Source organism: Acipenser ruthenus, chromosome 29 (genome assembly GCF_902713425.1).
Source record: "Acipenser ruthenus chromosome 29, fAciRut3.2 maternal haplotype, whole genome shotgun sequence".
Lineage (NCBI taxonomy): Eukaryota > Metazoa > Chordata > Actinopteri > Acipenseriformes > Acipenseridae > Acipenser > Acipenser ruthenus.
The window spans coordinates 10501854-10562801 of NC_081217.1; the positions used below are offsets into that span (position 1 = coordinate 10501854).

The window sequence follows — 60948 nt, forward strand, 5'->3', positions numbered from 1 at the left end:
AGGAAGATGAACATTGATGGCCAGCTCCAACCTTCAGAACACATTTAAGTTTTGTTCAAAGAGAAAGTAAGCATCACTTAGATTTGTGGAACATGTCCCTTGAAAAGGTTAAACATACTCTCCAGGTTCAAGATAGAACTGCACCTGTAGTTCTATATAGTAGTGTGCACATGTATGAACACCCCATTGCTTCTGTTGTGCAGATGACATCAAAACCACTTCAACTGGAATTCTTCAGGAAATCACCAAGAAGCAAAAATAGTCTAATTTAATTGAATACGCCACACATACAATTCATTTTAAGTATTAAAAAAATGAACACATAACCAAATGTTAACCTGCATAAGACTTTAGGAGTTGTTTAAGATGCTTAATTATAGCACAAAGAGGTCCAACATTTTCACACGCACTTTATATGACCTATTACTGACCGGAAACGTAAATTCTCACAACCTGTCATCATGCAGACTGGTACATACAGCCAATACAAATCTTGGTGTTGTAAATGTGCGCACTACTGTACGGGAGAACTTCACACTGAAGTGCAAGCAATAAGGAAAGCTGGCCTACCCACTTAGCAGTTTACGTTGGCTACTGCAGTTACAAATGACATCGAAACGCAAGGTTACCTGGAAAGTGCTGCCGCAGTCCTGGAGCTGGATGCTGAACAAAACCGTGTTGGCGACGCTGTCGGAGGAGGTGGCCGAGCAGCCTGCGGATCCCACGCTCAAGTCGGCGCTGCTCACCAGGTAGCCGATCCCAAACAAGTCCCGGTTCACCGTCACGACCATGGCGTCTTTCCTGCAGTCCAGGGCGACCGAATTCAACAGCGACAGGTCAGCTCTCTGCACGGAGAGAGGGGTGGGCATCGGCTGAAATACCGCTCTCGGCGCGGTAAACAGCACTGGGTTATAAACCGGCTGATCCGACCAGATCCATCCAAACGCTCCGTGGAGCTGCACAAGTAAAATCAAAGCGAGCGAAAGCGCTGTCTGAACACCGCGCGTCCCCATTGTAAACTCTTCAGTTCAGAATCAAACACTGCAGCTGCATACCGATAAGCGCGTAGCCAGCACCTTTATACTCCCCGGAATTAATTAACGTGTTAAACCTGGCTGGGTAATTAAACAATCATACACAGACACGCATTCACTACGGTTACATGAGATCAAGTCTTTAGAAAACGAATGTAGGGCATATTCGGAAAACTGACCTGTGTTTACATGAGTTGGAAAAGATAATCCAATTACAATTCTGATAAATTCAACTGGGTAGCCTACATGGATTTTAAGCAACTTCTGTGTGAACAACTGTAGTTGTTATAATGGAGTTTTCTTCTCATCAATTACTTTATTTAAATGAATAATATAACTGCATCCGTAACTAAACAATTGGATCAGTGTAAACTGATCGGTGACTGAAATCTGACATTCATTTATTATTATTATTATTATTAATATTATTATTATTATTATTATTATTATTATTATTATTATTATTATTATTATTATTATTTATGTTTCAGAAAAATAAATACAACACAATAGAAAAGCATCCCTCGGACTACATGTTATTATATAATCCAGACGCATTAAGCGCTTCCCATTATGAGGCACTATAGCCTGCTTTTTATTACCGCCCTTGTATTACACAAGACGCCGTTCTATAACTTGCCAAGCAAAACTGATACAAAATAGTTCTACGTTTCCTTCCACTCGTGCATTGTTGCTTTTAAGTCTTGTTATGTTACTGTTTTAATGTCAAAACATTAAGTTGTTGGTGTATTTACAAAAAGTATACCCGGAGGGACTAACGGGGTAGTGTCATTTTCAGTTACGCGGTATAAAGTGGTAGACAGCCACTGCGCTTGATCGCGCATGCCTAAACAACTTCTGACAGAAGCACTGATTAAAATCTGGTAGGTTATGCTCTTTTAAATCATTTAAAATTTATTTTATCATATGTTCCCACCATTAAGAAAACAGTATGCAAATAGTTATCATATGCAAGACATTGGGTCTTGTTCATTTTTTACTTCTGCAACTTTGCGGTGGACTTTTCATTTTGTCTTGTTCGTCGTGAATTTATTTTATTCTTTTTAGAGAAATTCGTTGTCTGTTTCCAGTTTAAGTTTGCAAAACAATAGTGCATAATTAATGTTTGACAATAAGAAAACACCCATCAGATCTTTATTGCATCTGTACCAAAATCTGACAGTGTACCACTTTCTGACGTTCCACTGGCCAAGTTTTGGTATGTGTACCACCATTATTTATTTTCTTAGCAGATGCCCTTATCCAGGGCGACTTACAATTGTTACAAGATATAGCAGAACTAAAATAATGTAATGTAATTAACATGGCTTATTTTCAAACTAATATCATCAACATGATAAATGGTATCGGAACTCATACGGAACTAACACAAATAGATGTATTCACTATGTAACACAATTTTTGTTCCTGGGTAGTAAGTGTTATTTCCTAATTGCTTAGGCCTCAAAAGTATAGAAAATGGCTATTATTCCCCACAAACTTTGCTTTTGTGACCAGGACAGTGATATTTTGAAATTTACCTATTTCCAATGAGAAAACGGGCAAATTTGTGTCTTTTCGTTCACATAAAGTCAGAAAAAAACAACATATGAATCCAAATTAACATGTATTTAAACTAAAGTAATACAAAAATGACTACAAAAGATTTAGAAGTGAGTAGTTTTTCGAGATTTACGATTATACTGTAAATCACTTTCACGAACCAGCTCCCAAATGTAGTCACCCATCATGTTCTCGTTATACTGTCCTTGGTAGCGGCGTTCAAAGTCCAGTATATCCTGGTGGAAGCGCTCGCCTTGCTCCTCCGAGTACGCTCCCATGTTCTCCTTGAATTTATCAAGATGAGCATCAAGGATATGGACTTTGAGGGACATCCTACAGCCCATTGTGCCGTAGTTCTTCACCAGAGTCTCAACCAGCTCCACATAGTTTTCGGCCTTGTGATTGCACCAGGAAGCCCCGAACCACTGCGACAAAGCTGTTCCAAGCCGCTTCCTCCTTACTAGTGAGCTTCTTGGGGAATTCATTGCACTCCAGGATCTTCTTTATCTGTGGTCCGACGTAGACGCCGGCTTTGACCTTTGCCTCAGACAGCTTAGGGAAGAAGTGTTGAAGGTACTTGAAGGCTGCCGACTCCTTATCTAGAGCTCTGACAAATTGTTTCATAAGGCCCAATTTGATGTGCAGTGGTGGCATCAGCACCTTCTGGGGGTCCTCCCACTTGACGTTGTTCCTCCCCACAGAGAACTCGGTCCGCTGTGGCCAGTCCCGCCTGTGGTAGTGCGCCTTGGTGTCCCTGCTGTCCCAAAGGCAAAGATAGCAGGGAAACTTGGTAAAACCGCCTTGGAGACCCATCAGGAATGCCACCATTTTGAAGTCTCCTATGACCTCCCAGCCGTACTCATCATACTTCAAGGCGTCCAGCAAGGTCTTGATGCTGTTGTAATCCTCTTTGAGGTGCACCGAGTGAGCCAGGGGAAGAGACGGGTACTTGTTACCATTATGGAGCAGCACGGCTTTGAGGTTTCTGGATGAGCTGTCAATGAAGAGGCGCCACTCATTCTGGTTACAGGCGATTCCGATTGCCTCGAACAGACTGGTCACATTGTGGCAGAAGCAGAGCCCATCTTGACGGGTGAAGAAGCTGGAAAAAGGTTGGTGACGCTTCCTCTGATCTGCAACTTGCACACTTTCATCCAACAAGTTCCACTGCTTGAGCCTAGACGTCAAAAGTTCGGCATTGGACTTAATGCTAGAAGTCTCAGAAACAAAATGTTAGAACTTGAAGCTACTGCACTAACAAGTAACTACGACGTGATAGGTGTTACAGAAACTTGGTTGTCTGAGAGTGATGGAGACGAACATAATATTAGTGGGTACACACTGTATAGGAAAGACAGGCAGGACAGAAGAGGCGGAGGGTTAGCGCTATACAGAAGAAATAGCCTTGAAGCCCAGGTGTTAAATCAGGACAAAGAAAACAATGCAGAATCAATATGGGTCAGAATTATGGACACAAATTCAAAGGGCATAATAATAGGAGCATGCTATAGACCGCCAAATTCAGACGCTGAGCAAAATAATCTGTTATACAATGACATTCGAAATGCGTGTAGAAAAGGAGAAGCCATACTAATGGAGGATTTCAACTTCCCCTGTATAAAATGGGAAAACCCAATGGGGGGCACGACGGACGAAATTGAAATGGTGGAAATGACAAATGACTGCTTCCTAACGCAATTTGTCAAGGCACCGACTAGAGGGGAGGCATGCCTTGACTTAGTCTTTTCAAATAATGAAGACAGAATAACTAAAACAGAGGTCAGAGAGCCATTGGCAAACTCAGACCATAACATGGTCTCATTTGAAATATTTTTTAAAACCCCAAAAGTAATGACTAAAGCTAAGGTTTACAATTTTAGAAAAGCAAACTACAAAGGTATGAAACAGAGACTAACAGAAGTAGATTGGAGTAAAATAGAGAAAACATCCACAGAAAAAGGGTGGCTGTTTTTTAAAAATGTAGTACTAGAGGCACAAAACAATTACATCCCCAAAGTAGACAAATCTAAATCTAAAACAAAATGGCCAAAATGGTTTAATAGATCAATTAAAAAAAATATTCAGCGAAAAAAGGCACTTTACAGAGCGTTTAAAAGGGACCAAAAACAAAGCACACAGAAAGAGTACTTGGAACTGCAAACACAAGTCAAAAAGGAAGTTAGAAAGGCCAAGAGAGAGATAGAAATCAATATTGCTAAGGGGGCTAAAACCAATTCCAAAATGTTTTTCCAATATTATAACAGCAAGAGAACATTCAAAGAGGAGGTTAAATGTCTAAGAGACACAAATGGCAAAATCATAGATGAAGAAAAAAAAATAGCAAATATATTAAATGATTACTTTTCACAGGTTTTTACAAAGGAGGACACGGACCACATGCCCCACATGTCGACCTGTTCCTATCCAGTTTTAAATAACTTTAGCATAACAGAGGCAGAAGTGTTAAAGGGACTAGGAGCTCTTAAAATAAACAAATCCCCTGGGCCGGATGAGATCCTCCCAATAGTACTCAAAGAAATGAAAGAAGTTATTTACAAACCGCTAACCAAGATCATGCAACACTCTCTTGACACAGGGGTTGTACCAACAGACTGGAAAATAGCAAACGTAATACCAATCCACAAAAAGGGAGACAAAACCGAACCAGGTAACTACAGACCAATAAGCCTGACTTCTATTATATGTAAACTTATGGAAACTATAATAAGATCCAAAATGGAAAATTACTTATATGGTAACAATATCCTGGGAGACAGCCAGCATGGTTTTAGGAAAGGGAGATCATGTCTAACTAACCTGCTTGACTTTTTTGAGGATGCAACATTGAAAATGGATAACTGCAAAGCATACGACATGGTTTATTTAGATTTCCAGAAAGCTTTTGACAAAGTCCCGCATAAAAGATTAATTCTCAAACTGAACGCAGTAGGGATTCAAGGAAATGCATGCACATGGATTAGGGAGTGGTTAACAGGTAGAAAACAGAAAGTACTGATTAGAGGAGAAACCTCAAAATGGAGTGAGGTAACCAGTGGTGTACCACAGGGATCAGTATTAGGTCCTCTGCTATTCCTAATCTACATTAATGATTTAGACTCTGATATAGTAAGCAAACTCGTTAAATTTGCAGATGACACAAAAATAGGAGGAGTGGCAGACACTGTTGAAGCAGCAACGGTCATTCAAAATGATCTAGACAGCATTCAAAATTGGGCAGACACATGGCAAATGACATTTAATAGAGAAAAGTGTAAAGTATTGCATGCGGGCAGTAAAAATGTGCATTATAAATATCATATGGGAGATAGTGAAATTGAAGAAGGGAACTATGAAAAAGACCTAGGAGTTTATGTTGACTCAGAAATGTCTTCATCTAGACAATGTGGGGAAGCTATAAAAAAGGCTAACAAGATGCTTGGATATATTGTGAGAAGTGTTGAATTTAAATCAAGGGAAGTAATGTTAAAACTCTACAATGCATTAGTAAGACCTCACCTAGAATATTGTGTTCAGTTCTGGTCACCTCGTTACAAAAAGGATATTGCTGCTCTAGAAAGAGTGCAAAGAAGAGCGACCAGAATTATCCTGGGTTTAAAAGGCATGTCGTATGCAGAAGGGGCTAAAAGAATTGAATCTATTCAGTCTTGAACAAAGAAGACTACGCGGCGATCTGATTCAAACATTCAAAATCCTAAAAGGTATAGACAATGTCAACCCGGGGGACTTCTTTGACTTGAAAAAAGAAAAAAGGACCAGGGGTCATAAATGGAGATTAGATAAAGGGGCATTCAGAACAGAAAATAGGAGGCACTTTTTTACACAGAGAATTGTGAGGGTCTGGAACCAACTCCCCAGTAATGTTGTTGAAGCTGACACCCTGGGATCCTTCAAGAAGCTGCTTGATGAGATTCTGGGATCAATAAGCTACTAACAACCAAACGAGCAAGATGGGCTGAATGGCCTCCTCTCGTTTGTAAACTTTCTTATGTTCTTATGTTCTTATCTCTAATCAAATCGTTGAGGTCTTTTTGGTTGGGGTAGTATGGGTTTCTCTCCTCAGCTCCACCTCTGAAATTGTCATCTGGATCTACAACGTCTTCCTCGCTCTCTGACTTGCTGCTCTCTTCTAAAGACGGCTGCTCTCTCTCCGGAGGAGTGGGTACGGGGAGCTCATGGCAGTGTGGCACCGGGGCGATGGATGAAGGAAGGTCCTGATACGTGATAGCAGGTGCATTCTTGCCAGTCCGACGTTTGGAAGAGTCCACCATGCAGAAGTAGCAGTTGCTTGAGTGGTCAGTGGGTTCCCGCCAAATTCTTGGGATAGCGAACTTCATGGCTGTCTTTTCCCCTCTGTACCATCCTACAAAAATACATTTATTTCACCCATGACTAATGTGTAAGAGATTCTCGCAACATTTTTCATATATGATATATTTTTTCAATAACATTGAAAATTGTAAAACATTTTCAAATTAAAAACTTTTACAATTTTAAAAATTTTAACAAATTGTATAACATAAAATTCCAAACAACAATTGTCCATCTTACCTTCCAGAGTTTTTTTTCCAGTGCTCGCAGGTGAAATGAGGTGCCCAGGGTTTGTCTTGATCCCCGACAGGCATGCCGAAATATGCCTTGTAGGCCTCACACAAATCTTAGCAGATGCTTCCACGGAGTACTTTTTCGCTGTTGTCTTGATAAATTGGCCGCAGACATAGCAAAATGCGTCTGCCGGATGCTTGCAGCCTCTTGATGCCATCTCAGAAAAATGCAGATATGTATCCACTTAGGCAGCTGGAACTAAACTGAACTGGTGGGCTTAAGGCCCCTGTATTTATACTACTATTTATATTACTGGAAATATCTAGAAAGTTCTAGAAGTTACTCCAAGTTTACTCAGCACTGAATCTATCTGGAATGTTCTGGAAAATAGGTCAATTTCAAAATATCACTGTCCTGCTCACAAAAGCAAAGTTTGTGGGGAATAATAGCCATTTTATATACTTTTGAGGCATAAGCAATTAGGAAATAACACTTACTACCCAGGAACCAAAAAAAAAAATAATAATAATAATTGTTACACGGTGTAATAAAAATAATAATAATAAATCAATATAGTTCCCATGTAGAGTGAATCCCATGTGTTGTGAAAATGTAATACAGTATTTTGGTAATTGTTAAAGTACTGTATATCATACTTTGATAATGTTTTGTATTGAAGATAATAAAATTTGATGGGTGCAGATCAGCTGTCACGTTTTCATACCTTGGCAATTCTCTGTTGACGGTAGCAACAGTTGTATGCTAATACTAATTAGCATACTAGCTGAACATTGTGACCAGCTTAGCAGCAATTTGAGTAATCAAAAAAAACAAGATTGCCTGGCGACTTTATTAGGACCTGTCTACCTGATTGGATTTGCCCAGGTATATCCCGGGTCCCTTGATTACTCTGAAAGGCAGGATGAATGCTGTAGTTTACTGAAGCATTGCTGTGGATCAAGCCCACCCAACAATGCTGCACCCTGATTGCACTCTGTCACAGTTATGTATCGTTGTTGTTGTTTAGAATCACTTTGTATACTATTTTACTCAAAAGTTGAAAGCACTCCTCTGTAGTATAACTGTGATATTTCATACATCCACTAGGGGCAGGGTGTTGCAGGGCTCTGCTTAGAGAGAAGACATGTTTTAGAGCTCTTTAATAATCTTTAAAAAGTCACCAGGACGTGACGACCGAAACAGAAAATATATCAACAATCTAACCAACAAAAAGAAAAGAAGAGTTCAGAGAACTGTGATGTTTCAGACCCAAGCCAAGTTGCTTGGGTACATAGACAAGGTTTAACAGGAAATGTACCCAATAGCAGGGAAGTGAGGCAAGCACCAGGTCCCTTTCCCCAGTAGGACACTCGCTCTCCTGCCAATAAAGACCTGGGACACATTTATATCAAACTGTTTGTGAATGTTGAAAATGTATAGAACTATTCTGTTAGCTACAGCATTCCTATAATGAATATACATTTACATAAAACATATGTGTGCAGTTAGAACACATGTTTTTCTTTGCTATATTATACGGAATGTAAATGACGTAAACATAGCCTAAAGAATATTCTTTATACATATCTAGGACATGTTTTTGTGTTTCGAATATAAATAGGACAAATACAATTACAACGTGTAACTGATAGACCATCAGTGTGTGTTTTTAATATGGGTCAAGCAGTCAGTTAAACAGTGATTCAGCACTGGTTACACGGGAGAGGCAGTTCATGCTGGCAGACAGCTTCTTTATTAAAAGTAGCATTTCTGATGCCAAGGAACTCACACGGACACTCTGCAGTTCAGAGGTTTCTGGGGTATTCATTGTGGTTAGTCTCCCTCTAGTGGCAAATTAATGCAAATGACTTACAATTGACAAAATTCCACTTCCCAATTAAGTGTTGAGATATAAAGACAACAAAACCTTTTTTGTATCTTAAACTTGTGGTGTCCCATTATCGTGTTCAGTTTTATAATTTACTACATGCTTCCATAATTTAGCCTCCTGTGTGTCCTCCATTACAAAATCAGACAGTGCTGACACCCAGATAGTTTATATTCCCAATGCTCCCCCTTTGAAACCTGTGTGGACGGTGAGGGCAGCAATATAGGCTACAAAACAACTTTAAGACATGCAGATAAAGAGATTAAAAGCACACTTCTATAGGTTTCTTGCATACTATTAAAATGGCTTTATCTTTAAAGACAATGGAGCATGATATACTATCAGAGTTTTCTTCTAAAAAGGAAAAAACCTGTGTTACAAATCGGCAATAAATAATAATCAGCTTCTGTTTCCTCACAAGCCCCCCACCCCACACAGTTAAAAGCTGTTTATTACTGTCCTGGTATATTTATCTGGTGTGTTTAAATAGCCACAGAAACCTGAAAGTGACAGATCTCTAGGTGTTTTCTGTAAATTACAAACACCACCTAAACAAAAGCAGTGAAACATTTGACAATCACCACTTCAAAAGCACCTTCTCCTAGAAGGAACACAAACGGCACTAGCTAGGATCAGAAAGCATTTTTCTTTCAGGCAAGTAGTGGTAATCAATGGTTTTGCTCAATGGCTTCAAGCACCCACACTATAAAAATTGGTCCAGCACCTACATGGAATTAAATTTGAAGGACAAACATTACAACTAGAAGTCTTGTTCAATACAAGACATTGAAACAGACATGTAGTCAAAACACTTGTCACAGAATTCTAGTATTTTGAAATTCAGCACTATAGTGTGTAATATTTAAGGACTACATATTTAAAACCATTTGAACTTGAGTGACCCTGCCATACTTTGAAAAAAGACATTGTATCCATTTTATAATGCTTACAATAGATAGCAAACTATATGGTACAATTAGACAGTGACAAAAGTTATGATCCATTTCCAAGGAGAAGCAAACAAGTAGAAAAATCTAGAGTTGGTGTTTAAAATGAAGAGAAAATCCAAGGGTTAAAACACAGGCTGGATTTGGCTGCAACACTTCTTGCTAGTCTCCTGCAGCACTGGATTTCTCTTCCTTGGTTTGAGAACACGTGCCTTTGAGCAAGTAGGGCTGCCTTAAAAACACTCCACCTGTATAAGGAATGATCAGAGTTCTGAAGAGTGCATGAAGCCAAGGCAACCCTTACATAACACAGAGTACTGTGAGTAAACAGGGCAGTACAGTAACCATTGAAGTTCAAAAAAAAAAAAAGTGTTGGTTTCAGGAAATGCAAATAAGGAGTTTAGTGTATAATTTAAAGCATTTTGATGCAGTCAGTGTTCAATTTAATATGCCAGTTGAATATTCAGTTACATCCTCCCACTGATTCAAGGACTCAAAAAGATCTAGCACAGAGAATAGTGCCACAATTCTAGATACATTGCATGTATTAGAGGAGATGTCACTTTGTGACGTTTGGGTGAAAGGACTTGCATCTTCAAATGAAACACCCCCCTATTAAAAAAAAAAAAACAAAAAAAAAAAACAAACACACTCCACCAAGCAACTCCATTAACTTTGACAAGGCTTTTATTATTCAAACACATCATGAAGACACAGCGAGCAGTTTGTCACTAGACTGGGAGCACCTCTTCAGGAACACAGCCAACAGGACAGCACAGGAGAGAGCCAGAGCCACAGCAGAGACTGCCAGCACAGGGACAGAGGAGCCAGAGTCTGAGACAGGAGAGACGAGGGTTAACAGGACAGCGCGGGAGGGAAGCTACACCCATTGAAGACTCAGGAGTAGCAACTCTGCAGAGAGCAGCACCATTTACTCACTCATGCACAGAAACACATGGGGGGGGTTACATTGGGATTGGTCAACACTCCGGCCTGATGCTGAACCAGCTATAGCCTGGTGTATACACCACTTACAGGAGTAATGCAACAGTAGATGACAATACAGGCTACAAGTACTAAAACCAAGTCTTTTGAAAGACTGACAACTGTTATACTCTTTAGATCAATACATAAAGCAGGATAATCCCTCCATTGACAGCAAGATGGTTCACAGCTCATTAACATTGAGAGCAGCACCTACCCTGCACTTCTTCCACAAGCGGCAGGGGGTGGTACAGAGACTCCTTACTGAGCACGACAGCATGGTCTCGGACTACATGAACCACGGTCAGGGGGCCGATGGTGATCTCCTTTACATGCTCTCGGGGGTCCTGGCCAGCTACAGAGCGGGAGACAGGAGGGCAAAGTTAGTGTCATTGCTGAAGCCAAGTAATGCTCTGGTGATTGAGCTACTCCACAATGCAACTGCATTGAAGGGGAGCACAAGGGCAAACTCCACTGAAAGAAAAAATTAGGTTAGAAATGCTTTGGCACATGTAGATCTGAAAGAATAAAATAAGTTGTTGCTGCTTCCTGATCCCTTCATGCCTTTAAAAACCTTACAAATGATCTAGCTGCAAAATCAGACCAATTGCCCTACTGCAAAGGTCAGTCGCTAATGTTAATGACAACCAGTTGAATTGGAAGCATTGGTTAGAACTCTTTCAAGACTAAATTAATTGGAGTGCCCAAGTGACAGTATTTATACAGCTTGGATAAAGTTCCAGTCCTATGAAGAGGCCTCGACCAGGCTGGGGGTTCAGACAGTACCTGGATCAAGAGGAGCTGCTCTCTTCTGCAGCCATTTTCCACTCCAGTTGGGCTGGTTGATCTCAGCAGGAATCCTGTAGCTCCTTCCCTGCCTGGGAGGAAGAGGGTCTGTGAGGAACCGGGGTGTCCCAGAACAGGAGCCAGCGTCACAGCACCCACACACTGCAGAGGAGCCGTCCTCGGAGACCCACCTGAAAAAGGGAGGCACGGCAGGAGAGAAAAAAAAAAAAAAAAAAAACCCCACACAGTGTGAACAAAAAGCCTTGCATATAATATTAGAAGAACCATCACCAAATATGGGGTGGCCAGGACTGCAATTTGTAATGGCAAAATTCATCCCACAGGTGCTCATCAGAACTGGGTCTGTTAGAGCCAATCAAACAATAGCATGGTGGAATAAGGGGGCAGGGTCTGGATTTAAAGGCTAGTCTGTTCAGCAGAGGATCTGATCACTCTTCCACTGCAAGAGCTTACCTGTAGGTTTGCTTCTGGTAGGAGCAGGCCTTGTTGGAGGCATCAGCTGGTTTGTCAGCATTGACTGCTCTCAGTGTGCAAGTCATGTAGATCTCAAACAAAAGGGGAAGGCGTCACAATGGGAATGCAGTCAAACACCACAGCAAATCAATGCACCAGAAAAGCACACTGGTCATTATAGTACACTTTGACAAGACAAAGTTAGGTCTAGCCAAGCCTTACCATGCTCCTGGAATCCCCCTGGAACTTGAAAGCAGCGATGTCAAAGCGCAGCTTGTTCAGAGCAGGTCTAATGAATAAAGAGGAGGAGTCTGGAGACTTGCTATCCATCAAGCAGCTGGGAGAGACAGGCATGAGGAGAGGGTTACACCTCCAAACACACACAGCATTCAAACAAGTTCAATAAAGCAGAGTGCAGCAAGAGCCGGTATGTTTGAAGTAACTCCATTTCTCACCCAAGCTTGTCCACGACGGCGTATCTGGGCTCAGAGTCCTTGTTGTTGCTCAGGGTCGCGATGCAGCTGTCGACGTAGAGCCTCAGCGGCACGTGGTTGTCGACTGCAACAGAAGCCTCGACGTGAAGGACGTCACCCAGGTAGATGACATTGGAGACTCTGGGACCACTCCAGTTATCTGGAACAGGAAGCAAGGCGACGCATTGAAAACAGAGACCAGCATTAAAACATACCATACAAGAAACTACAGGAAAGAAAGCACTACCAAATCCTTACTACAAGACCACTCCAGTTAACTGGCAGAGGAATCGTGCACTGGCAACAAACAGCTGCATGAACCCTCCATGCCAGGGGTGTCCAATCAGTCTTGGAGGGCCTTGCCCATCCCGGTTTAAATGGACAAACTACTTCCGGGTCTAGATAAAAGGTTTAATTACATAGTTTAGAACAAAGACCAGTAGAGGGCCCAACTTCAGCCACTTCTGCTCCATGTACTTCAGAACAGACTTTCTGGAAAAAGGGGAAAGTATACTTGTCTTCAGTTAAGGCAGACTATTCAATACAATGTGTGAACACACATGAAATGAGGATAGGGCAGGAGTGTCCAACGTTGACCCTTCCAGTCCTGGTCTTCATTCCAGCCCTGTTCTAAATAGTTTAAACCGCCACGCAGACGTAGCTTATATCATTTTACATGTTAAACCTGGAGTGGAATGGTTCTCCAGGACTGAGATTGGACACCCCGGGATAGGGGCAAGTCACAATACCTTTTTTTGCAACAATTTATCGTCCATAACCCAATGAAGCAGCACTGAACCGACGCATACAACAGGATCTACCGATGCTTTTAACTTCACATCATGGTTTCATTTTGATAATCATTTGTACACTGGTAAAGCATGACTGGCTTTCAACAAATATTGTTTTTAAAATAACACTAACTGTAGAATGGGAAGTTTTTTGTACATATTACATGGAATTGTAAGAATATGGCAAGCTTGCAGTATCACCTAAACATGTTTATTTCAAAGCCATAGTAAACGAAACGAGTACTATACTGCAGCCTATGCACTGCGTGGGGAAAAGATGTTCCCATGACTGTGTATAAAGGGTAGTTATAAAGAGCTACCTTTTAAAAGGATAGGCGGTTTATTTTAATAAACTGTCATACAAGCAGCGATGTGCAACTCTGTATATTCCACCAATAGTATCAAACTATAGACAAAACACACAAAAAGCTAGTTTGACTCAATGGCAGATCCGCCACACAAGTGAAGAAAACTAATGCTTCCAGGCAAAGTTACCAATTTTGTTGTATTAATACATTTCATGGCACTTCTGAAGATAAATATCCTCTAATAAAACTAATCTTTAAAGACTATTTCACAGCAATTACAATGGGTGTATTTATATTCATGTGCTGTGGCTTGAACTGGCAGCGGTCTTGCTGCTCAAGTTTAACATTTGATAGATTACAAGAAACACATTTATTCAGCCCATAAATATCCATACATTAATCAATAGCTGAAAATATTAACCATCCAGCCCTATAGGGTTGGAAGTCACACAGCATCCCTCAATTATAAAATGATGGGAGGGGAGGTTAAAAGACCATTTGAATATTAAACTCCAGCATCCAATACAAGGGAAACTGGTCTTAAATGTTCAAAGACAGACTGTTCTGATTAAACCCCTTTCCTTCATACCATTCATGAGCAGCAAGGAGAAGTCCAGGATTTGCTCTGTAGAGGCTGTTGAAGTGAAGGGCACCCAGGTTGGTTTTATGGGGCTGCTACTGACATTCCACCTTCTGAAAAATAACCACATCCTTGTAAGGGATATCATGCATCACTGGCATCCTATTTAAGATAACACAGGAATACAAGAAATGTTGGCTTCAATAGAATGGAGTCAAAATCTTATATTACAGCAGCAGAGACTTGAGAACCCTGGTACAAGCGAGTGACCAGCAGCAAAGTGATTTAGTGTGAAGTTCAGATACAGCCCCTCAGGTCCCTGTTTGCTTGGTACAGTACCTCGGGTATCGGCATTCAAGGAGAATATCAGCCATATTGACCCTGGTGATGATGCCAACGTTGGCAGGCTTGTAATAGAGATGGTTTGTGTAGCTCAGGAAGTCTGGGAATACCTAGGGAAAGTTGGGAAACCCGTTAATTTGTGAAAAACATAAAAGTGAAGTGGTCTTGTGCTTTAACCCCTTAAGGTACACAAGGAATGGGGCAGTTCAAACAGTTTTGTTATTACATTTAAGTGCAACTCTAGTATTAAAGGAGGAAGCTGAACATTGATGGCCAGCTCCAACCTTCAGAACACATTTAAGTTTTGTTCAAAGAGAAAGTAAGCATCACTTAGATTTGTGGAACATGTCCCTTGAAAAGGTTAAACATACTCTCCAGGTTCAAGATAGAACTGAACCTGTAGTTCTATATAGTAGTGTGCACATGTATGAACACCCCATTGCTTCTGTTGTGCAGATGACATCAAAACCACTTCAACTGGAATTCTTCAGGAAATCACCAAGAAGCAAAAATAGTCTAATTTAATTGAATACGCCACACATACAATTCATTTTAAGTAATAAAAAAAATGAACACATACCCAAATGTTAACCTGCATGAGACTTTAGAAGTTGTTTAAGATGCTTAATTATAGCACAAAGAGGTCCAACATTTTCACACGCACTTTATATGACCTATTACTGACCGGAAACGTAAATTCTCACAACCTGTAATCATGGAGACTGGTACATACAGCCAATACAAATCTTGGTGTTGTAAATGTGCGCACTACTGTACGGGTGAACTTCACACTGAAGTGCAAGCAATAAGGAAAACTGGGCTACACACTTAGTTTACGTTGGCTACTGCAGTTACAAATGACATCGAAACGCAAGGTTACCTGGAAAGTGCTGCCGCAGTCCTGGAGCTGGATGCTGAACAAAACCGTGTTGGCGACGCTGTCGGAGGAGGTGGCCGAGCAGCCCGCAGACCCCACGCTCAAGTCGGCGCTGCTCACCAGGTAGCCGATCCCAAACAAGTCCCGGTTCACCGTCATGACCATGGCGTCTTTCCTGCAGTCCAGGGTGACCGAATTCAACAGCGACAGGTCAGCTCTCTGCACGGAGAGAGGGGTGGGAATCGGCTGAAATACCGCTCTCGGCGCGGTAAACAGCACTGGGTTATAAACCGGCTGATCCGACCAGATCCATCCAAACGCTCCGTGGAGCTGCACAAGTAAAATCAAAGCGAGCGAAAGCGCTGTCTGAACACTGCGCGTCCCCATTGTAAACTCTTCAGTTCAGAATCAAACACTGCAGCTGCATACCGATAAGCGCGTAGCCAGCACCTTTATACTCCCCGGAATTAATTAACGTGTTAAACCTGGCTGGGTAATCAAACAATCATACACGGACACGCATTCGGTTACATGAGATCAAGTCTTTAGAAAACGAATGTAGAGCCTATTCGGAAAACTGACCTGTGTTTACATGAGTTGGAAAAGATAATCCAATTACAATTCTGATAAATTCAACTGGGTAGCCTACATGGATTATTTTTTTTCCCAGAAACGTAGAACATTTGCGCATACGCAGTAGCGAGCGGGATGGGAGCAGACAGGGCTCGGTTCAGTCTGCAGTAAGACTGAGGCGTGAGTTATCAGGTATTTTAGATTTAGTGAAGATGCGAATTCGAGTGCTGTATTCAACAGATTATTATCCTGTACATCTCTCTTGTTCTAAGCGCGCGCAAACTGTCCCCCTTGCAACAGCGCATCCCTTTCTTCATATAAGATACTGTGCTTTCTACAGTCCTGTACATATGCAATGCATTTTACCCAGCTAGAATTCGTTTTCTACTCCAACGGTATAAGCAACTTCTGTGTGAACAACTGTAGTTGTTATAATGGAGTTTTCTTCTCATCAATTACTTTATTTAAATGAATAATATAACTGCATCCGTAACTAAACAATTGGATCAGTGTAAACTAATCGGTGACTGAAATCTGACATTCATTTATTATTATTATTATTATTATTATTATTATTATTATTATTATTATTATTATTATTTATGTTTCAGAAAAATAAATACAACACAATAGAAAAGCATCCCTCGGACTACATGTTATTATATAATCCAGAGGCATTAAGCGCTTCCCATTACACTATAGCCTGCTTTTTATTACCGCCCTTGTATTACACAAGACGCCGTTCTATAACTTGCCAAGCAAAACTGATACAAAATAGTTCTACGTTTCCTTCCACTCGTGCATTGTTGCTTTTAAGTCTTGTTATGTTACTGTTTTAATATCAAAACATTAAGTTGTTGGTGTATTTACAAAAAGTATACCCGGAGGGACTAACGGGATAGTGTTATTTTCAGTTACGCGGTACAAAGTGGTAGGCAGTCACTGCGCTTGATCGCGCATGCCTAAACTTCTGCCAGAAGCGCTGATTCAAATCTGGTAGGTTATGCTGTTTTTGCTCTTTTAAATCTTTTAAAATTTATTTTATCATATGTTCCCACCAATAAGAAAACAGTATGCAAATAGTTATCATATGCAAGACATTGGGTCTTGTTCATTTTTTACTTCTGCAACTTTGCGGTGGACTTTTCATTTTGTCTTGTTCGTCGTGAATTTATTTTATTCTTTTTAGAGAAATTCGTTGTCTGTTTCCAGTTTAAGTTTGCAAAAAAATAGTGCATAATTAATGTCTGACAATAAGAAAACACCCATCAGATCTTTATTGCATCTGTACCAAAATCTGACAGTGTACCACTTTCTGACATTCCACTGGCCAAGTTTTGGTACGTGTACCACCATTATTTATTTTCTTCGCAGACGCCCTTATCCAGGGCGACTTACAATTGTTACAAGATATAGCAGAACTAAAATAATGTAATGTAATTAACATGGCTTATTTTCAAACTAATATCATCAACATGATAAATGGTATCGGAACTCATACGGAACTAACACAAATAGATGTATTCACTATGTAACACAATTTTTGTTCCTGGGTAGTAAGTGTTATTTCCTAATTGCTTAGGCCTCAAAAGCATAGAAAATGGCTATTATTCCCCACAAACTTTGCTTTTGTGACCAGGGCAGTGATATTTTGAAATTTACCTATTTCCAATGAGAAAATGGGCAAATTTGTGTCTTTTCGTTCACATAAAGTCAGAAAAAAACAACATATGAATCCAAATTAACATGTATTTATACTAAAGTAATACAAAAATGACTACAAAAGATTTAGAAGTGAGTAGTTTTTCGAGATTTACGATTATACTGTAAATCACTTTCACGAATCAGCTCCCAAATGTAGTCACCCATCATGTTCTCGTTATACTGTCCTTGGTAGCAGCGTTCAAAGTCCAGTATATCCTGGTGGAAGCGCTCGCCTTGCTCCTCCGAGTCCGCTCCCATGTTCTCCTTGAATTTATCAAGATGAGCATCAAGGATATGGACTTTGAGGGACATCCTCCAGCCCATTGTGCCGTAGTTCTTCACCAGAGTCTCAACCAGCTCCACATGGTTTTCGGCCTTGTGATTGCACCAGGAAGCCCCGAAACACTGCGACAAAGCTGTTCCAAGCCGCTTTCTCCTTACTAGTGAGCTTCTTGGGGAATTCATTGCACTCCAGGATCTTCTTTATCTGTGGTCCGACGAAGACGCCGGCATTGAGCTTTGCATCAGACAGCTTAGGGAAGAGGTGTTGAAGGTACTTGAAGGCTGCCGACTCCTTATCTAGAGCTCTGACAAATTGTTTCATAAGGCCCAATTTGATGTGCAGTGGTGGCATCAGCACCTTCTGGGGGTCCTCCCACTTGACGTTGTTCCTCCCCACAGAGAACTCGGTCCGCTGTGGCCAGTCCCGCCTGTGGTAGTGCGCCTTGGTGTCCCTGCTGTCCCAAAGGCAAAGATAGCAGGGAAACTTGGTAAAACCGCCTTGGAGACCCATCAGGAATGCCACCATTTTGAAGTCTCCTATGACCTCCCAGCCGTACTCATCATACTTCAAGGCATCCAGCAAGGTCTTGATGCTGTTGTAATCCTCTTTGAGGTGCACCGAGTGAGCCAGGGGAAGAGACGGGTACTTGTTACCATTATGGAGCAGCATGGCTTTGAGGTTTCTGGATGAGCTGTCAATGAAGAGGCGCCACTCATTCTGGTTACAGGCGATTCCGATTGCCTCGAACAGACTGGTCACATTGTGGCAGAAGCAGAGCCCATCTTGACGGGTGAAGAAGCTGGAAAAAGGTTGGTGACGCTTCCTCTGATCTGCAACTTGCACACTTTCATCCAACAAGTTCCACTGCTTGAGCCTAGACGTCAAAAGTTCGGCATTGGACTTAATGCTAGAAGTCTCAGAAACAAAATGTTAGAACTTGAAGCTACTGCACTAACAAGTAACTACGACGTGATAGGTGTTACAGAAACTTGGTTGTCTGAGAGTGATGGAGACGAATATAATATTAGTGGGTACACACTGTATAGGAAAGACAGGCAGGACAGAAGAGGCGGAGGGGTAGCGCTATACATAAGAAATAGCCTTGAAGCCCAGGTGTTAAATCAGGACAAAGAAAACAATGCAGAATCAATATGGGTCAGAATAATGGACACAAATTCAAAGGGCATAATAATAGGAGCATGCTATAGACCGCCAAATTCAGACGCTGAGCAAAATAATCTGTTATACAATGACATTCGAAATGCGTGTAGAAAAGGAGAAGCCATACTAATGGGGGATTTCAACTTCCCCTGTATAAAATGGGAAAACCCAATGGGGGGCACGACGGACGAAATTGAAATGGTGGAAATGACAAATGACTGCTTCCTAACGCAATTTGTCAAGGCACCGACTAGAGGGGAGGCATGCCTTGACTTAGTCTTTTCAAATAATGAAGACAGAATAACTAAAACAGAGGTCAGAGAGCCATTGGCAAACTCAGACCATAACATGGTCTCATTTGAAATATTTTTTAAAACCCCAAAAGTAATGACTAAAGCTAAGGTTTACAATTTTAGAAAAGCAAACTACAAAGGTATGAAACAGAGACTAACAGAAGTAGATTGGAGTAAAATAGAGAAAACATCCACAGAAAAAGGGTGGCTGTTTTTTAAAAATGTAGTACTAGAGGCACAAAACAATTACATCCCAAAAGTAGACAAATCTAAATCTAAAACAAAATGGCCAAAATGGTTTAATAGATCAATTAAAAAAAATATTAAGTGAAAAAAGGCACTTTACAGAGCGTTTAAAAGGGACCAAAAACAAAGCACACAGAAAGAGTACTTGGAACTGCAAACACAAGTCAAAAAGGAAGTTAGAAAGGCCAAGAGAGAGATAGAAATCAATATTGCTAAGGGGGCTAAAACCAATTCCAAAATGTTTTTCCAATATTATAACAGCAAGAGAACATTCAAAGAGGAGGTTAAATGTCTAAGAGACACAAATGGCAAAATCATAGATGAAGAAAAAAAAATAGCAAATATATTAAATGATTACTTTTCACAGGTTTTTACAAAGGAGGACACGGACCACATGCCCCACATGTCGACCTGTTCCTATCCAGTTTTAAATAACTTTAGCATAACAGAGGCAGAAGTGTTAAAGGGACTAGGAGCTCTTAAAATAAACAAATCCCCTGGGCCGGATGAGATCCTCCCAATAGTACTCAAAGAAATGAAAGAAGTTATTTACAAACCGCTAACCAAGATCATGCAACAGTCTCTTGACACAGGGGTTGTACCAACAGACTGGAAAATAGCAAATGTAATACCAATCCACAAAAAGGGAGACAAAACCGAACCAGGTAACTACAGACCAATAAGCCTGACTTCTATTATATGTAAACTTATGGAAACTATAATAAGATCCAAAATGGAAAATTACTTATATGGTAACAATATCCTGGGAGACAGCCAGCATGGTTTTAGGAAAGGGAGATCATGTCTAACTAACCTGCTTGACTTTTTTGAGGATGCAACATTGAAAATGGATAACTGCAAAGCATACGACATGGTTTATTTAGATTTCCAGAAAGCTTTTGACAAAGTCCCGCATAAAAGATTAATTCTCAAACTGAACGCAGTAGGGATTCAAGGAAATGCATGCACATGGATTAGGGAGTGGTTAACAGGTAGAAAACAGAAAGTACTGATTAGAGGAGAAACCTCAAAATGGAGTGAGGTAACCAGTGGTGTACCACAGGGATCAGTATTAGGTCCTCTGCTATTCCTAATCTACATTAATGATTTAGACTCTGATATAGTAAGCAAACTCGTTAAATTTGCAGACGACACAAAAATAGGAGGAGTGGCAGACACTGTTGAAGCAGCAAAGGTCATTCAAAATGATCTAGACAGCATTCAAAATTGGGCAGACACATGGCAAATGAAATTTAATAGAGAAAAGTGTAAAGTATTGCATGCGGGCAGTAAAAATGTGCATTATAAATATCATATGGGAGATAGTGAAATTGAAGAAGGGAACTATGAAAAAGACCTAGGAGTTTATGTTGACTCAGAAATGTCTTCATCTAGACAATGTGGGGAAGCTATAAAAAAAGACTAACAAGATGCTTGGATATATTGTGAGAAGTGTTGAATTTAAATCAAGGGAAGTAATGTTAAAACTCTACAATGCATTAGTAAGACCTCATCTAGAATATTGTGTTCAGTTCTGGTCACCTCGTTACAAAAAGGATATTGCTGCTCTAGAAAGAGTGCAAAGAAGAGCAACCAGAATTATCCCAGGTTTAAAAGGCATGTCGTATGCAGACAGGCTAAAAGAATTGAATCTATTCAGTCTTGAACAAAGAAGACTACGCGGCGATCTGATTCAAACATTCAAAATCCTAAAAGGTATAGACAATGTCAACCCGGGGGACTTCTTTGACTTGAAAAAAGAAAAAAGGACCAGGGGTCATAAATGGAGATTAGATAAAGGGGCATTCAGAACAGAAAATAGGAGGCACTTTTTTACACAGAGAATTGTGAGGGTCTGGAACCAACTCCCCAGTAATGTTGTTGAAGCTGACACCCTGGGATCCTTCAAGAAGCTGCTTGATGAGATTCTGGGATCAATAAGCTACTAACAACCAAACGAGCAAGATGGGCTGAATGGCCTCTCGTTTGTAAACTTTCTTATGTTCTTATGTTCTTATCTCTAATCAAATCGTTGAGGTCTTTTTGGTTGGGGTAGTATGGGTTTCTCTCCTCAGCTCCACCTCTGAAATTGTCATCTGGATCTACAACGTCTTCCTCGCTCTCTGACTTGCTGCTCTCTTCTAAAGACGGCTGCTCTCTCTCCGGAGGAGTGGGTACAGGGAGCTCATGGCAGTGTGGCACCGGGGCGATGGATGAAGGAAGGTCCTGATACGTGATAGCAGGTGCATTCTTGCCAGTCCGACGTTTGGAAGAGTCCACCATGCAGAAGTAGCAGTTGCTTGAGTGGTCAGTGGGTTCCCGCCAAATTCTTGGGATAGCGAACTTCATGGCTGTCTTTTCCCCTCTGTACCATCCTACAAAAATACATTTATTTCACCCATGACTAATGTGTAAGAGATTCTCGCAACATTTTTCATATATGATATATTTTTTCAGTAACATTGAAAATTGTAAAACATTTTAAAATTAAAAACTTTTACAATTTTAAAAATTTTAACAAATTGTATAACATAAAATTCCAAACAACAATTGTCCATCTTACCTTCCAGAGTTTTTTTGCAGTGCTCGCAGGTGAAATGAGGTGCCCAGGGTTTGTCTTGATCCCCGACAGGCATGCCAAAATGTGCCTTGTAGGCCTCACACAAATCTTAGCAGATGCTTCCACGGAGTACTTTTTCGCTCTTGTCTTGATAAATTGGCCGCAGACATAGCAAAATGCGTCTGCCGGATGCTTGCAGCCTCTTGATGCCATCTCAGAAAAATGCAGATATGTATCCACTTAGGCAGCTGGAACTAAACTGAACTGGTGGGCTTAAGGCCCCTGTATTTATACTACTATTTATATTACTGGAAAGTTCTAGAAGTTACTCCAAGTTTACTCAGCACTGAATCTATCTGGAATGTTCTGGAAAATAGGTCAATTTCAAAATATCACTGTCCTGGTCACAAAAGCAAAGTTTGTGGGGAATAATAGCCATTTTCTATACTTTTGAGGCATAAGCAATTAGGAAATAACACTTACTACCCAGGAACCAAAAAAAAAAATAATAATAATAATTGTTACACGGTGTAATAAAAATAATAATAATAAATCAATATAGTTCCCATGTAGAGTGAATCCCATGTGTTGTGAAAATGTAATACAGTATTTTGGTAATTGTTGTAGGTCTAACAATTGATAGATAGTTAAAGTACTGTATATCATACTTTGATAATGTTTTGTATTGAAGATAATAAAATTTGATGGGTGCAGATCAGCTGTCATGTTTTCATACCTTGTTAATTCTCTGTTGACGGTAGCAACAGTTGAATGCTAATACTAATTAGCATACTAGCTGAACATTGTGACCAGCTTAGCAGCAATTTGAGTAATCAAAAAAAACAAGATTGCCTGGCGACTTTATTAGGACCTGTCTACCTGATTGGATTTGCCCAGGTATATCCCGAGTCCCTTGATTACTCTGAAAGGCAGGATGAATGCTGTAGTTTACTGAAGCATTGCTGTGGATCAAGCCCACCCAACAATGCTGCACCCTGATTGCACTCTGTCACAGTTATGTATTGTTGTTGTTGTTTAGAATCACTTTGTATACTATTTTACTCAAAAGTTGAAAGCACTCCTCTGTAGTATAACTGTGATATTTCATACATCCACTAGGGGCAGGGTGTTGCAGGGCTCTGCTTAGAGAGAAGACATGTTCTAGAGCTCTTTAATCATCTTTAAAAAGTCACCAGGACGAAACAGAAAATATATCAACAATCTAACCAACAAAAAGAAAAGAAGAGTTCAGAGAACTGTGATGTTTCAGACCCAAGCCAAGTTGCTTGGGTACATAGACAAGGTTTAACAGGAAATGTACCCAATAGCAGGGAAGTGAGGCAAGCACCAGGTCCCTTTCCCCAGTAGGACACTCGCTCTCCTGCCAATAAAGACCTGGGACACATTTATATCAAACTGTTTGTGAATGTTGAAAATGTATAGAACTATTCTGTTAGCTACAGCATTCCTATAATGAATATACATTTACATAAAACATATGTGTGCAGTTAGAACACATGTTTTTCTTTGCTATATTATACGGAATGTAAATGACGTAAACATAGCCTAAAGAATATTCTTTATACATATCTAGGACATGTTTTTGTGTTTCGAATATAAATAGGACAAATACAATTACAACGTGTAACTGATAGACCATCAGTGTGTGTTTTTAATATGGGTCAAGCAGTCAGTTAAACAGTGATTCAGCACTGGTTACACGGGAGAGGCAGTTCATGCTGGCAGACAGCTTCTTTATTAAAAGTAGCATTTCTGATGCCAAGGAACTCACACGGACACTCTGCAGTTCAGAGGTTTCTGGGGTATTCATTGTGGTTAGTCTCCCTCTAGTGGCAAATTAATGCAAATGACTTACAATTGACAAAATTCCACTTCCCAATTAAGTGTTGAGATATAAAGACAACAAAACCTTTTTTGTATCTTAAACTTGTGGTGTCCCATTATCGTGTTCAGTTTTATAATTTACTACATGCTTCCATAATTTAGCCTCCTGTGTGTCCTCCATTACAAAATCAGACAGTGCTGACACCCAGATAGTTTATATTCCCAATGCTCCCCCTTTGAAACCTGTGTGGACGGTGAGGGCAGCAATATAGGCTACAAAACAACTTTAAGACATGCAGATAAAGAGATTAAAAGCACACTTCTATAGGTTTCTTGCATACTATTAAAATGGCTTTATCTTTAAAGACAATGGAGCATGATATACTATCAGAGTTTTCTTCTAAAAAGGAAAAAACCTGTGTTACAAATCGGCAATAAATAATAATCAGCTTCTGTTTCCTCACAAGCCCCCCACCCCACACAGTTAAAAGCTGTTTATTACTGTCCTGGTATATTTATCTGGTGTGTTTAAATAGCCACAGAAACCTGAAAGTGACAGATCTCTAGGTGTTTTCTGTAAATTACAAACACCACCTAAACAAAAGCAGTGAAACATTTGACAATCACCACTTCAAAAGCACCTTCTCCTAGAAGGAACACAAACGGCACTAGCTAGGATCAGAAAGCATTTTTCTTTCAGGCAAGTAGTGGTAATCAATGGTTTTGCTCAATGGCTTCAAGCACCCACACTATAAAAATTGGTCCAGCACCTACATGGAATTAAATTTGAAGGACAAACATTACAACTAGAAGTCTTGTTCAATACAAGACATTGAAACAGACATGTAGTCAAAACACTTGTCACAGAATTCTAGTATTTTGAAATTCAGCACTATAGTGTGTAATATTTAAGGACTACATATTTAAAACCATTTGAACTTGAGTGACCCTGCCATACTTTGAAAAAAGACATTGTATCCATTTTATAATGCTTACAATAGATAGCAAACTATATGGTACAATTAGACAGTGACAAAAGTTATGATCCATTTCCAAGGAGAAGCAAACAAGTAGAAAAATCTAGAGTTGGTGTTTAAAATGAAGAGAAAATCCAAGGGTTAAAACACAGGCTGGATTTGGCTGCAACACTTCTTGCTAGTCTCCTGCAGCACTGGATTTCTCTTCCTTGGTTTGAGAACACGTGCCTTTGAGCAAGTAGGGCTGCCTTAAAAACACTCCACCTGTATAAGGAATGATCAGAGTTCTGAAGAGTGCATGAAGCCAAGGCAACCCTTACATAACACAGAGTACTGTGAGTAAACAGGGCAGTACAGTAACCATTGAAGTTCAAAAAAAAAAAAAGTGTTGGTTTCAGGAAATGCAAATAAGGAGTTTAGTGTATAATTTAAAGCATTTTGATGCAGTCAGTGTTCAATTTAATATGCCAGTTGAATATTCAGTTACATCCTCCCACTGATTCAAGGACTCAAAAAGATCTAGCACAGAGAATAGTGCCACAATTCTAGATACATTGCATGTATTAGAGGAGATGTCACTTTGTGACGTTTGGGTGAAAGGACTTGCATCTTCAAATGAAACACCCCCCTATTAAAAAAAAAAAAACAAAAAAAAAAACAAACACACTCCACCAAGCAACTCCATTAACTTTGACAAGGCTTTTATTATTCAAACACATCATGAAGACACAGCGAGCAGTTTGTCACTAGACTGGGAGCGCCTCTTCAGGAACACAGCCAACAGGACAGCACAGGAGAGAGCCAGAGCCACAGCAGAGACTGCCAGCACAGGGACAGAGGAGCCAGAGTCTGAGACAGGAGAGACGAGGGTTAACAGGACAGCGCGGGAGGGAAGCTACACCCATTGAAGACTCAGGAGTAGCAACTCTGCAGAGAGCAGCACCATTTACTCACTCATGCACAGAAACACATGGGGGGGGTTACATTGGGATTGGTCAACACTCCGGCCTGATGCTGAACCAGCTATAGCCTGGTGTATACACCACTTACAGGAGTAATGCAACAGTAGATGACAATACAGGCTACAAGTACTAAAACCAAGTCTTTTGAAAGACTGACAACTGTTATACTCTTTAGATCAATACATAAAGCAGGATAATCCCTCCATTGACAGCAAGATGGTTCACAGCTCATTAACATTGAGAGCAGCACCTACCCTGCACTTCTTCCACAAGCGGCAGGGGGTGGTACAGAGACTCCTTACTGAGCACGACAGCATGGTCTCGGACTACATGAACCACGGTCAGGGGGCCGATGGTGATCTCCTTTACATGCTCTCGGGGGTCCTGGCCAGCTACAGAGCGGGAGACAGGAGGGCAAAGTTAGTGTCATTGCTGAAGCCAAGTAATGCTCTGGTGATTGAGCTACTCCACAATGCAACTGCATTGAAGGGGAGCACAAGGGCAAACTCCACTGAAAGAAAAAATTAGGTTAGAAATGCTTTGGCACATGTAGATCTGAAAGAATAAAATAAGTTGTTGCTGCTTCCTGATCCCTTCATGCCTTTAAAAACCTTACAAATGATCTAGCTGCAAAATCAGACCAATTGCCCTACTGCAAAGGTCAGTCGCTAATGTTAATGACAACCAGTTGAATTGGAAGCATTGGTTAGAACTCTTTCAAGACTAAATTAATTGGAGTGCCCAAGTGACAGTATTTATACAGCTTGGATAAAGTTCCAGTCCTATGAAGAGGCCTCGACCAGGCTGGGGGTTCAGACAGTACCTGGATCAAGAGGAGCTGCTCTCTTCTGCAGCCATTTTCCACTCCAGTTGGGCTGGTTGATCTCAGCAGGAATCCTGTAGCTCCTTCCCTGCCTGGGAGGAAGAGGGTCTGTGAGGAACCGGGGTGTCCCAGAACAGGAGCCAGCGTCACAGCACCCACACACTGCAGAGGAGCCGTCCTCGGAGACCCACCTGAAAAAGGGAGGCACGGCAGGAGAGAAAAAAAAAAAAAAAAAAAAACCCCACACAGTGTGAACAAAAAGCCTTGCATATAATATTAGAAGAACCATCACCAAATATGGGGTGGCCAGGACTGCAATTTGTAATGGCAAAATTCATCCCACAGGTGCTCATCAGAACTGGGTCTGTTAGAGCCAATCAAACAATAGCATGGTGGAATAAGGGGGCAGGGTCTGGATTTAAAGGCTAGTCTGTTCAGCAGAGGATCTGATCACTCTTCCACTGCAAGAGCTTACCTGTAGGTTTGCTTCTGGTAGGAGCAGGCCTTGTTGGAGGCATCAGCTGGTTTGTCAGCATTGACTGCTCTCAGTGTGCAAGTCATGTAGATCTCAAACAAAAGGGGAAGGCGTCACAATGGGAATGCAGTCAAACACCACAGCAAATCAATGCACCAGAAAAGCACACTGGTCATTATAGTACACTTTGACAAGACAAAGTTAGGTCTAGCCAAGCCTTACCATGCTCCTGGAATCCCCCTGGAACTTGAAAGCAGCGATGTCAAAGCGCAGCTTGTTCAGAGCAGGTCTAATGAATAAAGAGGAGGAGTCTGGAGACTTGCTATCCATCAAGCAGCTGGGAGAGACAGGCATGAGGAGAGGGTTACACCTCCAAACACACACAGCATTCAAACAAGTTCAATAAAGCAGAGTGCAGCAAGAGCCGGTATGTTTGAAGTAACTCCATTTCTCACCCAAGCTTGTCCACGACGGCGTATCTGGGCTCAGAGTCCTTGTTGTTGCTCAGGGTCGCGATGCAGCTGTCGACGTAGAGCCTCAGCGGCACGTGGTTGTCGACTGCAACAGAAGCCTCGACGTGAAGGACGTCACCCAGGTAGATGACATTGGAGACTCTGGGACCACTCCAGTTATCTGGAACAGGAAGCAAGGCGACGCATTGAAAACAGAGACCAGCATTAAAACATACCATACAAGAAACTACAGGAAAGAAAGCACTACCAAATCCTTACTACAGGACCACTCCAGTTAACTGGCAGAGGAATCGTGCACTGGCAACAAACAGCTGCATGAACCCTCCATGCCAGGGGTGTCCAATCAGTCTTGGAGGGCCTTGCCCATCCCGGTTTAAATGGACAAACTACTTCCGGGTCTAGATAAAAGGTTTAATTACATAGTTTAGAACAAAGACCAGTAGAGGGCCCAACTTCAGCCACTTCTGCTCCATGTACTTCAGAACAGACTTTCTGGAAAAAGGGGAAAGTATACTTGTCTTCAGTTAAGGCAGACTATTCAATACAATGTGTGAACACACATGAAATGAGGATAGGGCAGGAGTGTCCAACGTTGACCCTTCCAGTCCTGGTCTTCATTCCAGCCCTGTTCTAAATAGTTTAAACCGCCACGCAGACGTAGCTTATATCATTTTACATGTTAAACCTGGAGTGGAATGGTTCTCCAGGACTGAGATTGGACACCCCGGGATAGGGGCAAGTCACAATACCTTTTTTTGCAACAATTTATCGTCCATAACCCAATGAAGCAGCACTGAACCGACGCATACAACAGGATCTACCGATGCTTTTAACTTCACATCATGGTTTCATTTTGATAATCATTTGTACACTGGTAAAGCATGACTGGCTTTCAACAAATATTGTTTTTAAAATAACACTAACTGTAGAATGGGAAGTTTTTTGTACATATTACATGGAATTGTAAGAATATGGCAAGCTTGCAGTATCACCTAAACATGTTTATTTCAAAGCCATAGTAAACGAAACGAGTACTATACTGCAGCCTATGCACTGCGTGGGGAAAAGATGTTCCCATGACTGTGTATAAAGGGTAGTTATAAAGAGCTACCTTTTAAAAGGATAGGCGGTTTATTTTAATAAACTGTCATACAAGCAGCGATGTGCAACTCTGTATATTCCACCAATAGTATCAAACTATAGACAAAACACACAAAAAGCTAGTTTGACTCAATGGCAGATCCGCCACACAAGTGAAGAAAACTAATGCTTCCAGGCAAAGTTACCAATTTTGTTGTATTAATACATTTCATGGCACTTCTGAAGATAAATATCCTCTAATAAAACTAATCTTTAAAGACTATTTCACAGCAATTACAATGGGTGTATTTATATTCATGTGCTGTGGCTTGAACTGGCAGCGGTCTTGCTGCTCAAGTTTAACATTTGATAGATTACAAGAAACACATTTATTCAGCCCATAAATATCCATACATTAATCAATAGCTGAAAATATTAACCATCCAGCCCTATAGGGTTGGAAGTCACACAGCATCCCTCAATTATAAAATGATGGGAGGGGAGGTTAAAAGACCATTTGAATATTAAACTCCAGCATCCAATACAAGGGAAACTGGTCTTAAATGTTCAAAGACAGACTGTTCTGATTAAACCCCTTTCCTTCATACCATTCATGAGCAGCAAGGAGAAGTCCAGGATTTGCTCTGTAGAGGCTGTTGAAGTGAAGGGCACCCAGGTTGGTTTTATGGGGCTGCTACTGACATTCCACCTTCTGAAAAATAACCACATCCTTGTAAGGGATATCATGCATCACTGGCATCCTATTTAAGATAACACAGGAATACAAGAAATGTTGGCTTCAATAGAATGGAGTCAAAATCTTATATTACAGCAGCAGAGACTTGAGAACCCTGGTACAAGCGAGTGACCAGCAGCAAAGTGATTTAGTGTGAAGTTCAGATACAGCCCCTCAGGTCCCTGTTTGCTTGGTACAGTACCTCGGGTATCGGCATTCAAGGAGAATATCAGCCATATTGACCCTGGTGATGATGCCAACGTTGGCAGGCTTGTAATAGAGATGGTTTGTGTAGCTCAGGAAGTCTGGGAATACCTAGGGAAAGTTGGGAAACCCGTTAATTTGTGAAAAACATAAAAGTGAAGTGGTCTTGTGCTTTAACCCCTTAAGGTACACAAGGAATGGGGCAGTTCAAACAGTTTTGTTATTACATTTAAGTGCAACTCTAGTATTAAAGGAGGAAGCTGAACATTGATGGCCAGCTCCAACCTTCAGAACACATTTAAGTTTTGTTCAAAGAGAAAGTAAGCATCACTTAGATTTGTGGAACATGTCCCTTGAAAAGGTTAAACATACTCTCCAGGTTCAAGATAGAACTGAACCTGTAGTTCTATATAGTAGTGTGCACATGTATGAACACCCCATTGCTTCTGTTGTGCAGATGACATCAAAACCACTTCAACTGGAATTCTTCAGGAAATCACCAAGAAGCAAAAATAGTCTAATTTAATTGAATACGCCACACATACAATTCATTTTAAGTAATAAAAAAAATGAACACATACCCAAATGTTAACCTGCATGAGACTTTAGAAGTTGTTTAAGATGCTTAATTATAGCACAAAGAGGTCCAACATTTTCACACGCACTTTATATGACCTATTACTGACCGGAAACGTAAATTCTCACAACCTGTAATCATGGAGACTGGTACATACAGCCAATACAAATCTTGGTGTTGTAAATGTGCGCACTACTGTACGGGAGAACTTCACACTGAAGTGCAAGCAATAAGGAAAACTGGGCTACACACTTAGTTTACGTTGGCTACTGCAGTTACAAATGACATCGAAACGCAAGGTTACCTGGAAAGTGCTGCCGCAGTCCTGGAGCTGGATGCTGAACAAAACCGTGTTGGCGACGCTGTCGGAGGAGGTGGCCGAGCAGCCCGCAGACCCCACGCTCAAGTCGGCGCTGCTCACCAGGTAGCCGATCCCAAACAAGTCCCGGTTCACCGTCATGACCATGGCGTCTTTCCTGCAGTCCAGGGTGACCGAATTCAACAGCGACAGGTCAGCTCTCTGCACGGAGAGAGGGGTGGGAATCGGCTGAAATACCGCTCTCGGCGCGGTAAACAGCACTGGGTTATAAACCGGCTGATCCGACCAGATCCATCCAAACGCTCCGTGGAGCTGCACAAGTAAAATCAAAGCGAGCGAAAGCGCTGTCTGAACACTGCGCGTCCCCATTGTAAACTCTTCAGTTCAGAATCAAACACTGCAGCTGCATACCGATAAGCGCGTAGCCAGCACCTTTATACTCCCCGGAATTAATTAACGTGTTAAACCTGGCTGGGTAATCAAACAATCATACACGGACACGCATTCGGTTACATGAGATCAAGTCTTTAGAAAACGAATGTAGAGCCTATTCGGAAAACTGACCTGTGTTTACATGAGTTGGAAAAGATAATCCAATTACAATTCTGATAAATTCAACTGGGTAGCCTACATGGATTATTTTTTTTCCCCGAAACGTAGAACATTTGCGCATACGCAGTAGCGAGCGGGATGGGAGCAGACAGGGCTCGGTTCAGTCTGCAGTAAGACTGAGGCGTGAGTTATCAGGTATTTTAGATTTAGTGAAGATGCGAATTCGAGTGCTGTATTCAACAGATTATTATCCTGTACATCTCTCTTGTTCTAAGCGCGCGCAAACTGTCCCCCTTGCAACAGCGCATCCCTTTCTTCATATAAGATACTGTGCTTTCTACAGTCCTGTACATATGCAATGCATTTTACCCAGCTAGAATTCGTTTTCTACTCCAACGGTATAAGCAACTTCTGTGTGAACAACTGTAGTTGTTATAATGGAGTTTTCTTCTCATCAATTACTTTATTTAAATGAATAATATAACTGCATCCGTAACTAAACAATTGGATCAGTGTAAACTAATCGGTGACTGAAATCTGACATTCATTTATTATTATTATTATTATTATTATTATTATTATTATTATTATTATTATTAATATTATTATTATTATTATTTATGTTTCAGAAAAATAAATACAACACAATAGAAAAGCATCCCTCGGACTACATGTTATTATATAATCCAGAGGCATTAAGCGCTTCCCATTACACTATAGCCTGCTTTTTATTACCGCCCTTGTATTACACAAGACGCCGTTCTATAACTTGCCAAGCAAAACTGATACAAAATAGTTCTACGTTCCTTTCCACTCGTGCATTGTTGCTTTTAAGTCTTGTTATGTTACTGTTTTAATATCAAAACATTAAGTTGTTGGTGTATTTACAAAAAGTATACCCGTAGGTACTAACGGGGTAGTGTCATTTTCAGTTACGCGGTACAAAGTGGTAGGCAGTCACTGCGCTTGATCGCGCATGCCTAAACTTCTGCCAGAAGCGCTGATTCAAATCTGGTAGGTTATGCTGTTTTCGGTCTTTTAAATCATTTAAAATTTATTTTATCATATGTTCCCACCATTAAGAAAACAGTATGCAAATAGTTATCATATGCAAGACATTGGGTCTTGTTCATTTTTTACTTCTGCAACTTTGCGGTGGACTTTTCATTTTGTCTTGTTCGTCGTGAATTTATTTTATTATTTTTAGAGAAATTCGTTGTCTGTTTCCAGTTTAAGTTTGCAAAAAAATAGTGCATAATTAATGTTTGACAATAAGAAAACACCCATCAGATCTTTATTGCATCTGTACCAAAATCTGACAGTGTACCACTTTCTGACATTCTACTGGCCAAGTTTTGGTATGTGTATTATTATTATTATTATTATTTATTTCTTATCAGACGCCTTTATCCAGGGCGACTTACAATTGTTACAATATATCACATTATTTTTGCATACAATTCCCCATTTATACAGTTGGGTTTTTACTGTAGCAATCTAGGTAAAGTACCTTGCTCAAGGGTACAGCAGCAGTGTCCCCCACCTGGGATTGAACCCACGACCCTTCGGTCAAGAGTCCAGAGCCCTAACCACTACTCTACACTGCTGCCCACCAATGTGTACCACCATTATTTATTTTCTTAGCAGACGCCCTTATCCAGGGCGACTTACAATTGTTACAAGATATAGCAGAACTAAAATAATGTAATGTAATTAACTTATTTTCAAACTAATATCATCAACATGTTAAATGGTATCTGAACTCATACGGAATTAACACAAATAGATGTATTCACTATGTAACACAATTTTTGTTCCTGGGTAGTAAGTGTTATTTCCTAATTGCTTAGGCCTCAAAAGTATAGAAAATGGCTATTATTCCCCACAAACTTTGCTTTTGTGACCAGGACAGTGATATTTTGAAATTTACCTATTTCCAATGAGAAAACAGGCGAATTTGTGTCTTTTCGTTCACATAAAGTCAGAAAAAAACAACATATGAATCCAAATTAACATGTATTTATACTAAAGTAATACAAAAATGACTACAAAAGATTTAGAAGTGAGTAGTCTTTCGAGATTTACGATTATACTGTAAATCACTTTCACGAATCAGCTCCCAAATGTAGTCTCCCATCATGTTCTCGTTATACTGTCCTTGGTAGGGGCGTTCAAAGTCCAGTATATCCTGGTGGAAGCGCTCGCCTTGCTCCTCCGAGTACGCTCCCATGTTCTCCTTGAATTTATCAAGATGAGCATCAAGGATATGGACTTTGAGGGACATCCTACAGCCCATTGTGCCATAGTTCTTCACCAGAGTCTCAACCAGCTCCACATAGTTTTCGGCCTTGTGATTGCACCAGGAAGCCCCGAACCACTGCGACAAAGCTGTTCCAAGCCGCTTTCTCCTTACTAGTGAGCTTCTTGGGGAATTCATTGCACTCCAGGATCTTCTTTATCTGTGGTCCGACGAAGACGTCGGCTTTGACCTTTGCCTCAGACAGCTTAGGGAAGAAGTCTTGAAGGTACTTGAAGGCTGCCGACTCCTTATCTAGAGCTCTGACAAATTGTTTCATAAGGCCCAATCTGATGTACAGTGGTGGCATCAGCACCTTCCGGGGGTCCACCAGTGGCTCCCACTTGACGTTGTTCCTCCCCACAGAGAACTCGGTCCGCTGTGGCCAGTCCCGCCTGTGGTAGTGCGCCTTGGTGTCCTTGCTGTCCCAAAGGCAAAGATAGCAGGGAAACTTGGTAAAACCGCCTTGGAGACCCATCAGGAATGCCACCATTTTGAAGTCTCCTATGACCTTGATGCCATCTCAGAAAAATGCAGATATGTATCCACTTAGGCAGCTGGAACTAAACTGAACTGGTGGGCTTAAGGCCCCTGTATTTATACTACTATTTATATTACTGGAAAGTTCTAGAAAGTTCTAGAAGTTACTCCAAGTTTACTCAGCACTGAATCTATCTGGAAAGTTCTGGAAAATAGGTCAATTTCAAAATATCACTGTCCTGGTCACAAAAGCAAAGTTTGTGGGGAATAATAGCCATTTTCTATACTTTTGAGGCATAAGCAATTAGGAAATAACACTTACTACCCAGGAACAAAAATTGTGTTACATAGTGTTATTTTTTTCCGAAACGTAGAGCATTTGCGCATACGCAGTAGCGAGCAGGATCCTCCACCGTTCTTTGAATGATGCCTACACTCTAGAAGTAAAGGCTCTCGTTAGAACCTTGCTTTGCCGCTGTGGGGAGACCTTTTTAGGTGCTTCTAAGAACCTTTCTTACATGGACTCTATATTATCTACTTGGTGACACTCGGTTTTGTCATGTAAGCTATGAAACATGTATTGAAAATTGGAGTTTGCAAAACAATCAGGGGGGCGTGGCCTGGACTGTGCACTGAGTGTGTTAGTTCTCATTGCTTGTGTTTTCAGGGGGCGTGGCCTGGACTGTGCACTGAGTGTGTTAGTTCTCATTGCTTGTGTTATCAGGGGGGCGTGGCCTGGACTGTGCTCTGAGTGTGTTAGTTCTCATTGCTTGTGTTATCAGGGGGGCGTGGCCTGGACTGTGCACTGAGTGTGTTAGTTCTCATTGCTTGTGTTATCAGGGGGGCGTGGCCTGGACTGTGCACTGAGTGTGTTAGTTCTCATTGCTTGTGTTATCAGGTGGGCGTGGCCTGGACTGTGCTCTGAGTGTGTTAGTTCTCATTGCTTGTGTTATCAGGGGGGCGTGGCCTGGACTGTGCTCTGAGTGTGTTAGTTCTCATTGCTTGTGTTATCAGGGGGGCGTGGCCTGGACTGTGCACTGAGTGTGTTAGTTCCCTTTCTAGTCGAAAATAACCATCAAGGTATGGGATATTGCCGTCAGGCAGTAGCGATTGGCTGAGCTTTATAGCAAAGCTGCCGATAGGCCTCTGCGCGAGCTGCCACGTAAGCCTGCCCCCCTGGGAGCTTACTACACGCAGCGCGCAGAGACTCTTTTCCTTTTTTGTCTTCAGCATTGGTAGCGGTAGATCATTAGAGCTTGTCGACTGACTGTACTCATTAAGCTTAGGCTTGAGAAGCTGGTTTTTGCCCCTTCTCCGAGTTTATTTCAGTTGTACTCATTATTATTTTGGTATTTTCGGTTTATATAATTGTGTATATAATTTTATATTACATTATATATTCCTTCACGCTTTGCTTCGGCATTGGGTTTTTGTTTATTCTCGTGGTCTTCTTCTTTCCTATTACTATAATTATTTAATTGTTATCGTGTGTTTTGGGGTTTTTGTAATATATTTTATATGTGTTATATATATATATATATTTGTTAGGACGCGTGTTGCGTTGGCCTTTGGCCAGGCGCGCATTGCAGCCTCGCTCTTACCTCTGGCTAGACCGCGTGTGTGTGGAGCCTGCTCTGCAGCCTCTATATATTAATCCACTGCGGTGTGTTCCATCCCTACCGCGTGGTAGCTGTACGGTCTGCCCTTACAGTCACTAAGCACTATTGTGTTGCTGCAGCGTCCCACAAAAAAAAAAAAAAAAAAGTCAGGGGTGACCTCCAAAATGTCCCAATTTATGGAGGTTATGATGGGGCAGCAGTCCATCCTCATGTCCCTAGCAAATGTGGTGCCCCCAGTCCCAGAACAACCGACTGGGCCCATTGCTAGCCAGCCAGTGGCCCCTCCACAACCTGCACCAGTCGTCACCCTTCCAGTGCAACCTCAAAGGGAGTGGGATATCGATGCAGTGTCCAGAGACGCATCTGACATCCTAGAAGGGGAGAGTATAGAGGCTGAGGTAGCCTTCCAGCACTCTGAGCAGAACATCGAGCTCCAGGTGCTGGATACCGATGACCCGACGTAGTCTGTGGTGGAGAGAGCAACCTGCCACTTGGGCATCGAGTGGCCTATGGTGGAACTACCATGGCGATCCTTGTTTGAGTCGCCTTCAGCCCAGCCCCATCAGTGCAGGATGCTTCCGGCATTCCCAGACTTTATTAAGGAGGTGCAGTCCACCTGGGGGGCTCCGGCCTCTGCCCCTGCGACTTCTCGCAAGGCCTCGGCTGTTAACATGCAAGGGGCAAGTGAAGCTGGGTTGGCGTCCTTCCCACCGGTGGACACTGCGTTCGCCGCGTTGGTGAAGACGCCAACATTATTGGGGCTGACAAAAGACCCTGCATGCCCCAATAAGCAGTGCAGGACCACAGAGGTACACTTAAAAAAGGGGTACGCTGCGGCCACAGAGGCGGTCAAACTGTCAAATGTGGCCAGCTTGCCGACAGTCTACCAAGCGGCACTCATTAGAGACCTGCCTGAGTGCCCTTCTGCGGCCCTCAGAAGCGAGTTGGGGACGGTCAGTCATCTGCTGGTGAAGCTGGCCCAGCTCAGCGTGCGGGCTCAGGGCAGGAGCTTCGCGTCTCTGGTGGTGGCCAGAAGGCAGCTCTGGCTCTCGCAAGCGAGAGTGCAGGAACCTGACAAGGCCCCATTGATGGATGCCCCAATTACACCGGGACACACATTCGGTCCGGCGGTGGAGGAGATGCTGCAACGCTCCGTCAAGGCGCGGGAAGCGTCGCAGCAAATGGCGAAAATGTGGCCAAACAAGCCGTTCCAGCCAAAGCGGTCTCAGGAACACCAGTGGCGCAGGACACCGCCACAGCAGCAGGCGCAACCACGGGGTAGTAAGACCTCCCCTTCAGGTCCATCAGCGCGCGACCAACCCTCGTTTGTAAGACCGCAGCGCGAAGGGTGGCGCCCTAGAGGAGGTGGCAGGCCACGTCCTCGTGGCTCTGGCCAGGCCCCTCGCGAGCAAGCGCAGCCAAAACAGCCCTGAAAACTCCAGGCAGCTGTTAACCCACCCCTACACTGTCCCACAGCTCCAGTTCTGGCAACAATGCACCAACGACATCTGGGTACGCAAAACTATATTCACCGGGTACACCCTTCAGTTCCAGTTAAAACCCCCCTTCCGGGGAGTGGTGGTAACTGCAGTGAAGGACTCGGTTCAGTCCTCAGCTCTGAATGTGGAAATACAGGCATTGCTCAGGAAGCGTGCCATTCAACAAGTAGACCCTGTTCTGATCGACCAGGGGTTCTATTCCAAATACTTCCTGGTGCCCAAAAAGGACGACGGGCTCCACCCTATTTTAGATCTGTGAGTACTGAACAAACACCTGCAGGTGTTATCGTTCAGGATGCTTACGCATAGGCACATCATCCAGTCAGTCCGACATGGCGACTGGTTCACCTTCCACGTTCCCATCTGCCCGGGTCAAAGGAAGTATCTGCGTTTCGCATTTCAGAGCAGGGTATACGAGTTTTGTGTCCTTCCATTCGGCCTGTCACTAGCTCCTCGAACCTTTTCGAAATGTATGGATGCCATTCTAGCTCCCTTGCGGGCTCAAGGTGTCCGACTGCTGAATTATCTGGACGACTGGCTCGTCTGCGCGCAGTCGAAGGAGCAGTTGGCACAGCACACAGTGATGGTTACAGACCATCTTCAGCGGCTAGGTCTGAAGGTCAATTCAGAGAAGAGCCGCCTCGTGCCGAGCCAACAGACCGAATTCTTGGGTCTGCATCTGGACTCAGTGTCCATGGAAGCGACCCTGTCGACACAAAGAGTTGCCTCGATGGAGCGGTGTGTCTCCCTATTCAGGTTGAGAGAAACAGTCAGCATGGAGCTGTGTCAGCGCATGCTGAGGTTGATGGCTGCCGCCTCGCAAGCCCTTCCCTTGGGCTTATTACACCAGAGACCTCTGCAGGCCTGGTTCAATGCCTTCACGTTGTATCCGCGGAGAGACAAACACCGCAGGTTGAGGGTATCCCGAACCTGCTGGGAAGCGCTGCGCTGGTGGAAAGTTCCGTCGAACATCCGCCAGGGCGTACGCTTGGGTCCCATCTTCCGAAGGGAGTTTATCACGACCGACGCTTCCAACCAAGGTTGGAGAGACCTCGCCCTTCGGCACTTATTGCCAGTGCTTCTAGGCAAGCACGTGTTAGGTTGCGGGTGCAACCCCGGTTCCCTGAAAGAGAAAATAACCATCAAGCCGCGAGGTCGCTCCGGAAGCCTTCATGGCCTGAAGAGCAAAAGAGGAAGAGAGTCTCTGCACGCTGCATGTAGTAAGCTCCCATGGGGGCGGGCTTACGTGGCAGCTCGCGCAGAGGCCTATCGGCAGCTTTGCTATAAAGCTCAGCCAATCGCTACTGCCTGACGGCAATATCCCATACCTTGATGGTTATTTTCGACTAGAAAGGGAACTAACACACTCAGTGCACAGTCCAGGCCACGCCCCCCTGATAACACAAGCAATGAGAACTAACACACTCAGAGCACAGTCCAGGCCACGCCCCTATAAAGCTCAGCCAATCGCTACTGCCTGACGGCAATATCCCATACCTTGATGGTTATTTTCTCTTTCAGGGAACCGGGGTTGCGGTTAGTTCTCATTGCTTGTGTTATCAGGGGGCGTGGCCCTGGACTGTGCACTGAGTGTATTAGTTCTCATTGCTTGTGTTATCAGGGGGCCGTGGCCCTGGACTGTGCATTGAGTGTGTTAGTTCTCATTGCTTGTGTTATCAGGGGGGCGTGGCCTGGACTGTGCACTGAGTGTGTTAGTTCTCATTGCTTGTGTTATCAGGGGGGCGTGGCCTGGACTGTGCACTGAGTGTGTTAGTTTTCATTACTTTTGTTATCAGGGGGCGTGGCCTGGACTGTGCACTGAGTGTGTTAGTTCTCATTGCTTGTGTTGGGTGTTTTCTGTGCTAAGTTATACACATGTATTACTGTATTTGTTATTGACCAGGTTTGCCTGAGCGGTGTATGTGTGTGTGTATATTTATATATATATATATATATATATATATATATACAGTACTGTGCAAAAGTTTTAGGCAGGTGTAAAGTAAGAATACTTTCAAAAATAGACACGTTAATAGATTATATTTATCAATTGACTAAATGCAAAGTGACTGAACAGAAGAAAAATCTAAATCAAATCCATATTTGGTGTGACCACCCTTTGCCTTCAAAACAGCATCAATTCTTCTAGGTACACTTGCACAAAGTCAGGGATTTTGAAGGCATATATTCAGGTGTATGATTAAACAATTATACCAAACAGGTGCTAATGATCATCAATTCAATATGTAGGTTGAAACACAATCATTAACTGAAACAGAAACAGCTGTGTATGAGGAATAAAACTGGGTGAGGAATAGCCAAACTCAGCTAACAAGGTGAGGTTGCTGAAGACAGTTTACTGTCAAAAGTCATACACCATGGCAAGACTGAGCACAGCAACAAGACACAAGGTAGTTATACTGCATCAGCAAGGTCTCTCCCAGGCAGAAATTTCAAGGCAGACAGGGGTTTCCAGATGTGCTGTCCAAGCTCTTTTGAAGAAGCACAAAGAAACGGGCAACGTTGAGGACCGTAGACGCAGTGGTCGGCCAAGGAAACTTACTGCAGCAGATGATAGACGCATCATGCTTAATTCCCTTCGCAATCGGAAGATGTCCAGCAGTGCCATCAGCTCAGAATTGGCAGAAAACAGTGGGACCCTGATACACCCATCTACTGTCCGGAGAAGTCTGGTCAGAAGTGGCCTTCATGGAAGTCTTGCGGCCAAAAAGCCATACCTCCGACATGGAAACAAGGCCAAGCGACTCAACTATGCACGAAAACACAGGAACTGGGGTGCAGAAAAATGAGTCAAAATTTGAGTCAATGAGTCAAAATTTGAGTAAAAAATGAGTCAAAATTTGAAATATTTGGCTGTAGCATAAGGTAGTTTGTTCGCCGAAGGGCTGGAGAGCGGTACATGAATGAGTGTCTGCAGGCAACAGTGAAGCATGGTGGAGGTTCCCTGCAAGTTTGGGGCTGCATTTCTGCAAATGGAGTTGGGGATTTGGTCAGAAGTAATGGTCTCGTCAATGCTGAGAAGTACAGGCAGATACTTATCCATTATGCAATACCATCAGGGAGGCATCTGATTGGCCCCAAATTTATTCTGCAGCATGACAACGACCCCAAACATACAGCGAAAGTCATTAAGAACTATCTTCAGCGTAAAGAAGAACAAGGAGTCCTGGAAGTGATGGTATGGCCCCCACAGAGCCCTGATCTCAACATCATCGAGTCTGTCTGGGATTACATGAAGAGAGAGAAGCAACTGAGGCTGCCTAAATCCACAGAAGAACTGTGGTTAGTTCTCCAAGATGTTTGGGCCAACCTACCTGCCGAGTTCCTTCAAAAACTGTGTGCAAGTGTACCTAGAAGAATTGATGCTGTTTTGAAGGCAAAGGGTGGTCACACCAAATATTGATTTGATGTAGATTTTTCTTCTGTTCACTCACTTTGCATTTTGTTAATTGATAAATATAAACTATTAACATGTCTATTTTTGAAAGCATTCTTACTTTACAGCATTTTATCACACCTGCCTAAAACTTTTGCACAGTACTGTATATATATATATACACACACATACAGTGTGTGTGTATATATATATACACACACACTTAAAGTACATAATTCTTTAGCAGAACTTGTCTAACCAGTTTATTATTATTTATTTATTTCTTGGCAGACACCCTTATCCAGGGTGACTTACAGTCGTAAACAAAAATACATTTCAAGAATCACAGTACAAGTAATAATACAATTAAGAGCAAGATAAATACAATGACTTTTGTTCTAGCAAGTACAAGTATGACAAAATACGATTCAATAACGGAGCAGATAACAGTGTCAGTGATAGTTACATCAGGATATAATTACATACTTATAATCACTTGGAAAAGGTGAGCACTGGAAATAGTTTGGAGTCACGGATAGCTACTTTATTGGTGTTAAAGAAAACAAACAGATGTAATGCAGAAATGAGAAAGCATTGTTTCAAAGAGGAAAGCAAATAGCAAAAGCCACAGATGGTGGATGTATTTTCCTTGGCTTGGTCACATGTGTCTGTGTCAGTAGGGCTGCTTTTAATACACTCTGCCTGTATAAGACACAATCACAGGCAACCACTTAGTTTCAACATGTAGTGCTGTTTAAGCAGGCAGGGCAGGTGAAGTAACACAACCTGTAATTACATTACTCTTCAGTAACCTTTACAATGCAACACCCAAGTAATTAGCTTACTTTTTAGCACCAAGTAATGAAGACTACTTTAGACAGATTTTAGTGAGGTTTGTTGGTTAAGTACAGGAAATACAAAGAAGTAAAGTGTATTTAATAAATAACAGCACTTTGTAGTCTGTTCAATTTAATATGCCAGTTGAATATTCAGTTACACCCTCCTGCTGGTTTTAAGAAACTAGAACTGGTGCGAGTTATAGGATGTTTACAAGGGAGGGATGACAAAGAAATGACCAGTCCCACATAAAAGATTAATCCTGAAACTGAACGCAGTAGGGATTCAAGGAAACACATGCACATCGATTAAGGAGTGGTTAACATGTAGAAAAACAGAAAGCACTGATTGGAAAAAAAACCTCAAAGTGGAGCGAGGTAACCAGTGGTGTACCACAGGGATCAGTATTAGGTCCTCTGCTATTCCTAATCTACATTAATGATTTAGATTCTGGTAAAGTAAGCAAACTTGTTAAAGTTACAGACGACACAAAAATAGGAGGAGTGGCAAACACTGTTGCAGCAGCAAAGGTCATTCAAAATGATCTAGACAGCATTCAGAACTGAGCAGACACATGGCAAATGACATTTAATAGAGAAGTGTAAGGTACTGCATACAGGCAATAATAACGTGCATTATAAATATCATATGGGAGATACTGAAATTCAAGAAAGAATCTCTGAACGAGACCTAGGAGTTTATGTCGATGCAAAATGTCTTCAGCTAGACACTGTGGGGGGGGGGGGGGGGGAAGCCATTTATATTTAAAAATAAATAAAAAACACTCCAAGGTGCTCAGATATTGTGTGGAAAATGTTGAATTTAAATCAATGGTAAGTAATGTTAAAATGTTACAATGCATTCTTAAGACCTCATTTAGAATAGTGTGAAATTTTGGTCACCTCATTACAAAAAGGATATTGCTGCTTTAAGAAAGACCAGAATTATCCTGAGTTTAAAATGCATGTCATATGCAGACATGCTAAAAGAATTGAATATTTAGTCTTGCACAAAGACTACGTGGTAATTCAAGCATTCCATTATAAAAAGGTATTGATAATGTCAACCCAGGGTCTGGAACCAACTCCCCAGTAATCTTGATGCTGACACCCTGGGATCCTTCAAGAAGCTACTAAACAACCAAGATGGGCTAAATGGCTTCCTCCAGTTTGTAAACTAACATTCAGCATCTCGCCTTGCTAATCAGTCCTGTATATAAAAAACACATTGAACAACGACATTAGCTTTGACAAGGCTTTTATTATTCAAACACATCAGGAAGACACAGCAAACAGTTTGTCACTAGACTGTCTACTCACTCATGTACAGAAACATGGGGAGCGGTTTACATTGGGACTGGGCAACACACTCTGTCCTGATGCTGAACCAGCTATAGCCTAGTGTATACACTACTTACAGGAGTAATGGAAAAGTAGATGACAATGCAAACTACAAGACCACTGAGCAAACCATTAGCTTCGACAAGACTTATTCAAAACACATCAGGAAGACACAGCGAGCAGTTTGTCACTAGACTGGGAGCCCCTCTTCAGGAACACAACCAACAGGACAGCACAGGAGAGAGCCAGAGCCACAGCAGAGACTGCCAGCACAGGGACAGAGGAGCCTGAGTGAGACAGGGGGGTTAACAGGACAGTGCAGGACGGAAGCTACACCCATTGAAGACCCAGGAGTAGAAACTCTGCGGAGAGCATCACTAATCAATTGCATCTCTAAAGTACAGAAACATAGGAATGGAGGACATACTGGTCCAATAAGGAACCGGCTGTAGCCAAGTCATTTAAGGCTCACAGGTTTCCCAGTACTGATAAAAAGCAGTCCAACACTAAACACACGTAATGGAACACTGTGACAGTACTAATAGCAAGTCTTTCATTTGAAATATGTAGAACCGAAACGTTAAATAACCTTTAGGATTAATATTTAGAAGCAGGCTAGCCCAACTCTGTAGGATGGAGAGAAGCACTTACCCTGCACTTCTTCCACAAGCTGCAGGGGGTGGTACAGGGACTCCTTACTGAGCACGACAGCATGGTCTCTGACTACATGAACCACGGTCAGGGGGCCGATGGTGATCTCCTTTACATGCACTCGGGGGTCCTGGCCAGCTACACAGAGGAGGAGAGACAGGAGGGCAAGGTTAGTGTCATTGCTGAAGCCAAGTAATGCACTGGTGATTGAGCTACTCCACAATGCAACTCCATTGAAGGGGTGCACACATGGTCAAACTCTCCACTGAAAGGAGGGCAAAATGAGGTTAGAAATGCTTTAGCACTAGAAAGTCACTGGTCCCCATTTTCTTCCATTGAATAGAGAGTATCATTGCAAGATTGGCACATGCAGCTGTGGAACACAAGGTGTTGCTGCTTCCTGGTACCCAATCACTTCATATGTTTAAACTCACACCAATGTTCTATCCAATCAGACCAATTGACCTACTGCAAAGGTCATCCATTAAATGTTACAATGGCACCAAGTGGATTTTTAACCATTGGTTAGAACTCCAAATGCCCAGAGTTCCTATAACCATTTAATGCTTGTCTTGTCCATCATATTGTACACTGGCAGCAAAGGATTAACAAATTAATTGGATTTACCAAGTAAAAGCGTTGCAGTATTTACACGGCTTGGTTAGAGTTCCAGTCCTCTGAAAAAGCCTCGCCCAGGCTGGGGGTTCAGACAGTACTAGATCAAGAGGAGCAGCTCTCTTCTGCAGCCATTTTCCACTCCAGTTGGGCTGGTTGATCTCAGCAGGAGGAAGAGGGCCTGCGAGAAGCCGGGGTGTCCCAGAGCAGGAGCCAGCGTCACAGCACCCACACACTGCAGAGGAGCCGTCCTCAGAGACCCACCTGAAAAAGGGAGGCACGGCATGAGGGGGCAGGATCAGACAGAGCGCCAGCCAGCTAGGATACAAGGACTGTGCAGAGCCACCGAGATCTACACAACCACCACTAAAAATCAGTACCTTCAACCAGTACACATAGGGAGGAGCAAGTATTTCTGTAAGAGCATATCAAATGATATGAAGAAGTCTGTAGGAAGCCAGTAAATGCAGAGGGTCACAGGTTCTAGCAGAGGCCTGGGCAGGGACAGGGACATGAACAACCCTGCTTCTTAAAAAGCAGACCGAAAAGGGAAAAATAAAGCCAAAACCCTTAGGATCACTAGGGCAGCAATTCTGATTCCAGGTCGAGACTCCACAAGATGTCAGGAGTCTTGCAGGGCTTGTACTTGCAGAGGAGAGAGCTGCAACTGGGCCACAGAGGTAGGCTGCCATGATTGCAGTGGCAAAGTTTCACACATACTAATCTGGATTGAGAGCTGGGAACTGTGCCCGACAAGCTAGACCAAGGTCCGAGAGCCAACCACAAACAATAGCATGGTGGAAGGGGGCATGGTCCAGATTAAGACTAATCTGTTCAGCAAGGAGGATCTGATCACTCTTGCACTGCAAGAGCTTACCTGTAGGATTGCTTCTGGTAGGAGCAGGCCTTGTTGGAGGCATCAGCTGGTTTGTCAGCATTGACTGCTCTCAGTGTGCAAGTCATGTAGATCTGAAACAAAAAGGGGAAGGAGTCACAATGGGAATGCAGTCAAACACACCACAGCAAATCAATGCACCAGAAAAAGCACACTGGTCATTATAGTACACTTTGACAAGACAAAGTTAGGTCTAGCCAAGCCTTACCATGCTCCTGGAATTCCCCTGGAACTTGAAAGCAGCGATGTCAAAGCGCAACTTGTTCAGAGCAGGTCTAGTGAATGAAGAGGAGGAGTCTGGAGACTTGCTATCCATCAGGCAGCTGGGAGAGACAGGAGACGGGCATGAGGAGAGGATTACACCTCCAACACACAGCATTGAATTAGGTTCAATAAAGCAGAGTGCAGCACGAGCTGGTGTATTTGAAGTAACTCCAGTTCTCACCCAAGCCTGTCCACGATAGCATATCTGGGCTCAGAGTCCTTGTTGTTGCTCAGGGTCGCGATGCAGCTGTCGACGTAGAGCCGTAGCGGCACGTGGTTGTCGACGGCAACAGAAGCCTCGACAGGTAGAATGTCACCCAGGTAGATAACATTGGAGACTCTGGGACCACTCCAGTTATCTGGAACAGGAAGCAAGAAAGAAAAAAAAAAAAAAAAAAAAAAACCCACACACCACAAACCCAGCCCATTCCTTCATACCATTCATGAGCAGCAAGGAGAAGTCCAGGATTTGCTCTGTAGAGGCTGTTGAAGTGAAGGGCACCCAGGCTGGTTTTATGGGGCTGCTGCTGACATTACACCTTCTGAAAAATGAAAACCACATCCTTGTAAGTGACATCATGCATCACTGGCATCCTATTTAAGATAACACAGGAATACAAGAAATGTTGGCTTCAATTGAATTGCCCAAATCTTGTTACAGAAGCAGAGACTTGAGACCCCTGGTACAAGCAAGTGACCAGCAGCAAAGTGATTTAGTGTGAAGTTCAAAGATACGGCCCCTCAGGTCCCCGTTTGCTTGGTACAGTACCTCGGGTATTGGCATTCAAGAATATCAGCCATATTAACCCTGGTGATGATGCCAACGCTGGCAGGCTTATAATAGAGATGGTTTGTGTAGCTCAGGAAGTCTGGGAATACCTAGGGAGAGAAGTTGAAAAGTGACCCTTCAATGCTTGATTATGAAAAAATGAAGTGGTCTTGTGCTTTAATGCCTTAAGGCACACAAGGAATTGAGCACTTGTTCAAGCAGTTTAATACACTTGAATGTCACAAGGAAACTAATAACTTGGATGACAAGCTCCAATGTGTCAGAAAACTCTGAACCCCCATTTCATGCACGTCACTGCAAAATCTTGGAGAAATGTCAAGAGGTAAATTAGGGATTCTTTAAGTTAATTGACAATAGGCCACACAAGCAGTTAGCTTAAAATGACAGCCACAAAAGTGATTAAATGCATGACTTCAGAAGATGTTTAAGATAACCAATTAATGCACAAAGCAGTCTAACACGTTCCACATACTAGCGCCTATAAAGGATTAGGGACTAAATTGAAATTCACAGACCGAGGTGTTCATGCAGGTAGGTATGTACAGCAGAAAACAAATAACAAGTCTTGAGTTAATGTAATAAATGTGCGCACTACTGTATGAGACCTTCACAGTGAAGTGCAAGCAATAAAGAAAGCTGGGCTACCCACTTGACAGTTCACTTTATTAACTACCGCAGTAACAAATGCGATCGACACGCAGGGTTACTTGGAAAGTGCTGCCGCAGTCCTGGAGCTGAATGCTGAACAAAACCGTGTTGGCGACGCTGTCGGAGGAGGTGGCCGAGCAGCCCGCGGACCCCACGCTCAAGTCGGCGCTGCTCACCAGGTAGCCGATCCCAAACAAGTCACGGTTCACCGTCATGACCATGGCGTCTTTCCTGCAGTCCAGGGCGACCGAATTCAACAGCGACAGGTCAGCTCTCTGCACGGAGAGAGGGGTGGGCATCGGCTGAAATACCGCTCTCGGCGCGGTAAACAGCACTGGGTTATAAACCGGCTGATCCGACCAGATCCATCCAAACGCTCCGTGGAGCTGCACAAGTAAAATCAAAGCGAGCGAAAGCGCTGTCTGAACACTGCGCGTCCTCATTGTAAACTCTTCAGTTCAGAATCAAACACTGCAGCTGCATACCGATAAGCGCGTAGCAAGCACCTTTATACTCCCCGGAATTAATTAACGTGTTAAACCTGGCTGGGTAATTAAACAATTATACACGGACACGCATTCGGTTACATGAGATCAAGTCTTTTGGGTATTTTAGATTTAGCGAAGTTGCAAATTGGTGTGCTGTATTCAACAGATTACCCAGACCTGAATACTGTAACGAAGAGGCAGCTGCGGGGGGGGGGGGGGAGTGAGTGTGTTAGTTTTCATTGCTTGTGTTATCAGGGGGGCGTGGTCTGGACTGTGCACTGAGTGTGTTAGTTTTCATTGCTTGTGTTATCAGGGGGCGTGGCCCTGGACTGTGCACTGAGTGTGTTAGTTCTCATTGCTTGTGTTTTCAGGGGGTGTGGCCCTGGATTGTGCACTGAGTGTGTTAGTTCTCATTGCTTGTGTTATCAGGGGGGCGTGGCCTGGACTGTGCACTGAGTGTGTTAGTTCTCATTGCTTGTGTTATCAGGGGGGCGTGGCCTGGACTGTGCACTGAGTGTGTTAGTTCTCATTGCTTGTGTTATGTCTGTATCTGTTGGGTGTGTTTTCTGTGGTAATTTACACTGATGTATTACTGTGTTTGTTATTTTATTTATTTATTTATTTTTTATAAATTTAGTCGTTGCCAATTAGTTTTTATTATTTTCTCCCCAATTTTAAATGCCCAATTATTTTATTATGCTCAGCTCACCGGTACCACCCCTGCGCTGACTCGGGAGGGGCGAAGATGAACACACGCTGTCCTCCGAGGCGTGTGCCGTCAGCCGCCCGCTTCTTTACACACTGCGAACTCACCGTGCAGCTGCCTCAGAGCTACAGCGTCGGAGGACAACGCAGCTCTGGCCAGTTTACAGGCAAGCCCGCAGCCGCCCGGCCAGACTACAGGGGTCGCTGGTGCGCGGTGAGCCGAGGACACCCTGGCCGACCTAACCCCCCCCCCCCCCCCCTCCCTCCCCGGGCGACGCTCGGCCAATTGAGCAAAGCCCCCTGGAAGCTCCCGTCCAAGGTCGGCTGTGGAATAGCCTGGACTCTGTGTTTGTTATTAACCAGGTCCACCTGAGCTATATTATTATTATTATTTATTTCCCAGCAGACGACCTTATCCAGGTCGACTTACAGTCGTAAACACCAAGTTTACACTGGGTGTCTTTTGTTGCGAAACTTTTCGATTGCTTTTTTTTTTATACTTGTTAAATACAAATGGTTTCACCAAAAAAAAAAAAAAAAAAAAAAAAGCGCTAGTTTTGGGATAACTCTGTGCTATAAACAACGTCCAGTAAAAACAAAAACAAATACAAGGCTAATTTTGGACTCGTTTGGAGGTATCTGGTCGATAAACACCTTCTCCAGGGAAACAAAGCAGGCTACGTCAGACCGGTGTTTTTTTTTAATAATCCAACTCTGCTGTGTAATTTTCTATAAAAACATATATTAGTATTAAATTGGTGTGCCATAGGGGGAAGAATTACACCGTGTAACAATTTTTTATTTTATTTTTTTTTTTTTTGTTCCTGGGTAGTAAGTGTTATTTCCTAATTGCTTATGCCTCAAAAGTATAGAAAATGGCTTTATTCCCCACAAACTTTGCTTTTGTGACCAGGACAGTGATATTTTGAAATTTACCTATTTTCCAGAACTTTCCAGATAGATTCAGTGCTGAGTAAACTTGGAGTAACTTCTAGAACTTTCTAGAACTTTCCAGTAATATAAATAGTAGTATAAATACAGGGGCCTTAAGCCCACCAGTTCAGTTTAGTTCCAGCTGCCTAAGTGGATACATATCTGCATTTTTCTGAGATGGCATCAAGGTCATAGGAGACTTCAAAATGGTGGCATTCCTGATGGGTCTCCAAGGCGGTTTTACCAAGTTTCCCTGCTATCTTTGCCTTTGGGACAGCAGGGACACCAAGGCACACTACCACAGGCGGGACTGGCCACAGCGGACCGAGTTCTCTGTGGGGAGGAACAACGTCAAGTGGGAGCCACTGGTGGACCCCCGGAAGGTGCTGATGCCACCACTGCACATCAGATTGGGCCTTATGAAACAATTTGTCAGAGCTCTAGATAAGGAGTCGGCAGCCTTCAAGTACCTTCAAGACTTCTTCCCTAAGCTGTCTGAGGCAAAGGTTAAAGCCGGTGTCTTCATCGGACCACAGATAAAGAAGATCCTGGAGTGCAATGAATTCCCCAAGAAGCTCACTAGTAAGGAGAAAGCGGCTTGGAACAGCTTTGTCGCAGTGGTTCGGGGCTTCCTGGGCAATCACAAGGCCGAAAACTATGTGGAGCTGCTTGAGACTCTGGTGAAGAACTACGGCACAATGGGCTGTAGGATGTCCCTCAAAGTCCATATCCTTGATGCTCATCTTGATAAATTCAAGGAGAACATGGGAGCGTACTCGGAGGAGCAAGGCAAGCACTTCCACCAGGATATACTGGACTTTGAACGCTGCTACCATGGACAGTATAACGAGAACATGATGGGAGACTACATTTGGGGGCTGATTCGTGAAAGTGATTTACAGTATAATCGTAAATCTCAAAAAACTACTCACTTCTAAATCTTTTGTAGTCATTTTTGTATTACTTTAGTATAAATACATGTTAATTTGGATTCATATGTTGTTTTTTTCTGACTTTATGTGAACGAAAAGACACAAATTTGCCCGTTTTATCATTGGAAATAGGTAAATTTCAAAATATCACTGTCCTGGTCACAAAAGCAAAGTTTGTGGGGAATAATAGCAATTTTCTATACTTTTGAGGCCTAAGCAATTAGGAAATAACACTTACTACCCAGGAACAAAAATTGTGTTACATAGTGTTATCAGTGTCGACAGTTAATAATTATTACAATTCCAGACAAAATTTGAGTTTCATCTATTTCTTTATTTAACGCTTCTTCATTTGCTCAATTTGAACCTGTTTGTGACAACAAAACATCTTAAAGAAAGTGAATTTAGTCATTGCGGATTGCTTGCATTCCTGAATCTTTTGAGCTGAAGTCTGGTTCTGCTCTTCTGGAAGCCAAGGTAGGGATTCATTTTCACAATAATCTTTAGCTCTCTGATCAAGACCAGTTACATATTAAATTATAAAAGTCTATGAGTGATGTTAAATAATATGATGAACCACGCAATCCTTGTATGTCACCTCATTATAACCGAATGCGTGTCCGTGTATAATTGTTTAATTACCCAGCCAGGTTTAACACGTTCATTAATTCCGGGGAGTATAAAGGTGCTGGCTACGCGCTTATCGGTATGCAGCTGCAGTGTTTGATTCTGAACTGAAGAGTTTGCAATGAGGACGCGCAGTGTTCAGACAGCGCTTTCGCTCGCTTTGATTTTACTTGTGCAGCTCCACGGCGCTTTTGGATGGACTTGGCCGGATCAGCCGGTTTATAACCCAGTGCTGTTTACCGCGCCGAGAGCGGTATTTCAGCCGATGCCCACCCCTCTCTCCGTGCAGAGAGCTGACCTGTCGCTGTTGAATTCGGTCACCCTGGACTGCAGGAAAGACGCCATGGTCGTGACGGTGAACCGGGACTTGTTTGGGATCGGCTACCTGGTGAACAGCGCCGACTTGAGCGTGGGGTCCGCGGGCTGCTCGGCCACCTCTTCCGACAGCGTCGCCAACACGGTTTTGTTAAGCATCCAGCTCCAGGACTGCGGCAACACTTTCCAGGTAACCCTGCGTGTCGAGCGTATTTGTAACTGCGGTAGTCGGTAAAGTAAACTGTCAAGTGGGTAGCCCAGCTTTCCTTATTGCTTACACTTCAGTGTGAAGTTCTCCCGTACAGTAGTGCGCATATTTACAACACCAAGATTTGTATTGGCTGTATGTACCAGTCTGCATGATGACAGGCTGTGAGAATTTATATGTTCGGACCACTTTGTGCTATAATTAAGCATGTTAAACCACTTCTAAAGTTTCATGCATAACATTTGTGGTCATGTTTTCTTGCTGTTTTTAAATAAATTGCATGCATGGCCTATTAAACTACTATTTTGCCTCATAGTAAATTTCTTAGACTTTCCAGTTAAAGTGGTTTGATTTCATATGCACAACTGTAACGGACGCAATGGGGTGTTCATACATGTACACACTACTGTATATAACTACAGGTTTAGTACTGTCTTGAACCTGGAGAGTGTTTAATCCTTTAAGACACATGTTCCAAAAATAAGATGCTTACTTTCTCTTTGCAAAACTTTAAAACATGTTCTGAAATTTTAGAGCTGGTCATTCCAAATGGTCAGATTCCTCCCTGACACTAGTTGCACTTAAATGTAATAAATTGTTTGAACTGCCCCATGCCTTGTGTACTGTAAAGGGATTAAAGCACAAGACAACTTCACTTTTTATTTTAAAAAAATTAAACGGTTTCCTTCAACTTTCCCTAGGTATTCCCAGACTTCCTGAGCTACACAAACCATCTCTATTACAAGCCTGCCAGCGTTAGCATCATCACCAGGGTCAATATGGCTGATATTCTCCTCGAATGCCGATACCCGAGGTACTGTACCAAGCAAACTGGGACCTGAGGTGCCGTATCTCTGAACCTCACACTAAATCACTTTGCTGCTGGTCACTCGCTTGTACCAGGGTTCTCAAGTCTCTGCTGCTGTAATATAAGATTTTGACTCCATTCTATTGAAGCCAACATTTCTTGTATTCCTGTGTTATCTTAAATAGGATGCCAGTGATGCATGATGTCACTTACAAGGATGTGGTTTTTATTTTTCAGAAGGTGGAATGTCAGCAGCAGCCCCATAAAACCAACCTGGGTGCCCTTCACTTCAACAGCCTCTACAGAGCAAATCCTGGACTTCTCCTTGCTGCTCATGAATGGTATGAAGGAAAGGGGTTTAATCAGAACAGTCTGTCTTTGATCATTAAGACCAGTTTCCCTTGTATTGGATGCTGGAGTTTAATATTCAAATGGTCTTTTAACCTCCTCTCCCATCATTTTATAATTGAGGGATGCTGTGTGACTTCCAACCCTATAGGGCTGGATGGTTAATATTTTCAGCTATTGATTATTGTATGGATATTTATGGGCTGAATAAATGTGTTTCTTGTAATCTATCAAATGTTAAACTTGAGCAGCAAGACCGCTGCCAGTTCAAGCCACAGCACATGAATATAAATACACCCATTGTAATTGCTGTGAAATAGTCTTTAAAGATTAGTTTTATTAGAGGACATTTGTCTTCAGAAGTGCCATGAAATGTATTAATACAACAAAATTGGTAACTTTGCCTGGAAGCATTAGTTTTCTTCACTAGTGTGGCGGATCTGCCATTGAGTCAAACTAGCTTTTTGTGTGTTTTGTCTATAGTTTGATACTATTGGTGGAATATACAGAGTTGCACATCGCTGCTTGTATGACAGTTTATTAAAATAAACCGCCTATCCTTTTAAAAGGTAGCTCTTTATAACTACCCTTTATACACAGTCATGGGAACATCTTTTCCCCACGCAGTGCATAGGCTGCAGTATAGTACTCGTTTCTTTTACTATGGTTTTGAAAAACATGTTTAGGTGATACTGCAAGCTTGCCATATTCTTACAATTCCATGTAATATGTACAAAAAACTTCCCATTCTGCAGTTGTTAGTGTTATTTTAAAAACAATATTTGTTGAAAGCCAGTCATGTTTTATCAGTGTACAAATGATTATCAAAATGAAAGCATGATGTGAAGTTAAAAGCATCGGCAGATCCTGTTTTATGCGTCAGTTCAGTGCTGCTTCATTGGGTTATGGACGATAAATTGTTGCAAAAAAATGTATCGTGACTTGCCCCTATCCCGGGGTGTCCAATCTCAGTCCTGGAGAACCATTCCACTCCAGGTTTAACATGTAAAATGATATAAGCTACGTCTGCGTGGCGGTTTAAACTGTTTAGAACAGGGCTGGAATGAAGACCAGGACTGGAAGGGTCAACGTTGGACACCCCTGCCCTATCCTCATTTCATGTGTGTTCAGACATTGTATTGAATAGTCTCCCTTAACTGAAGACAAGTAAACTTTCACCTTTTTCCAGAAAGTCTGTTATGAAGTACATGGAGCAGAAGTGGCTGAAGTTGGGCCCTCTACTGGTCTTTGTTCTAAACTATGTAATTAAACCTTTTATCTAGACCCGGAAGTAGTTTGTCCATTTAAACCGGGATGGGCAAGGCCCTCCAAGACTGATTGGACACCCCTGGCATGGAGGGTTCATGCAGCTGTTTGTTGCCAGTGCACGATTCCTCTGCCAGCTAACTGGAGTGGTCCTGTAGTAAGGATTTGGTAGTGCTTTCTTTCCTGTAGTTTCTTGTATCGTATGTTTTAATGCTGGTCTCTGTTTTCAATGCGTCTCCTTGCTTCCTGTTCCAGATAACTGGAGTGGTCCCAGAGTCTCCAATGTCATCTACCTGGGTGACGTCCTTCATGTCGAAGCTTCTGTTGCTGTCGACAACCACGTGCCGCTGCGGCTCTACGTCGACAGCTGCATCGCGACCCTGAGCAACAACAAGGACTCTGAGCCCAGATATGCTGTCGTGGACAAGCTTGGGTGAGAACTGGAGTTCCTTCAAACACAGCGGCTCGTGCTGCACTCTGCTTTATTGAACCTGTTTGAATGCTGTGTGTTTGGAGGTGTAACCCTCACCTCATGCCTGTCTCCCAGCTGCCTGATGGATAGCAAGTCTCCAGACTCCTCCTCTTCATTCACTAGACCTGCTCTGAACAAGCTGCGCTTTGACATCGCTGCTTTCAAGTTCCAGGGGGATTCCAGGAGCATGGTAAGGCTTGGCTAGACCTGGGTCCTTTTTTAATCAAATCTACATTGACCAGCGTTGCCTTCTGGTGCATTGATTTGCTGTGGTGTGTTTGACTGCATTCCCATTGTGACTCCTTCCCCTTTTGTTTCAGATCTACATGACTTGCACACTGAGAGCAGTCAATGCTGACAAACCAGCTGATGCCTCCAACAAGGCCTGCTCCTACCAGAAGCAAACCTACAGGTAAGGTCTTGCAGTGCAAGTGATCAGATCCTCTGCTGAACAGATTAGCCTTTAAATCAAGACCCTGCCCCCTTATTCCACCATGCTAGTTTTGTGATTGGCTGTAGCAGACCCAGTCTACCTAAGCAAGCAATCCCAGCATCTCCAGTTTTGATGAGCACATATGGGATGAACTTTGCCATTGCAAATTGCAGTCCTGGAAGCTTACGTCTGACACAGTTGCAGCTCTCCTCTGAGTACAAGCTCTGCCACCCTCCTTCTGACCGTCTCAGCCTGGAGTAAGTTAATGTAATTTGTGGGCACCCCATATTTGGTGCTTCTAATGTTGTTGTATGCAAGTCTTTGTTCACAATGATTGTGTGGTGTATGTGGGTTATTTATTTTTTATTTTAAGGAGCTAGGTTATTCCATGCCCTCTTTTCTCATCCTGTATGAATCATTTCATACTCCTGCAAAGATTAATTTAAAGTTTGGCTATTCAATGTCCTCTTGTAGAAATATTGGATCCTCCCTGTGTGTGCACTGGTTGACATGTATGATCCTTGAGTGTTGGGACAGTGGAGGATCTGTAGCTCTGCACAGTCCTTTGTATACTAGCTGGCTCTCAGTTACCTATCCTCATGCCACGCATTCCTTTTCTCCAGGTGGGTCTCTGAGCGCGGATCCTCTGCAGTGTGTGGGTGCTGTGATGCTGGCTCCTGCTCCGGGACACCCCGGTTCCTCGCAGACCCTCCTCCCAAGCAGGTGGGCCGCTTGGGGATTCCTGCCGGGATCAACCAGCCTGACTGGCGTGGAAAGTGGCTGCACAAGAGAGCAGCTTCTCTTGATCCAGGTACTGTCTGAACACCCAGCCTGGGCGAGGCCTCTTCATAGGACTGGAACTGTAACCAAGCTGCACAAATACTGTCACTTGGAAACTCCAGTTTAATTTAGTTTTAACCCTTTGCTGCCCAGTGTCCAATATTTGATGTTGAAAGTATGGGAACATACCCAGGGCAGTTAAGAGTTCTAACCAATGCTTCAAATTCAACTGGTTGCCATTAACATTGACCAACCTTTGCAGTAGGCCAATTGGTCTGATTGCAGCTTGACCACTTGAGTGAGTTTAAACGCATTAAGGGATCACATACCAGGAAGCAGGTACAATTTGTTTTAGTCTTTCACATCTGCATGTGCCGAACTGGAAATGAGATTCCATCTATTAGATGGAAGAAAATGGGCACCAGTGACTTGGCTAGGGCTAAAGCATTTCTAACCTCATTTTGTCCTCCTTTACAGTGGAGAGTTTGACCATGTGTGCTCCCCTTCAATGGAGTAGCTCAATCACCAGTGCATTACTTGGCTTCACCAATGACACTGACCTTGCCCTCCTGTGCCCTGCGCCCCCCCCCCCCCCCCCCCCCCTGTGTAGCTGGCCAGGACCCCCGAGTGCATGTAAAGGAGATCACCATCGGCCCCCTGACCGTGGTTCATGTAGTCCGAGACCATGCTGTCGTGCTCAGTAAGGAGTCCCTGTACCACCCCCTGCAGCTTGTGGAAGTGCAGGGTAAGTGCAGCTCTCAATGCTACTGAGCTCTGAACCAGCTTGCTGTCAATGGAGGGTTAGCCTGCTTTATCTGTATTTACCTTGAGTTAAGTTGTACATATTTCAAATGAAAGACTTGGTTTTAGTAGGTTCTAGTTTGCATTGTCATCTACTGTTCCATTTACTCCTGTAAGTGTATACAATAAGCTATAGCTGGTTCAGCATCAGGATAGTGTTGACCAATCCCAATGTAACCCCCCCCCCCCCCCCCCCATGTTTATCTACATGAGTGAGTAGATAGTGATGCTCTCTGCAGAGTTGCTACTCCTGAGTCTTCGATGGGTCGTGCTCCCCTCCTGCACTGTCCTGTTAACCCCTCTGTCTCCTGTCTCAGACTCGGTCTCCTCTGTCCCTGTGCTGGCAGTCTCTGCTGTGGCTCTGGCTCTCTCCTGTGCTGTCCTGTTGGCTGTGTTCCTGAAGAGGTGCTCCGTCTAGTGACAAACTGCTCGCCGTGTCTTCCTAATGTGTACATCTTGGTTTTGAATAATAAAAGCCTGGTCAAAGCTATTGTCGTTGCTCAGTCATGTGTTTTTATAGGAGCTGCGTGTTGCATAATCTAGCTGCTTGGTGGAAGTGTTTTCATCTAAATCTGCACAAGGTGACATCTCTTCTATAATGCATGCAATGTATCTAGTATTGTTGAACTATACACTCAGTGCTATACTGTTACCCTATATGACTTCAATCTTTGGTTCTTAAAACCAGTAGAGGGTGTCGCTGAATATTAAACTGAGCAGACTAGAAGTTATGTAATTTAAATAATAGACTCCTAATTTGTAGTTCATGTAACCATCAATTAATAGTATTACAATATAAAGGTTAGTTAATTTCCTTTTAACTGCCCTACCTTCTTCAATAACACTAAGTGGTTGCCTTGGCTTCATCCACTGTTCAGGCAGTCCTACTTGATCAAAGGCACATGTGATCCAGCAAAGTAAGATAAATCCAGTACTGCAGTAGACCAAAGTGTTGTGGCTAACTCCAGCTGTCTGCTTTTAAAATAGAGCATGGCCTGAGGGTTAGTCTCAAAATATGAGATCCCAATTGTGGCTTTCACCATTTGTTTACCTATCCTTGCAACAATTCAGTGATGTCTGTTTCAGTGTGGGTTTGGTTTTTTTTTTTTTTTTTTTTTCTTTTCCTTCCAAGGACTCCAGTGTGTCAAATCCAAAACAAACTTGGCTCCTTTTGCTCGAGAAATAACTAAACTTTAAGCAGTCCCTGACTCCTAATTAGATGGCCAAGCCATTTACTGATATGTTTAAAACAACTGCACAGAAATACAGTGAAGTTTTCCAACCATTCTGGTATTCACTGGGTTTGAACACAAGTCTTTCAATCATGCTACTGATAGCTGTGCTAAACCCCTTCCTGAATATTGTGCTACTCAAATGTATCTCGTAGAAAATAAGACCAGGTAATTAGCTGTGATATTGGCATTGTATGGTTACATGACATAACAGCGAGGCCAAAACTGCACCGATATTCCGGTGACAGACATTAGAGCCGAACTACAATTCCCAGAAGACTCTGCGAAGTTCATAATAGCGTCACTTACCAGGAACTCTAACACATGAGAGAGTGGGGTTCACCACAGGTTTTCTGATTGCAGAAGACTATAGTTTGTTTTTCTTTCTTCAGTGTTCCCATACAGCGCCGTCATAATTAGACTAGTAAATACAGTCAGTAAAACCTCCATGCCATAAGGGTGTTTCTATGAGCATTGTTTATGTAGTTGGACTAAATTTTTTTTTTTTTTCCCCCCCCCACTGGTTGCAGAATGATATTCAACACCTGTCTTGATACATATTGTAGTGATAGTTAATCTATATCACTAATATATTTGTATAATTACTCCTCCACAGGACATCCAGGATTGGGGACCAACACAAGGACATGATGTGTTTGCATGTTTTTTTTTTTTTTTGTTTTTTTTTTTAAAAAGTATATTTTGTTTTTATTTTTTAAAGAGTTTCTTATATTGTTGTCCTTGCTTCTCTGCCCTGTTGTATTCATACTGAACCCACCATTTTATTTCCAGCATGGTTCTTTTATCCAGAGTGAGTTCGCTTTTGTTTCAAATGAATGTTGTAATCAGATAGGCCCCAATTCCCCTTTATGTACTTGCTTGGCATGTAGTTTTTATTATTTCTAGTACTACTGCCAATCAGGGTCTGTACACTATATCTAACAAAAGGGCCTTTTTGAAACACCTTTCCAGATACATGAGTTATTTATATTCGCTTTTTGAATTGTCAAAGGCTTGATTCAATTCTTCCAGTGCCAGCGTGAGACTGGCAGCTCTTCCCCATTCCCCGAACAGAAGCTTGTATTATTATGCATTCATATCTTTATTTGAGTGAGTCCCACCCTGAAGGGCTCAGCGTATATTGCAATTGGCCAATATCCACAGTTGTCTGTCAAAGGTATCCCAATGTATACTTGTGTTACACACATTCAATGGTGATTTCTTGTTTCTTTGATAATATAGTTATTCAGGGATACAAGAACACAACACAAACAAAGCAGGGCGTGACTGTAACAAGCTGAACTGACAGTTGTTTGTTTTGGAACTTTTTTTTCTTTTATGTTAGAAATCAGAAGAATATGTACCATCTATATTTACCATAAATAAATAGGGGTGTCTGTAGGAATGTACTATATACATGTATTCAACATTCATTTTAGGGTGTTACAATTCCATAGATGAGGGTTTTTTTAAACTTTGGACGACACTGTATACGCACACAGACACGGTATAAATCTATTCTCTAGCAGTTTACAGGATTACATTTTTAAGTGCCCTGTCAAACGGACAAACGAACGTTTCTACATATTGTGGAGGCGGTGGACAAAAGAAACACACCAAAGTCCGTTTTGGGGCCAAAATAGCGGAACAACAACTACTGTTTATTTCTTCCTTGAGAAATGGACGCTGTGAGAAACGGGATGGGGGGCTGCTAGTAAACAAAGAGAAAACACGCACATCCAAAGTAATACTAATAAAAGGTGGACCAGTGCAATGGTAATAAAATTTTAAATTAATGGTTATATCACCATTAATATGCTAGTCTATTCCCTGAGAACATTTTAAGATCATTAGTTTGAACACAATTATTATGGGGCTGAGCACTAGATGTCGCTGCTGCTAAACTTTTCTGTAATTCTAATGTATGAAAGCTGTAGAGTCCTACACTCATTTTCAATTCTACTCTTTAGTGTGTTTAACACAGTCTAAACGTAGTTCAGCCCTCTGCACTCTCAGCGTAATCAGGGCCTTGTTTGCATTCTAGTTTGTTTACGTCCCCCAGAGATAGCTGTCATCTTCATTGAACTTTAAAACTAGGTGCAAATGGCACCTGGCCTTTATACAAGTACAGGCTAAAGTCGGGCAGGGGATACTGCTATGTCACCGGCGAGGATGCCAGGTGGGGGTTGATAACTTGCTTCAAATACCCAGTATAAAGAATATAGCCAGACTACAACACCTTATGTTTAAAGAAAATAAAGAATTATATCAGATTATATTTTATTCCTATCAACACAGGGGAACAGCAACCAGCCCTCCACCCACACCAAGGAGGACAACGGGAAGTATAATCAATTAGTTTTTTTCCCCACACCTCACTCTCATCCATATGCAGCTTCCGATGGCAACCCGAATTGATCATTTCTCTCCTTTCTCCTGGTTGTATGCTGCGTCTTGCAGCGCCCTGATTTCAATCTCAAACTTAAACTTAAACTTGAACTTGACTTCATTGTTTGCACCTGGAATTGAATCAACCAGTCGTTCGCTTCTTATAATTTACAATGACAGTTGGTCTGAGGAATGTCCAGCAGCAGTGTACAGAAACACAATGAAATAGTTAATTACAATAAAACACAGTACATAAATCGTGGTCCAAATAAGAAATCAATTCAAATAGACAAATTGTGAGAAGAAAAAGCAATTCAATAAAACTCAAAAAACATCATAATAAGAAATAATAAAAATTAAATAACAATCGACACACTCTTGCTCTTCCCAGTTCTGTGTCAGAGCCATCTCAAAAGGTTTAATCTCTTAGGTGTTTTATATGGTTTCTAAGTTTTTTCCACCAATTCTTCTTTCCATTGCATTCCATCATCTTGACTGCAATGGTGAATCTATTTTCCCTGTCTCCATTCTATCATCTCTTTATCTTGGCCTTCGTCAATAGGATATCCATCCTCATCAAACATCTCATCATTGTACTGACTTGGCTGAATCTCCCTGTGTCAGCCCCAGCTTTCCACTGAACTGGGAAATCTCCTCATTGTAAAACACTTTAGCACAACGAAAACACAGTCAAAGAAAATATAACCATCATCGACGAAACACAGCTCATGACTAGCTAACGTACTGGCAGTGCAGTCTGCATATTCCAAAGCATTCAACAACAATTTAGCATGTTACGTCTTATATGATACGCATACGAAGTAGATTTTGATGTGTGCTTTGGATCGTTGACGTGTTGGAACGTCCATGTGCGCTTTAAACCAAGTTTTGTAGAGGAGGGTTTCGGATGATTGGCCAATATCTTTTGGTATGCTATGGAATCCATTTTACCATGTATTGGAACTAAATTTCCTGCGCCATTAGAGAAAAAACAAACCCATAGCAGGATATTACCACCTCCATGCTTGACAGTAGGTATGGTGTTCTTTCTTTGTACGCCTCACCAGACTTTGTTCTAACGTAACAACTATCAGCGTGACCAAATAGCTCGACTTTTGTTTCATCACTTCACAAAACCTTTGACCAGAACTCATATCCATCATTCAATTGCTATTTTGCAAATTTTAAGTGATTGTCCTAAGAATGGCTTTGTCGTTGGCCTGCGACCATAGAGACCTTCACCATGCAATACTTGGGATATGAATACTTTTGAATTAGCATTTTAGTTTTGTAAAAAAAAAAAAAAAAAAAGGTTGCATCTATTTCTTGTAACTTTTTTTTCTCATCCACAAAAGCAGAACTGTCAGCATACCGTACTATTTTAATATACGTGATTACTTATGAATGGAAAGGTTATTTTTTCAAAAC

At 42.4% G+C, this 60948-nt stretch overlaps 2 protein-coding genes and 3 pseudogenes across 7 annotated transcripts; 1 reads left to right on the forward strand and 4 right to left on the reverse strand.

Annotated features, from left to right (window-relative positions):
• The window catches only part of LOC117426839 (zona pellucida sperm-binding protein 3-like), a 5480-nt pseudogene extending 4417 nt beyond the window's left edge, over window positions 1–1063 (reverse strand).
• A 9601-nt stretch (window positions 1064–10664) lies between these two features.
• On the reverse strand, window positions 10665–16041 carry LOC117427137 (zona pellucida sperm-binding protein 3-like; annotated as a pseudogene).
• Window positions 16042–25936: 9895 nt separating this feature from the next.
• Window positions 25937–31316, reverse strand: LOC117434450 (zona pellucida sperm-binding protein 3-like; annotated as a pseudogene).
• An 11018-nt stretch (window positions 31317–42334) lies between these two features.
• Window positions 42335–46580, reverse strand: LOC117434458 (zona pellucida sperm-binding protein 3-like). Of its 4 annotated transcripts, none has more exons than XM_059004346.1 (8): window positions 46116–46580; window positions 45785–45888; window positions 45528–45705; window positions 45291–45405; window positions 45065–45156; window positions 44225–44451; window positions 43573–43710; window positions 42335–42790 (listed from the first exon to the last, which is right to left on the reverse strand). In XM_059004346.1, exons 1-8 carry the CDS (start codon window positions 46145–46147, stop codon window positions 42765–42767), a joined length of 912 nt encoding a protein of 303 aa, XP_058860329.1. In that variant the 5' UTR covers window positions 46148–46580; the 3' UTR covers window positions 42335–42764. The 4 variants fall into 4 exon arrangements, with proteins under 4 accessions (XP_058860329.1, XP_034764247.2, XP_058860328.1 ...); XM_034908356.2 differs by having other exon boundaries at window positions 44200–44451; XM_059004345.1 differs by lacking the exon at window positions 42335–42790 and adding an exon at window positions 42823–43208.
• Window positions 46581–50565: 3985 nt separating this feature from the next.
• LOC117962988 (zona pellucida sperm-binding protein 3-like) lies at window positions 50566–58216 on the forward strand. 3 transcript variants are annotated; one of them, XM_059003862.1, is made up of 9 exons: window positions 50566–50974; window positions 51694–51806; window positions 52038–52141; window positions 53670–53847; window positions 53962–54076; window positions 54207–54298; window positions 54943–55130; window positions 55710–55844; window positions 56218–56390. In XM_059003862.1, exons 1-9 carry the CDS (start codon window positions 50591–50593, stop codon window positions 56316–56318), a joined length of 1410 nt encoding a protein of 469 aa, XP_058859845.1. In that variant the 5' UTR covers window positions 50566–50590; the 3' UTR covers window positions 56319–56390. The 3 variants fall into 3 exon arrangements, with proteins under 3 accessions (XP_058859845.1, XP_058859848.1, XP_058859846.1); XM_059003865.1 differs by lacking the exons at window positions 55710–55844; window positions 56218–56390 and adding an exon at window positions 57749–58216; XM_059003863.1 differs by lacking the exon at window positions 55710–55844.
• The last annotated feature ends 2732 nt before the right edge of the window (window positions 58217–60948 follow it).

What these genes read in the sequence shown, in the direction of transcription:
- LOC117434458 (XM_059004345.1), bottom strand. Translation starts at nt 46,147, where the DNA reads ATGGCTGATATTCTTGAATGCCAATACCCGAG. An exon ending in CTTGAATGCCAATACCCGAG is followed by an intron (nt 45,889 to 46,115) that starts GTACTGTACCAA and finishes TTCATTTTTCAG; the next exon opens with AAGGTGTAATGTCAGCAGCA. An exon ending in AGGGGAATTCCAGGAGCATG is followed by an intron (nt 45,157 to 45,290) that starts GTAAGGCTTGGC and finishes TTTTTGTTTCAG; the next exon opens with ATCTACATGACTTGCACACT.
- LOC117962988 (XM_059003862.1), top strand. Translation starts at nt 50,591, where the DNA reads ATGAGGACGCGCAGTGTTCAGACAGCGCTTTCGCTCGCTTTGATTTTA. An exon ending in AGCAGCTTCTCTTGATCCAG is followed by an intron (nt 55,131 to 55,709) that starts GTACTGTCTGAA and finishes CCCCCTGTGTAG; the next exon opens with CTGGCCAGGACCCCCGAGTG. An exon ending in GCAGCTTGTGGAAGTGCAGG is followed by an intron (nt 55,845 to 56,217) that starts GTAAGTGCAGCT and finishes CTCCTGTCTCAG; the next exon opens with ACTCGGTCTCCTCTGTCCCT.